Here is a 72,089-nt window from a genome sequence, read left to right as displayed (position 1 = left end):
CATAAGGATGAGGCGGTTAGTAAATACAGGGAGTAATGGTGAAACGCTTTCTTTTATGGAACATCAATTCCAAGCGTTACCGGTTACCACCTCCTCCCATTTACTCACCCGTTTTCCATTTCTTAATGAGACCAGAGTACGTTTCACTTCAACTTGTATAAATAGGCATTACCTATTTCCACCAATCAACGAGTTCAAGTCAGGAGCATACACCACTCAGAAAACATTTGCTAGATTTTCATTTGTTAGCTTCCCACTTTCTGATACAAGTCGTAGAAAACAACTACTCTTCCAGAATCAACTATTCTGGTCACAACACTTTCTTCGCTTCCCTCCCCAAAACCAACCCTTCTCCTTCACTTTGTGACCGAAGCAAGTCTGGAACGGCCATTTCTTGGTTTAGGCCGGATTTGTACAGATTTATCTTGGGGACGGAAGCGAAGAAAGTGTGGTGTGATTGGTGAAAATCATAAATTTTTAATGAAAATTCCAATTATCACCTTTTAGAAAATAAGATCAAGTGAGACAAAGGAGTTATTATTAAAAAAGAAAATAAAGGAAAGAAAAAGAAGGAACAACAAAGAAATTAATACTCAACAAGTTGAGTAAGGAAGAAGGTGTTGGAGACTTGGAGGAGTCCCCAGCGATCAAACTCTTAGAGTGGTGCATAGTTATTATTAATCATTGTTGATACATGAAAATAATTATCCTTAGAAAAGGAGTCCTCTTAACACTTTAGGAACCCCTCTCAAGATATGTAGATTTGGGGACTAGGCCCAACCTATAGGGTGATGGGTGATCCTAGCCCAAAAAGAGGAAGATGGAAGAATTGGGCTCACTACATGCCAAAAGCCCACAGTAAATTGGATAAAGGGGAAGTGGTAGTTTTGTAATATGTTGATCTTATGAGTGCTTATTCGTAAGAGGAAGAGAAAAGATCATTATAAAAGGGAAAAAATGATATTTAGAAAATCATTCTCAACTCATCCATTCTCTCTCTTCATCTTTAAGGGGAAGGCTTGTTGTGACTTGAACTAGCTTCACCTTCCCACTTTTACCCTATCAACATTGCGATCACAATGGGAGAGGCTTAGTTTCTCGTCCAGCAAGACCCATCCGCCCAATTTTCACGCCATTTTTCATCTCTCACACCGTGTCTTTCTTTGCTCTCCGCATATATCATCCCACCCGCCACCAACTTAATTACAACATGCCACGTCATCTCCCAGTTGACAATGGTACGCGTGTCCATCATCCGTAGTCATTACCAGTTCAGGTTGAGACCACGATATCTGGAGTCTCAATTCTTGTCTCATCCGCAGCCATTTGCAATAATCTTCACAACTCCGCCAACACGACCACATCTTAGCAACAAATCATCGTCACCCATCATCAACAGAAAGCTACTACCGCCTTGAATCTACACCAAAATCAACCCGGGTGATCTTCTAATCTTCCCAGCAGCTTCGTTCTTTCCGCTCACTTACGCCGAGTCACACTAGCAACCGCTTCATCCCCTCCGATTGCATCTGGCTACACCAACATCGCCTCCCTCTTAATCTCTTGCACACTACTGAAAAGATAAATCAAGCACAAATCAAATCATATCCGGATATGAATCAACTATCAGCGCACTCCAATTCAGAGATATGAGGAAATGATCAAAAGTATAATTACCAGCCGCATCAGAAGATTCAATTGTCAAAACGAATGAAAAGGATAAGTTCTCTCCCATCTTTTCATTGATTCTGTGATTGTTATCTCATCGATTTCAGAAAAATCTTTTACTGTTCTCAAATACCTAATTTCATCGATTGCATCTGGAAACGTTTATTCAAAGCTGGATGTGATTATAGATCTTTAATAACCACATCTCGATCTATCTTTTGAGATGAAAGTGTCCAAGAATTTTCCTTAGAATTTCTAGGGTTTTAGTGATAACAAAATCGAGAAATTTCTCAATCTCTAGCTCTGATTAAAAGTCGGTTATTCGATTCATTATGGGTTATCTTTTCTTTTTCATTGATTTCGTTTTCTTATGCTGATCTCTTAATAAGCTTATAGTTATTCTCGTTTAATTGTCTGATATAAAATAAAATCTGGTTATTCGTATATGAGTCGTACAATGGAAATGTGATATCTAATTGAAAATATTGTTATCATCCTCATGGTCAAAGCAGATCTTATATAAAACGTCTAGTGAAGATGAAGTAGTTGCTACTTAATAAGGATTATACACTGATGTTTCAATGAATTGAAATCTCAAAGAGAAGCAGCAGCTGTCATCAGCATTCATGAAAGAATTGATCTCAAAAGAGAAAGGCATTTCAAATGGTGAAATCTGATCCATCTGTTTTGTGAAGCACTAACAGCACCCGCGCCCTTCGTCCATAGCCGACTACCCAAAATGTCGCTGCCTTGTTATTTGATTCATCAAAAACTAAAAGTTGCCTGGAATTGTCACTCGAGGAATTGCACTTCTGCTCCAACTACCGGGTATCAATAGTCAATCACCATTCCCAACACAACTAGAAGAGAGTAGCAGCTGACGTAAAGCTCATGAGCGTCATTCAAGTGCATCAATGCTACGTCTTCCTCATCCCGCCCTCACCTACAAAACCATGGACAACACACTGAAAGGGAACTAGACTTATCTCTCTGAGCTTAATCGCTTTAATAATTTCATGACTTGTTCCATGACTTATTTTGATTTAATCCATGACTTGCATCACACTTTGACAGGTACATGCATATCGTAATCCTTTAGATTTAACAAGTAGTACTCATCATTTACTGATATGAACCCTTTAAGCTTACTAAGCTGTCAATCAGCAAATTCTTGTGTCTTTCAATATGTTATTTATGAACATGTTTAAACTTCATCTATGAATGATTGAATTATGATCTCTCTTTAACACTAAAAGCATGAGCTTAATCCCGAATATTTGCAATGAAGTCAATGCTTGAATGACAGGGGAAAGTTAAATTACCTTATAATAATGAACATGAGCGTAACTGTTTATGTTTAGTGAAAAGCGTGTTTGAATCATAAAGCATGAGCCTGCTTAACTAGATATAACTGTTATTTGTGAATAAAGCATCTGTGTAGTGAAACTGATAATTAAATTCGCTCGAACAATATCTTCCAAACCTATCTTCCTTGTATAAAACAGCCTCATTTATTTAGTGATTGATAAAGCATGACTCAGTATTATCAACATTGAATGCCAACTTTGCAAGACTGAATGCATAAGTCTGTTGAGCATCTTATAGTGCTTCTCATAAACATAATCACCATTTAGTGATCCTGTTTAGTAAACAAGAAAATTGGCATATTAGCATGATTGTTTTTCCTGAATATGAAAAATACATGAAAGTACCGATCATAGTTATTTGAATTCTCATCCTCTATTTTGGTTTATCCTCTTGGTAGAAACAGCGCCTCGCAATGGCTAAAAACTTCCTGGCACCCCTGTAAATTGATGACACCACCAGCGCTCCTGATTTCACCATGACTACCAGTGCTAATGTATAGAGAGAGCATAATAGCAACACCACTTGACTACACCTGCCATCACACAGTGTACATCATACTGCAGCCATCCTGACCACTGTTGCTGCCACTGCTATGAAGCCTGCTGCTCTTTACTTCTTCAGAACCTCTAGTTGCCTCCTTGGGATGTTGGGACATTGAGGATACTTAGCTCAGAATAGCCTCAAAAATTCCTTATAATCAGCCAAACACAAGCGTCAGAAGCAAATTTTCATTGAAAAGCTCGACTGTTGATCACCACCTCATCACCATCCGGAATGGATATTGAACACGAGCTGAAGCACCTAGACTATCTGAAGGATAAGTATTACATCATATTTATTTGTATCTCCAGCCCATCCTGTTAATTAAGTTATCTGTGACTGAGAACACATGAAATCTCTTCGATATGTATGTGTGAAAATCATAATCTTTGGGAGTATCATGGTGCAAAATCTTGAGGCAGATAATTCTACCTTCTCGGTCAAGGCGCTTCTCTAGACGGATCAGTTCCAACGCGTCTGTTGCGTGCTATCGCTTTGAAGCTACAATCCTCAAAGATGCAAGAAGTGGAATGAAAAGCCGTTGCATCGCTCGACTGCACCAAGTGCTATCCCTCCACTGTTGTCTGGCTCCAAGAGAAGAAAGCGCTGCACCATCTCTTCCAGAAGCGGCTACTACAACTCATCTCTTGTTCTCGTAATCTTCTCGTCAAATACCATAGAAACGGTACCCCCTTTATCTCTCTGTCAAAATATAGCTTCAATCTGGCATAACTTAGGTTGTATTAGCTTTGCTCAATAAATAGCAGCGGGAATCCTTGGAATTCAAATTCCAGGATTTTTGATTCTCTCCTAGTACAGAGCTTTTGAATCAGCTGATATCTTGATCTACCACTCGCCATTAGTGATTTAATTTATCGCATGATTACTGCCCTCTTTATCTTTAATGTATCTGAACATTATAACATGATTATCGCCCGCCTGACCTCTGATTACGTTCCTGCCATAAAGCATGACCATGAATGCTATGGAACATATGCAGAGCATCTCATATAGCTAATACATTAAAAGCGTGTTATCTTTCATTGCTTGGCTTTGGCATGATATCTCCAACATGAGTCACACTTCTGGACTAGATGTATAAGAATTTCGACCTTCCCTTTGTCTAAGTATACATTCACGCTTGCATGAATTTTATTTGGTGACAGTTGATATAGAAGTTTGTTCGCTTGATTGCATGAATTTACTCGCTTTCTCATTACAGGATGGTAGTTAGCTTGTATGTATGATGTTAGAATCATGATCACTACGACAGAGATTTTCTCACCTGCTCGGCTGTGCTTAGCTATGTTCACTTTAGAATATATCCTCCTGAACAGTATTAGAGTTTTATTTGTGACCTTGTTCGGCTACTAATATTTAGCGCGTGTAGCAAGCATGCTTTTCAAAGCAGCAATCACTTCTGGGAATATTTGTCTTTTTGTTTTAAGTAAGCAGCATATACTTAGAATTCAATCTTTTACTAAATATAAATAGAATATCTGCGTCATCTTACATTGAACCTTGGAAATTCAAAATGTGGTAACACCATGAATTAAGAATTGCCTTGAGCACGGCGAGTAATGAGAAAAGGTGGGCTTGAATGCACCATGAGAAATGAAAAAGGCTACGAGTACAGTCCATGAAATGAGTAATAGCTCCGAGTCTGGCTAGGTTCCGTGCATGGCTTGATGAAGTGCACCAAACAGCCGAGAGATTGGCTGGGCTCCGTGCATGGCTTAACGAAGTGCACCAATAGCCCCAAATTGGGCTAGGCTCCGTGCATGGCTTGATGAAGTGCACCAAACAGCCAAGATATAGGCTGGGCTCCGTGCATGGATTAACGAAGTGCACCAATGGCCTCGAATTGGGCTAGGCTCCGTGCATGGCTTGATGAAGTGCACCAAACAGCCGAGATATAGGCTGCATGGCTTAACGAAGTGCACCTATAGTCCCGAATTGGGTTAGGCTCCGTGCATGGCTTGATGAAGTGCACCTATAGTCCCGAAAAATGAAAAAGGATGGTCCCGAATGTACTATGAGAAGTGAAAAATAAAATAAAAATAAAATAGATACATAGCTCGAATGCGCCATGAATTAAATCAGAATTAAATCAGCGCTGAGCGTTATGAGTGTATATGAAATGATGATTAAAAAAAAAATGGTGCAGGGCTGCCACAATATTCGAAAATCATTTCACATGAGATATGATCAAGTATGAATGAGATTATTAGTAAACTATTGTGACGAAGCTCCCACAACGTAGTATGAATGAAAAGACGCAAGCGCTAACTCACGATCATGGTTATCCACCAGGACCACCACGTCTCGAGCGTATTTAATGTGGTATGAGGGGAGACTTACCTCCAGAAATATATCACCATCCATTGAAGCTAGCCTTGCATGGGAGGCGAGCAAGCCAAAGCCAAATGCCATACACTCGTCCGCCAACTTCACCTGTTTAAGCGCGTCTGATAATTCCGCATACCAAGTGATTATACCGACTCGTGCACACAAGTAGAACGCCAAGCACTAGTCCGCCTCATTTTTAAAAAAAATAATAAAAATTAAAAATTAAAAAATCAAAGTTGGAGAGTTCCTTTCCATAGATTAAGTGTTGTCACTTAAAAAGGGGTTGGAGCTTAGCTTGTTACAAGATTCCCATCCAATTCTTGTAAACTCCTTTCTGTTGATGTATGTAATGCTAATGGTTATAGTTTTGGTACCCTAACTTTTACTACTTTTGATGAACTTGGTATTGAATCTATTGATTTTTTGAAAAGGTTGAAGTCCTACTTAGCTAGGCATGATGTAAATATAAAAATTAGTAATTTTCTTTTCATTAGAATAGGTTTAGCTATTCAAAAAGGTGTTGGAGCCCAGCTTGTGGCTAGGCTTCCAACAAGCTCTTTGTAAAAATATTTTCTCTTCTTTCTTTCTTTTTAATAATAAAAATAAATAAATAAATAAAATAAAAAAGGGGCGTGGAGTCGCCTCCCCCATGTCAGAAATAATACGTTTTATTTAGATAAATTAACACACTTCAAGTACATTGAGTGCACAGCCTCTGACGCGCTTTCACCCATTAAGCCCATAATTGTGAATGTCATTTGATGCTTATGATCACCCATCTTTATCGGCATCGTCAAATGATCCCAATAATTGTGCACAAATAACAACCCCCTCAACTAACGGCGAGCATGCTGAGCGCACATCATTCAACGCCGGATTGAACAGCCGTGTCGGTCTACATATGCTCGAACGGTGAAAACTTGTAAGTCTCCGCTGTTCATAGTATCGTTAATAAGCAAAAAAGAAGGTAGTACACCGCTCCTATGAGCTTCCATCTCAAACCGATCGACATTTATCAGTCGAGAATATCAAAGTGTATTTTCACTATCAGAATGATCACATGCGGTGGAGTACATTCATGTTCCTACCGATTATTAGAAGATTATACTTGCACACTATGCATGAACTGTCAAATCATATAAGCGCCAAACACCGCCTACCATATAGGCACGCATAACTAACATATAGAGGGTTATACTTATGCAACATGAACACCCAATAGTCACACTTTCGCTTTAATTAAATAGTGTACAAAACCGATACGCATTAAAGAGGTGCAAGTTTATTTACACTTAAATAATAAATCTAGAAAGCATACGCAGCAGTGACGCATAAACAATGAGCCATTTATCGTAGCTCTAGCACTCTAATATAAGCCAGAATCATGTTGCTTAGAAGACGCGCAAGTTGCACTCATCCGCCCTCCACTTGAACATTTAAATAAAATTCTAGGAGGCGCGCAGGTTGCACTCATCCTTCCTCCACTTGAACATTTAAATAAAATTCTAGGAGGCGCGCAGTTGCATCCATTCGCCCTCCACTTCAACACTTAAATAAGATTTTACGAGGCGAGCAGGCTTTTTCTCCAGGTTAGCAATCTCTTTTGGAAGACGACTACGCGCACCGTTATTTATCTTAACAACATCTGAAAGATATTTCAACCATTGTCACACGTACATACATAATCTCTCTAAGAGTATCCAATTGGGCTAGATGATTATGACCATGTGAGTGCTACGACTAAAATGCCTCTCTGAAAGCCGGGTAGTCATACATCATAACTACCACATACTCGCGCCTCATGTGGCATAATCGCATATGCAAGCACATTAAACATAATTTACTCGTCATGGCCTAGTATTTGTTCGCTTTGGCACTCGGGGACTGCCTTATAAAAATGAAAATATTATCTTGATCGCCCGCGCCTTTATCACATATTATCTTAAGATTACCCTGCGCCTACTAGGATGCAAACGGGAAACCCATTACTGACATACAATAATCTTATTGGATTATTATTAGAACACAACAAACATCGATTTGAATGAGAATATTTGGGACTTGGAATCGCGGATATAAACTATTCATCGTGTGTTACCAACTCGCATAAATCTTACCAATTGTTTCAGCATGGAAGGACGCCTCCTCTTTTTTGTGCCGGACAAAGAAGGCAAAGAACCGCCCCTTCTAATAACCTTCCAAGGACATTCATCATCAGGAAGAAGCTCCCAACTCATCTTTATCCTACCCTACCTCCGGAGCCTCGACTTTAACTTCGTCCAAAATTTGGAAGTTTATCGAATTTGCCTTGGCTAGGATCAAATGATCTCGAAGATCCCTATCGCTCTTATTCATAGCTTTGAAGATACAAAACTCAGAATAGCAGGTATCACCATGAATAGGCAAACCATTAGGCGCGACCACATCTTCCATCACTGAAGTCGCCTCCCCAAAGAAAATATAACATGTAAATATCAATCATCCAACGAGAAAATAAGTGCACGAAACTATCATGACCTCACCGGACAACTCTATACCAAAAGGATGTTATGGAGCCATATATGCTTAAATAGTGGAGCATTCCCCTATGATCGGGGTCGGAGTATATGTAATCCACCCAAGGCTCCAAAGCGGGTGGAGATACAGCGGACGAGCAAAGTGCAATTGTCAAAAATATAATCCCTCTATAAGCTGTTAGGCGAGGTACCTCCTCTAAAGCGGCTATCGGGGACACATCCGCCTGGGACGGATAACCCGGCCATCGAATGAGGATGGAGGGAACACATGAGGGTTCGATATGCACGGAAGTGTCCGTCCAAAATCCATCAGTTGCATCCACTAACTGACGAATCAACATGTGACTGTTGACTTGGCCTATGACCAGTCAACAGTCAGGGGACTAATGTTGATACATGAAAATAATTATCCTTGGAAAAGGAGTCCTCTTAACCCTTTGGGAACCCCTCTCAAGATATGTAGATTTGGGGACTAGGCCCAACCCATAGGGTGATGGGTGATCCTAGCACAAAAAGAGGAAGATGGAAGAATCGGGCTCACTACATTCCAAAAGCTCATAATAAATTAAATGATGGGGAAGTGTAGTTTTGTAATATATTGATCTTATGAGTTCTTATTCATAAGAGGAGGAGGAAATATGGTGTTAAAGGGAAGAAATGATATTTATAAAATCATTCTCAACTCACCCATTCTCTCTCTTCACCTCTAATGGGGAGGGCTTGCTGTGACTTGGACTAGCTTTTCCTTCCCATTTTTACCCGATCAACAATCATTATGTTCATTCGTAACTCCATGCAAGTTACGGCAACTGAGTAAATATTTGTAAGACTCCACATTAACATACACTTTGGTTAAGTCAACTTAGTCAATCTTGATTTCTCCGAAAAAAATTTCATTTGTTTTGGTTTTACTGATTCGATCATTTGTTTTCAATCGTAGTCTGCATCTTACTATGAATTAATTATGTCTTAAATTTTCTTTGTCATCTAGTTTTCTCTTTTTTAAAAAAACTCTAATTTCTTAGTTTTAATTTTTCTTTACTGTTCTATTTTAGGGGAAAAAATCGCAAATGAAGTTTCGGCTCGGGAAGAAACAAAGACAAAAGTAAGTAATGTTGGAAGATGGGTTGAGGATGAAAATACAGAGATTTAGTGTGTCATTTACCTTGAGGATTTTTCTAGTTTTGCAGACAATAATTTGACATTTTCCAAATAATTGGCGAGTATAGTACATGTCAATGAATTATGTCTTCAGAATTCATTGAATCCCTAACACCATAATCGAACTCTAGAATTATAATTTTAGGAAAGTAGTAAGTAACAAGTTTTGATATGTTTTCAAAAGAAAAGATCGCATAAGGAGATTCACGTCCGCTGGAGATGTTTGCTCATCTCCAACATCTACCTTCAAGAGCCACCAATGGTGGCTATTGGCATACATAATGCATATGTTTTGAAAATATCTTACATACTCTCCTTATTTTCAAAACAAAAATATAATGCAGTAAATAAAGTAAAAAAACTTATAAAATTTGAGTGGTTGCATCACTCAATTGACTGTGTAGCACCAGAGTGGGAGCAATAGTTCAAGCAAAATTGAGAATAAGCATCATCGAAGAAACCAACACACACTACACCAAAATCAGGATTTAGTAACAGTGCAACCTGTCACAGTTTATTTTTCAGTCACAGATACACCTGTGATAAGTCCTGCAACATTTATAACTGTTATTAAATTTTGTATTCGTGATAATAATTAGGAATATTAAATTCTTTTATTAGTCACAATAATATTTGTTGACAATTTTACAGACAATCATAATTATAATTCAAAGTGATGATTCCACCCAAATATTTCACCACAAAATTATAACACTTTGAATTTTACTTGTCATTACTTTTCCCACATTTGTACAAACTAACAATTCTATTTCATTTCTATAAATCAAAATACATTTTTCTTTATCTTTTTAATTTTCTTAATATTAGAAAATAGGATCAAGACCAAGTCAACAAGTCATGACTTTATAGAAATTTGACTTTGACATATCTGCTTCTTCCGAAGACGGTGAAAATTACCAGACTACCCTTATCGGAATAAGTGCAATAAAAATTCCGAAGATTGTGAATATGACCAGACTACCCTTATCGGAAATAAGTCAAGTAAATATTACAGACTGTTAAAATGACCATATTACCCTTAATGGAGAAAAGTGCAACAAAATATTATGCAGACTGTGAAAATGACCAGACTACCCTTATCAGAAATAAGTGAAGTAAAAATTACAGATTGTGAAAATGACCATATTACCCTTACTGGAAATTAGTGCAATAAATATTATGGAAACTGTGAAAATTACCAGACTACCCTTATCAGAAATAAGTAAAGTAAATATTATAGACTGTGAAAATAACCATACAACCCTAATAAGAAATAAGTAAAGGAAATATTACAGATTGTGAAAATGACCATTTTACCCTTACTAGAAATAAGTGCAAACTGTGAAAATAACCAAACTACCCTTATCGGAAATAAGCAAAGAAAATATTACACATTTTAAAAAGACCATATTACCCTTACTGTGAAAATGACCATATTAACCTTACTAGAAATAAGTGCAATAAATATCATGGAGACTATGAAAATGACTATATTACCCTTACAACAAATAAGTGCAATAAATATCATGGAGACTATAAAATGACCAAACTACCCTTATCAGAAATAAGTAAAGTAAATATTACATACTATGAAAATGACTATTTTACCCTTACTGGAAATAAGTGTAAGAAATATTCTGGAGACTATGAAAATGACCAGTGTACGCTTATCAAAAATAAGTAAAGTAAATATTACATACTGTGAAAATGACCATATTACCCTTACTGGAAATAAATGCAACAAATATCATGGAGACTATGAAAATGACCAAACTACCCTTATCAAAAATAAGTAATGTAAATATTACAGACTGAAAATGACCATATTACCCTTATGGAAATAAGTGCAATAAATATCATGGAGACTGTGAAAATGACCAAACTACCCTTATTAAAAATAACTAAAGTAAATATTAAAGACTATGATGTGAAAATGACCAGACTACCCTTATTGAAAATAAGTAAAGTAAATATTACAGACTGTAAAGTTGACCATATTACCCTTACTGGAAATTAGTGCAATAAATATTATTGAGATTGTGAAAATGACCAGACTACCATTATTAAAAATAAGTAAAGTTAATATTTCAGACTGTGAAAATGACCATATACCCTTACTAGAAATTAATGCAATAAACATCATGGAGACTATAAAATGACCAAACTGCCCTTATAAAAATAAGTCACGTAAATATTATAGTCTGTGAAATGACCATTTTATCCTTACTGTAAATAAGGTTAATAAATGTAATGGAGGCTGTGATAAGGGTAAAATGGTCATTTTCACAGTCTATGATGTTTACTTAACTTATTTCCAATAAGGGTAGTCTGTTCATTTTTTTTGTCACCATGTATTTATTGCACTAATTTCTATTAAGGGTAATTTGGTCATTTTCACTGTCAGTGATATTTACTTTACTTATTTCCGATAAATGTAGTCTGGTCATTTTCACAGTCTCCATAACATTTATTGCACTTATTTCCCCTAAGCGTAAAATGGTCACTTTCACAGAATGTAATATTTACTTTACTCATATCCGAAAAGGGTGGTCTGGTCATTTTCACAGTCTCCATAATATTTATTGCACTTATTTCCAGTAAGGGTAGTATGGTCATTTTCACTGTCTATAATATTCACTTTACTTATTTCCGATCAGGATAGTCTGGTCATTTTGAAAGTCTCCATAATATTTATTGCGCTTATTTCCAGTAAGGGTAAAATAGTTATTTTAACAATCTGTAATATTTACTTTACTTATTTTTGATAAGGGTAGTCTGGTCATTTTTCACAGTCTCCATAATATTTATTTCACTAATTTTCAGTAAGGGTAGTATGGTCATTTTCACCGTCTGTGTGATATTTATTGCACTTATTTCCAATAAGGGTAGCTGGTCATTTCGATAGTCTCCATAACATTTATTGCACTTATTTCCTCTAAGGGTAAAATGGTCATTTTAGCATACTGTAATATTTACTTTACTCATATCCGATAAGGGTGGTCTGGTCGTTTTCACAGTCTCCATAATATTTATTGCACTTATTTCCAGTAAGGGCAGTATGGTCATTTTCACTGTCTATAATATTCACTTTACTTATTTCCGATAAGGATAGTCTGGTCATTTTGACAGTCTCCATAATATTTATTGCACTTATTTCCAGTAAGGGTAAAATAGTCATTTTCACAATCTGTAATATTTACTTTACTTATTTTTGATAAGGATAGTCTGGTCATTTTCACAGTCTCCATAATATTATTTCACAGGCCAGCAAGGGTATTATAGTCATTTTCACCGTATGTATGATATTTATTTCACGTATTTCCAATAAGGGTAGTTTGATCATTTTGACAGGCTCCATAATATTTGTTGCACTTACTTCCAATAAGGGTAAAATAGTCATTTTCACAGTGTATAATATTTACTTTACTTATTTTTGGTAAGGGTAGTTTGGTCATTTTCACTGTCTCTGTGATATTTATTGCACTTATTTCTAGTAAGGATAATATGGTAATTTTCACAATCTATAATATTTACTTTACTTATTTCCGATAAGGGTAGTATGCTCATTTTAAATGTCTCCATGATATTTATTGCACTAATTCCTAGTAAGGGTAATATGGTCATTTTGACTGTTTATGTGATATTTATTGCACTTATTTCTAATAAGGGTAATATGGTCATTTTCACAATCTGTAATATTTATTTCACTTATTTCCGATAAAGGTAGTATGATTATTTTCACTATCCCCATGATATGTATTGCATTAATTCCTAATAAGGGTAATATGGTCATTTTCACTGTCTGTGTGGTATTTATTGCACTTACTCTAGTAAGAGTAATATGGTCATTTTCACAATATGTAATATTTATTTCACTTATTTCCGATACGGATAGTATGGTAATTTTCACTATCTCCATGAGAAACTCAGGTCTAACTCTAGCAATCTTTGAACCTGTGATGTTCGAATCTGATATATTTCGTCTTCAGTTCATCCGAACGAGAAACTCAGGTCTAACTCTAGCAATCTTTGAATGTTCATTTTGTATCTTGTTTAGTTCTCTGTACTTGCTTCTTTGTATCCTGAGTTAGTATGATTGTTCTGTACACTGGGTTTGGTTTCGGTATGTCTATTTTGCTTCTTTGTATGAAGCATGTTGGGGTTGTTTTGGTATATTGAATGTCGATCTTGTGTCTAATATCATTCGCCTGTCATGTAGTTGCTACAACAAAGAAGCATGACCCAAAGGTACAGGCTTTGAAATCTGCCAAGGCAGTCAAAGTTGGAGCAACAACGATAAAGAAGAAGGTTAAGAAGATCCGCACATCAATCACCTTTCACAGGCCAAAGACATTGAAGACAGCGAGGAAACCCAAGAACCCTCGTATTAGTGCACCTCTAAGGAACAAGCTTGACCATTACCATATTTTGAAATACCCACTCACAACTGATCAGCAATGAAGAAGATTGAAGACAACAACACCCTAGTATTCATTGTTGATATCCGTGCTGACAAGAAGAAAATTAATGCTGCAGTCAAGAAGATGTATGATATCCAGACTAAGAAAGTGAACACCCTTATCAGGTAAGCTCCTAAATTTTTCTTGATTATCATCTGAATTTAATTGTACCTAAAAACTATAGCCCATGTACTAACTCAATCCTGTGACTTCAGGCCTGACGGAACGAAGAAGGCTTACGCGAGATTAACTCCATATTATGATGCTTTGAACGTTACAAATAAGATTGGTATTATATAGATTGTAGATGTGTTGTATGCAGTATTGGCCGTAAACTTTCGATAGATACTAGACTCAGTGATGTTAAATTTACGCACTAATTTACTATGATCAGCGTTAGAATTAACCCTCAAATGTGCTAAACTTATTTGTTTCTCTTTTTGTTTTTTTTATGTTTTATGTGAATGCAGAATCATGTGTAGATTCATTCTACTTATTAGTAATTAAGACGGATTGGATTTCTTATGTTTGCAAGTTACAAGAACTCTTAAATTGTGCAGACTTATATTCTGAAGATATTATTTATACTAGCTTCGTTTCTCTTGACATATGGTATGGGATCTCTCTATATTTGTTATTTAGGGACTGCAAGCATCTCCATAGTGCTGAGTTCTTGTTTCTTAATGGTTTCTTGCTTTGTAGACTGCGCCAAGTCGAAGCCAAATCCATCTTTACTATTTAAGCAACAACTTAAGGGTTCCTTGGGAAGATATATGGCATAATCAGAGACAATTTAAAGACAGAGGTCTCTCCGTTGCTTGGATTTTGCATTCAGGTAGATGCTTTCCCACAATAACCTGTACTGTATATCCTTTGAACTTTAAGACAAGCTCGTAGAATATCCTTCACAAGTCTGGTGAAAGGATCACACTCACATGCAAATGCAGCTGCTCACTGGCAAAGCATCATGGAAAAGCTGGATAACTACTTAAAGACATTAAGGGCCAATCTTGTGTGTTTTAACTTTAAATTATGGTCGTTCTATCAGAAAGGTTATCTTGGAAAAAGAAAATTAAAATGTGAAATTTCCTCTTTTTACAGGTTCCTCCGTTCTTAGTCCATATAGTGTTCTATTACATATTCTCGTTCTTAAATGGCCAGCTTTTAAACAGGTAAATGTTGTCAAAATCCTTCGTTCTTTCTCATTCAGTAAGGGGTAGCATGTAAAAGCTGGACTGGACGAGTTAGAATGAAGCTGTCTGCATATTGGTAAACATTGATTATAAATATTACATATGTTCCCTTGTTGTCCAGATCTCAAATTTACGACTTCAGAATGAAGCTCCGTATATTGATTGTTCGTGGTCATGTTGTTTTCTGCAAATGTAAATCCTCCTTTTGCCCTTCTTATTACTTGAACATTAGCTTCAGTGACTTTTGCTTATTCATAACTTCCTGCTGTTAGAGTCATATTGTTATTTTTTCTTTCAAGTTTGTTGATTCTTTTTATTCTGTTTTTGTGAAGATCCCTCGATGTAAAAAGCTGCAGTTCGGATAACCTACTGAGGCAAGACTACTTCGAATTGCTTATACGAGATTAGCTACACTCTTCTCTATAGAAAAGAGTGCCAATAACCTTTGTGAGTCGTGCAACTATTTCAAGTCTGGATGTTCTTACACTGAAAGTCTTCATTGGGTTACTCGCCGGAGCCTAAAAGGTGTGAAGAGATTATAGAACTCATTCCAACTCTTAAAAATTAGGGTGTGGGTGCCTGGTTCAATTTTTTTTTTTTTAACTTCTACTTGCTCTATTTTGGTGCAGCCAAAGAAAAAACTAGGTGCATCCATTCTTGATCCTGGTTGTGCTATTTAAGTATGTCTACTAACCTTTTCCTTTCACTTTCTTGCAGTGTTCCCTATTTTTCTAAATTCAATCATTCCTTGAATTTTTAGTCAAATATACAGTGTTCCGACTCCTCACTTTCTCTCTTTTGGTGCGGTCGAAGACAAAACTAGGTGGATCAGTTCTTGATCTTGATTATGCTCTTTAGGTATGTCTGTTGACCTTTTACCTTCTTTTTCTTGTAATGTTTTCCATTTTCTGAATTTTACTTCCTTGAATTTTTAATCAAATCTATGGTGTTTAGCTTTTGAACTGAGTATCCAACTTTCAGTTGTTATGAGATGAAGTTCTTGTATTCATTGCAAGTCATATAACAGAGGTAGTTCGTGTGAGTACAAAAATCTGGCAAGTTAATATTGCTATAACTACATTTGTAGAACTGAAGTTGAATTAGTTTTAGTCTTTATTGTTTACAAGACGTGAAGAACTGTAGGTGTTAATGTTGAGTCTGTTTACCTACACTTTAGGAAGTGGGACTCGTGTGAAGTGGAACGCCACTTATTCTATGTTTTGCTTTATATAGCTAAGTTTTAATTTGGACTTTGTGAATAGAGATCGATAATAATATAGTTCTTTACATTTTTTTATTCTGTTTTTCATTCCACTCCTCTCTTGATCCATGAAACTCCAAAACTTGTCATTAACATGTTCAATTTTTATTATTTGTAGGTCATGCGTGTTTGATGCCAATGCTGGAATTACTTGAAATGATAACTTTGTCGATGCTCGCGTTAAATGGTATGATAACAAATATTATTGATTTATTTGTATATTTTTATTCTCTTGCAACTTCTTATCTCATTGTGTATTAATTAAGTTAAGCTTGTTTTTACTTGGTTGCAGCTCACAAAATGTTGGCTTTGAAGTGTGCTTGGTTAAATTTCGTAATGAATAAAACATTGTTTGGTTGTAAGTATCATAATGAATAGATATTTGTGCCCCTGTTTCCGCAATGTATGTATGAGTGTTGAAATGTGTATCGCAGGCATGTGTTTCAGGATAAATTGTGTCGCACGCTTGTGTTTCAGGATAATAAATTGTGTCGCGGGTCCTTGTTTCAGGATAAATTGTGTTTCAGGCCTGTAAAATGGAAGCCTAGGTCCGTTAAATGGATCTGGATTATCCATTTTTTTAATTGTTTAAAGAATTGTTACGGAAATAATTGTTACAAAAAGTGTTAGTAAAAAAGAACACGTGTCATCATCGGAGTGCTGATATAGGAGGATGACACATGTTACTAAAAGATTTGTTATAAGCAATAGGTAACACTTATAGGTGTTACTGTAACCGTTACTACAAGAAGACAGTGTCCTCAAATGAATCGTTGCAATAATATACTCATACCTAAAACTGTTAAAATTTTCGTGACAAATGAGCCACGTGTCGCGATCCTAAAATTAGGTCAATTGTGACTATTAATTATTGTAACCTTTCTATATGTGACTGTATCTGGCTATTGTCACAGATAAAACCGTTATAAAACACCATCACAATTATTAATAACGGCCTATTTATAACAGGTTATAACCTTTACAAATTCAATAACAACAGGTACAGCCTGTGACAAAATCCTTGAAATGGTGAAACAAATTCAAAGCTTTATCGAGATTCTGTGGTGAAATTAGTCTTGAACCTAATTCTAGGACCACCAACGGGTACCCGATTATCCGGAACCGAACCGGACTTGGATATATCGGGTCCGGTTCCGGGTCCTAAGATTGAACCCATTAACAAAATCACTACCCGACGGGTAGACCCGTTAGGAACAGATAAGTTTTCGGGTCCTAACGGGTATCGGGTACCCGAATATTCATCTTTTGCTCGTTAATTTCACTTAAAATGGAAAGATTTTGTATGATTTCGCTTGAATTTTTTCATTTTTCGTTAGGATCTACACTGCAGATTATTTCGTCCGGCCCGCTCTCGGTATGTAATTATATACAACTGCAGTCATTCACCCTGATCTGAATATTTGCATCATCTTCTTGATTGATAGAAATTTGTAGTGTATGTTCCAACTTCATATAAGTTGATCATCGGATTATGAATCTTAAAGACATAATTCATGTGCATCAGTGGCCAACACCTGACCTAACTAATGGGCTTATCCACACAAAGAGTAATTTAGTCATCCAACAATAACATCCAATGGCAGTATGGTTATTTTATTAAACCTGGAGGGTAATTAACCAAGTCTCATCCTATAAAGGCAGAACTCGTCTCACATTTTTTCTCCGCTTTGTCAAAACTCTCTCTCCTCCCTCTTCTCTCTCAAATAAAATCTTTGCTCCGGCATTAAGATCTCCCTTTCCGGTTAAAATCTTTGTTCCGGCGTCATATTATCCGGTACGGTACACCGGGAAACGAATTTTCCGACAAAAAATCATCAGATTCCGGTCATCCAGTTTCTGGATCCCTATCTCATCATGTAAATCTAAACCCTAAATACTGCCCCCATCTCTCAGATTCTTATTACCAGTCGTCTTTTTATATTTATATTGTATGTTTAGATGCTATAGTAATATCTTTCGAATTTTGCTGCTGACGTGTCACATTAAGGGCAAAAATGTCAAATTACAGTAAGCCAGATCAGCATCATTTTGGAGTCGCGTCAAGAAAGCGGAAAGAGAGAGATACGTCTACATCAGCTGTGATGGCTAATAAGCCAACTGCGCCGACGCCGCCGCCAACGCCGCCGAGTTTGTCAATATCACCGGCTGCTTCGGCGCCTTGTAAAGATAATAACTGGCTGCTAGCTGGTTATTTGGCTCATGAGTTTTTAACTTCGGGGACTTTGCTAGGACAGAAGTGGGACCCGGCTAGAGCTGAAGCCAATCCCATAACTCCACGTAACAACAACCCAAACAATATCAGAGGAAGACCAACAGCAGTAGGAATAGGAGGAGCCGCAGGATCTGAAGCCAAATCGGTACGGCCGCAACAGAAGATCCATAGTAGCTACGCCAACGTGTCGAAGCTGTTGAAAAGTGAGGGGGCCCACATTGAGGGGGTCGTGAATCCAACCCAACTCGCAAAGTGGTTACACTTGTGAGCGAGAATCAGACGGTTTCAAGAGTACGTGAAAACTCATGATTATCTGATGATGGTCTGCTCAGATCAATGTGTTGTTGTATGGAGGAAGGAAGTTTTCTTGATTCTATGCTCCAAAAGGAACTCATCCTCTTCCTACCCAAACGATTAAATGAATGTTTGAATTTCTATTATATATCAATGTTTTCTTATGGATCAAGTTGTTTGTTTGCTGAGAGTGCCATTTAGCAAGAGTTATCATCAGCGCTTCATACTAGTCATGATGATGGAAGTTTTCCAATGGAATTTAAGCAAGTTTGCAATGGAATAGACGTTGTGTTGGAAAGTTTTTCTGATCTAAAATGGAGGGATTTGCAACCCCATTAGTGAGTACTGGCCAACGGCCATGTTGTTTTCTTTTGAATATACAATTTATTTCCATAGAAGCTTTAACACAACCTTACCATGAAGACTGTTGATTGCGCGCTTTAAAGGATATATACAGATAGATAATGACCACACGTTGCGAAACTTACCTGAATAAGAACAAACCAGTTATGCACTTGTCCCTCAAGGTAGAAACAACCAACGACAGCTTTTGCATACCTTCCATAGCTTTTTTTAGAATTGAATGATCATGTATGTTGAGGGACTGCAACAACACAGAAATTATAGAGACATATGACTGAGCATAAAAAAACCTTCATCACGTTCTTCTTGGACTTCCTTATCTTTTCAACATATATAGGTACCTGAGTTCAGTGAAAGTAAACTCTCCAAATACCCTTGCCCCTGCGTTGTTCTAATATCGCGAAAGGAAGATCTTATAACTGTTTCATTTGTTGGGTTAATGGATCGAAATTCATCATTACAATCCATCAACAACTAAAAATGAATTTGAATAGCGATGCCAATTCAATGGGTTTCTCATTGCTAATATCGAAAGAAACTATATTACACCGGATATAGTTTTGTGGGATGACACTATAGGAATATTGAACGGCAAATCAACGAAGAAAAGAACTGGTGAAATACACCGGATAGAGGTGTATTTCTGTGGAACAAATCCCGTATCGTAGTGTATAATTTTCGGCCTTTGGGTGTATATATCTATACTTGCGTAGTTTTTTAACTCAGTGGACTTTGCTGGGACAGAAATGGGACCCAGCAACAGCTGGAGCCAACCACATTACACCACGTAACAACAACCCAAATGTCAGAGAAGAAGACCAACAGTTGTGTAGGAGTATCAGCCGCAAGATCTTAAGCGATATCTGTACGTCCCCAACAGAAGATCCGTAATAGCTACGCCATCGTGTCCAAACTGTTGAAAAGTGATGGGGCCCACGTTGTTTGTAGAGTGTGTCATTCAGCAGTCATCAGCATCATACTAATGAGAACAGTGAAAATGTTCGGATCGAATTTAAAATGGAGGGATATGTAGCCGGTAGCCCCCATAGTGAGCACTGGTCAATGGCCATGTTGTGATCTTTTGAATACACAAATTCCCTCCAGGCTTTCATGTTAGTTATTTGAGGAATAATTATTATTTCCTAAAAGTTAGTGGTGATTATTTAGGGAAGGGGTTTCATAAACCGGTTAGAATTCTTGATGACCAAGTTTGTAACCTATATAAATAGGTAATTAGGTCTTGTAAAATTATACTCTGTAGAAAACGATTAAGAGATCGGTGAGAGATTTCTTGTATAGGTTTTAGAGCTAAAGCTAGGGTTTCGTTGTGATAGCATATTGGTGAGGAAAAAGAGACAAGGTTATCGTCTCGGGTAATTTTGCGGTGTAACCAAGGGTTTGCTGGGATTCACACGACGTTGTAATCGTTTTTCTTCATACTGGATTTGAGTTGATTTATCTTTCTCGTATTATTATAGTTGCTTGTGCTTGGTTTACTTATTATTCATCATAATATCTCAAGATCCGTTTTTCCGCGGTTGTCAGTGATTCCATAAGAAAATCCTGACAACTGGTATCAGAGCTCGGGTTAGAGCTTTAGGGTTTATCGTAGTACGATTGGAGTGGGAGTTATGGGTGATAATAACGAAAGTACGGTAGCTAGGGTTAAAGTTTTTTAATGGGAAGAACTTTGCGTTTTGGAAGTCTCAGATGGAAGACTACCTATATGAGAAAGACCTTGCTGATCCATTGGGTGGAGTTGTGAAAAAGGGAGCACGCAAAGACGATGAATGGACAACTCTTGATCGCAAGTATGTAGCCATGATCCGTAGATGTCTAACGGAGGAAGTCTACAATAACGTACAAGAGGAAACTAGTACGAAGGATCTTATGGATAAACTTGAAAAGTTGTATCAAAAGTCATCAGCCTCGGGGAAGATTATGTTGTGTGAACAATTATTTAATCTGAAGATGCAAGAAGGCGAAGCGATTTCAGCACATCTTGGGAAGTTTAAATCAATTATTTCTCATCTTTCAAAAGTTAGTATTACTTTTGATGATGAAGTTCAAGCTTTACGGTTGTTGTCGTCATTACCAAAGAGTTGGGAAACCGCAAGAACAACCATTAATAATTCTGCAGGGAGCGAGAAGTTGAAGCTTGATGATGTGCAACGAAGGTTGATCGCTGAAGAAGAGAGAAGAATAGAACAAGGTTATGTTTCTAATTCTTCAAGTTCGGCCTTAAGTATGCAAGAAGAAGATAGAGGCAGGAGTTCAAACAGGAACAACAACAACAAATCCAGATGGAAGTCTAGAGGAAAGTCTAGGGGGAGATCTCAATCCCGGACTAGAGGTGTTGTTGAGTGTTGGGCGTGTAAGAAAGTAGGACACTACAAGCGCGATTTTTCGGAAAACAAAGGTGCTAATAATGGTGGAAACAAAGGTAATCAAGAAGAGGTCCACGTAGTTGCAGCTGCGGAACCGGTGAAGGTCGTTGTTGATAACAAGAAGGTGATTACGGAAGGTTTTCTACTACTCTCTAAGGACAAGCAAGATGAGTTTTGGATTATAGACTCGGGAGCTTCTTTCCATGCAACGGGTGATAAGAGTATTATGATCTCTTATAAATAAGGATACTATGGCCAAGTATTCTTAGTTGATGGTGAAGCACGCAACATCATTGGTTTGGGTGATGTGATCTTGAAAGTCAACGGTTCAACGTGGAAATTGAAGGATGTACGACACGTTCCAAATTTGAAGAAGAACCTGGTGTCTGTGGGACAAGTTTGTGATGTTGACTGTGAAGTTGTGCTTACGAAACACAATTGGAAAGTGAAGAAAGGAGCTATGGTATTAGCTCGTGGAGTTAGAGTCGGTACTCTATACCGGACTTCAGATGGAACTAATTTAGCAGTGGCTAGTAGTGGTGAAGACACTAACTTATGGCATAGAAGATTAGGGAACATGAATGAGAAGGACATGAAGATTCTATGTTCGGGAGGATATATACCTAAGGTGAAGTCTGTTGATATGAGTTTTTGTGAAGACTGTGTTCTTGGAAAACAAAGACGGGTTAGTTTCAGCAGAGGAGGAAGAGACTTGAGAAGTGCAAAACTTGATTTGGTTCACACGGATGTATGGGGACCAATTGATGTTGCATCTCACAACGGGTTCCATTATTATGTCACCTTTATTGATGATCACTCAAGGAAAGTGTGTCTTTACTTAATGAAGAATAATTTCGAAGTGTATGAAGTGTTTAAGAAGTGGAAAGCTTTGGTTGAAACAGAAACTGGTCTGAAGTTGAAGTGTCTAAGGTCAGACAACGGTGGTGAGTATGACAAAACAGAATTCTTACAGTTATGTGCTACAAATGGAATTCGTTTGGAGAGGACAGTTCCAAGGACGCCATAGGAGAATGGAGTAGCATAACGTATCAATTGGACGTTGAATGCACGTGATAGGTGCATGAGGTTGCAGTCTGGTTTTCCCGAGACCTTCTGGGCACATGCAACAGAGACGACTGCTTATCTAATCAATAGGACACCTAGTAGTCCATTAGATATGAAGATACCAGAGGAGGTTTGGACCGGCAAAAAGGTAAATCTTTCATATTTTAAAGTTTTTGGTTGTGTTGGTTATATTTATCTTAGTCCCGGTGAGAGGTCTAAGATAGGTTCTCAAGCAAAGAAGTGTATATTTCTTGGTTACGGAAATGACGCTTTTGGGTATAAACTTTGGGACTACGAGGGTCACAAAGTTATTATAAGTAGAGACGTCACTTTTAATGAGAATGAGCTGTACAAGGACAAGAATAAAACACAAGTTGAAGATGTCGGATCAAGCAACGTCGATAAGGAGTTGTATATCGATATTGATGATGTTTCTAGAAAAAGTGTGGTACAAGAAGGGCACAGTGTTGCTGATGGCAGAGAAGTACAAGGTGAACAGACTTCTGCTGCAGTGGGAGTTACTCTTATAGTTCCACAAGAAGTACGCAGATCATCAAGAACTCCAAAACCAAACCCAAGGTATGCTCTGAATTATCTATTACTTACAGATGAAGGTGAACCTGAAGATATTAATGAATCACTAGTTGTTGATGATTCAGGAAAGTGGCAACTTTCTAGGGAAGATGAGATGAGTTCACTTGAGGAGAATGACACTTGGGTGTTAGTAAAATTACCAATAGGTAAGAAGGTGTTGCATAACAAGTGGGTTTATCGGATGAAGTCTAAAGCAAATGGATATATTCGCTACAAGGCGAGGTTGGTTGTGAAAGGTTTCCAGCAAAAACCTGGTGTTGATTACAACGATATATTTTCTCCAGTTGTGAAGATGACTACTATACGAGTAGTGTTAAGTCTAGTGGCTTCTGAAGATCTCTACCTTGAACAGTTGGATGTAAAGACAACTTTTCTTCACGGTGACCTAGATGAAGAAATTTACATGAATCAGCCAGAAGGATTCATAGTAAAAGGCAAGAAGAGATGGTGTGCAAGCTAAACAAGAGTTTGTATGGTTTAAAACAAGCCCCAAGACAGTGGTACAAGAAGTTTGATAACTTCATGCATAGAGGTGGTTACTCACGGTGTAATGCAGATCATTGTTGTTACTTCAAAAGGTGCAGTTCTGACTACAACATATTGTTACTGTATGTGGATGATATGTTGGTTACCGGAACATCTCTACAAGAAGTTGAGAATTTGAAGAAACAAAGCAGATTCTTGGTATGAGGATCATAAGAGACAGATCTAAGGGTGTACTTATGCTTAGTCAGGCTGAATATATTGAATGAGTATTGAAAAAGTTCAATATGGAGAATGCTAAACCAGTTAGTTCTCCACTTGGAAGTCAAATTCTTCTTTCAAGTATGTAGTGTACGAAGATAAAAGAAGAAAAGGAGTACATGTCTAACGTACCATATTCTTCGGCGATTGGGAGTCTAATGTATGCTATGTTGTGCACGAGACCGGATATTGCACACTGCAGTGGGAGTAGTGAGTAGATATGCAAGCAACCCAGGAAAACAACATTGGGAAGCTGTGAAGTGGATTCTCAAATATTTGAGAGGTAACACAAACGTACCATTGTGTTATGGAAGAGGTGGGTCTATCTTGAGGGGTTATGTGGATGCAGACTTCGCAGGTGATGTAGATAAAAGGCGAAGTACGACCGGTTATGTTTATACTATGGGGTCAGCTGCAGTGAGTTGGAACTCAAGTTTACAGAAGTTGGTGACATTGTCTACTACGTAAGCGGAATACGTAGCAGTAACAGAAGCGAGCAAGGAGATGATTTTGTTACGAGGTTTGTTAGATGAGTTGGGAAAGGAACAACGAGATAGTGTTATGTTTAGCGACAGTCAAAGCGCTATACATTTAGCCAAGAACTCAGCCTATCATGCTAGGAAGAAGCATATATATATTCGTTATCATTTCATTCGGGATCTCTTAGAAGAAGGAGAGTTGAAGCTCGAGAAGATTCTTGGTTCGAAGAATCCGGCGGATATGTTTACCAAGGGAGTTACATCAGACAAGCTAAAGCTATGCAAGGCTTTAGCTGGTCTCTCACTGACAAAGAAGATGTTTTTAGCACCGTCAATCTAAAGTTGAAGAAAAGAAGAATTGAAGACAATCAATGAGTCTTCAAAGTGGGAGATTGTTAGTTATTGAAGACTAATTATTATTTCCTAAAGTCAGTCGTGGTTATTTATGGAAGGGGTTTCCTAAACTGGCTAGGATTCTTGGTGGCCAAGTTTGTAACCTATATAAATAGATAATTAGGCCTTGTAGAATTGTATTGTGTAGAAAACGATTAAGAGATTGGTGAGAGATTTCTTGTATAACTTTTAGGAATAAAGCTAGGGTTTCGTTGTGATAGCATATTGGTGAGGAACAAGAGACAAAGTTATCGTCTCGGGTAATTTTTGCGGTGTAACCAAGAGTTTGCTGGGATTCACACGACGTTGTAGTCGTTTTTCTTCATAGTGGATTTGAGTTGGTGCGGCTCAAAGTGGACGTAGACAACATATACACATTGTATGTATTGGTCGAACCACTATAAATCTTGTGTCTTGTGAGTTGATTTATCATTCTCGTATTATTATAGTTGTTTATGCTTGGTTTACTTATTATTCATCATAATATCTCAAGATCCGTTTTTCCGCTGTTGTCAGTGATTCTATAAGAAAATCCTGACATTTCACTCAACCTTGTCACAAGAACAACCTATTGTGCAATCGGAAAGGAAACAAATAACCGTGAACAACTAAAGAGTTCAATTGCTTTAAAGGATATAAAGATAATGGATAAAAATTATGAAACTTTTTTAAACATGAACAAACCAGCTATGCACTTTGCACTATCGTACTTTCTCTTAATTAGAGAATCAAGATTCAAGAAGGAACCCCAGCTAACAACCAAACAAGAACTTTCACATAGCTTTCGTACCTTTTTAGAACTGAATGATTGTATCTGTTGTATTCGTGCTTACTTAACTTGAGACTGACTGCATCAACATAAGCAGTAACATAACAATTAAAGTGAGAAATTTAATTAAGAGATGAATCATATAACGGAGCATAAAATTAAGAATCTAATAAAATCTAGCCTTTTTTTAGTCCAAAAAAGAACAAAAGAATGAGCATTAGATAAAGATGTTTACTGTTTAGAATATTACCTTCATCCAGTTCTGCTTGAACCCCGTTACCTTTTCAACATAGGTACCTGAGTTCGGTGAAACTAAACTCTCGAAATAACCTTGTCCTATCGTTATTCTAATATCGCGCGAGAAAGATCTTGTAACTTTTCCGTTTCTTGGGTTAATAGACCAAATTTCATCATTACAGTGTTAGTTTAAGTCGGTGGTTAAAGTTTGACTTTTGGTTAAACTCTAACTTGTGTAAACTTATTCCTAAAGTTTAGGAAATCTTAAGGTCCAAGTTAGTTTCTCTATATAAGGTCTAGAATTGTAAAGTTGTAGAAATCCAACCTAGAAGAGTGGTAAAACCTTGTGTTTAGGTTTTTGGTCTCTTCGTTGGGGAGGGTTTTGTGCCACCGTGAAGGTCAATATCGGTGTAAGAGAAAAAACTTGTAGAGAGAGGATTTTGGTCTTTTAGTGTTTAGGGTTTGGGGCTTTTCCCTAAATCAAGTTTCTAGTGTTTCCATGTTTCTCCTCTGTTACTAGAAGCAATGAAGACGGTGTAGAAGAGAAGACAAGAGGATGGTTTGGAGAATGGTTTAGAGAGTTGGTTTCTATGGTTTCTTCGATGATGTTCTCAGGTATGTCTTGTTAACTCTTTGGTTTTGTCTTGGGTTGCGCAAAGAGCATGTAATGGTCTTTGATTAATGGAAGTTTTTCTGGTGGTGTTGGTCGTAGATGTAGCCTGTAAAGGTGAACCACGTATATCTTGTGTTATGTGGTTGTGTGCTTCTTTATCTTCTGTGTCTCTCTTATTATTTCTCCCATGTTTGGTTCAAATCACCAATTGCCCTTTGTGATCCTGATTTCCGCTGCGCTCGGGGTGCCAATTTTCCCAACAATTGGTATCAGAGCCAAGGACAGAAGTACATTTGATAAAAAAGTAGAAGAATTCCAACAGAGTTCTATCCATCACCATCTGTAAATGCATATCACTTGTTCGAGAGAAGGCCTCAGTGACCGGATACCCTAGATATATTCTAAAAGTGAAATAAAATTGACACACATATTTTGCAGAGCTAAGAGGGTATTTGGGGTAGATTTTAAATAATAATATTAAATTTTCCATGTATACATAGGTGCTGACTCATCTAACCGAGCAGCGGATGGAAAAACTAACGATGGGAGGAACACTAATTTTGATCTATTTGGAGAGGAAATGCTAATTAGCGATCTTAGGAATGGAGGAAACGCAAAATAGCCCATATAATAACCAAGTTAATCTTTACCTTGTTCTTTGGAAGTCAAAAACGTGTTATTGGTAACAAAATCGTGTTATTGGTAACAAACATGAATTAATGGAGTAAATCCTATATGTTGGAAACCTATAAAATAAAAAGCGTAACCAGAAAATAAAACATTAGAAAGAGATATCAATCAGAAAAACATGGTGACACTGGCTCAAAGATGTAGGAAATACCATATAGTCCTAGGAATAATATATTAGCGAGAGTCTAGTCCAATTGACCTAGTCAATTGTCTGTTTGGTCCTACTTGGTAATATAAATTATAGTTTGGTCCTAGGGTGATGTGATGGATGATGTAAATGTCATCTTGTAGTGGCAGAAATACCCTTTTGGATAAGGACCATATATATAGTCAAAAAGTAAGAGAGAAGAAATCATTCTCAGATTTACTTTCTCTCTCATATATTTTCAGATATAAAATTTCTCTCTCTTTTTTTCTTTTTTTATTTTCTTCCTGCTAGTGATGAAGATGATGATGAACGATTCCCTATTCTGTCTATTTTTTTCTCTGCTAGTGATGAAGATGAAGATGATGATGATGATGATAATGATGATGAATACGATGAAGGTTTTGCGTTTTTTTCTTTTTGCTTTTTTGCTCTGTTTTGATGACGAAGACGGCGAGGTTGAAGATTCTGCTGCTATTTATGATGATGATGAACCTTTATCATCTTCACATGCTTGGGTAGGTTTCGGATCTATAAAAGAAGATGAATGTGACGGAGTTCATTTCTGGAATGACCTCTGGTTTGTGATGAAGATTTTGATGTTTTTTTGTCTGTTGTTGCTGCTGATGATGAAGAGGATGAAGATGATGAAGATGAGTTGCTGCTGCTGATGAAGAAGATGAAGATGACGGAGTTCATTTTCAGGAATGAACTCTGGTTTGTGATGCTTCTACTGTTGAAGTTCATCTTCGTCGCTGCTGCTGCTGAAGATGTGAACTAGTTTTTTCTTGATTTTAATCTGCTGCTGCATCCGTTTTGATAAAGACGACGATGAAACAGATCTGTTTGATAAAGAAACAACACGAGTTGATGAAGACGACGATGAAACAAATCTGTTTTGATAAAGAAAGAACACGAGTTGATGAAGACGACGATGATGAAAACGAGTTTTTTTCTTGATTTTAATCTGCTGCTGCATCTGTTTGATAAAGACGACGATGAAAACGAGTTTTTTTCTTGATTTTCGTGCTACTAGTGTTTTTGAAGATGGTGGAGACGATGAAGATGATGAAGACGAAGAAGATTTGTGATGAAGATGTTGTTGGTGAAGATGAACTCGTGCTTTGTTGTTGAAGAACGACGAAGATGATGATGCTGCAGTTCATTCCATAAATGAACTCTGTTTTTTTTTAGGTTTTTATATGGAGTTCATTTCTGGAATGAACTCTGTTTTTTTAGGTTTTTATATGGAGTTCATTTCTAGGAATGAACTCTGTCTTTTTAGGTTTTTATATCGAGTTCATTTCTGGAATGAACACTGTTTTTTTAGGTTTTTATATGGAGTTCATTTCTGGAATGAACTCGGTTTTTTTAGGTGATTTTTGAAAAAATAAGTAGAAATTAACAGGAGTTCATTTTGAAGAATGAACTGCTACAAAAAAAAAATAACACGGAAGGGTATTTTTATCCATTTAAATATTTTTAAACAATTATGGACCAAACAGTAAAGGCGTTTGACCAAAGAACTAAACAGACATGGACCCACCTGAAAAAGGACCAAACGATATTTTTCTCCTCAGAAATAAAGAAACGTGCACCCTGGTTTATGAGGGGTGCACAAATTTGGACTACGAGAGATAAAGATGTTTTTACCCTAGTTAACTGAAACTAAACTGTAAACATAACACAAGCTCTTTAGCCATAAGTCATAATAAGTCCTCCATTTCTTGGGTCAATAAAAAAAAAACCTTAATATCACACCGGTAACAGTAATGTGTTTCGTGGGTTGTGGTGAAGAGCTTAGTCCAAGTGTCCATCGCTTAATAATCCTGCATATATTAAATCTGGATTTTTCTTAAAGGGAAAGCCAAAACATGTGGGGAAAGCTGACTTTCGGTCAAATGTGTTTTGACCTTGACTCAGTTAAGGTGCAAATATATATTACTACCAAAGCTCATCCCTAACCTTATTCTTCCAATCGTTCGGGGAAAAAAACAGAAACTTATTCTTCCTCTCGATCTTTTACCGCTATCATCACCGAACGATAGTTTCACTTTGTCTCCTCCTCGTAAAACACAGATTTGTTGATCAATCCAACTTGAACCTGATTGAGCCATGCTATTGGGAAGTAAGCTTGTAGTCTAGTATCAAACTCTGCAGCAAGTACGAGGGATATTTTTGTCGGCAACACTACCAATCAATTCTCGCACTGTCTCGAATAACTGTTGCTTTAAACACACACAAGCGCTGTAATTTGTTAGTGATGAAAGGAGTATGTTATGCAGTAGCTACTAGGCGTCAAATCTGATCAAAAAACAAAAAAAAAAAACTAGGCGTCAATCAATATACTAAGGACTAACATTTGTAAACTTAACACTAATCACTAGTTTTCGTCTTATTTTGTTGGAGTACTACATGGGTTGTTCTTACGTACTCATTATCATGTATATGAATTGATCTTATCATCAATGATCAACCTTAATGATGAACTGCACAAACAACAGTACTAATATTTAGATGACAAAGGTAATCATCATGATCTTATTCTAAGCGAACAAGTACATATAGTTAGCCCACCTTATATTTCGAGCAATGATGACCGGATTCTAGATAGTGCATAGCATTTTCCATCTCCGAATTGCAGAACTTAAACTGTATCATAAGGTTTAAGTTCCAGATACTGCAGACGAAGTAATAGCATTTGGTTGTTTGTTCATTAATAATGTGTTAACAAATAAATAAAAATACATTCACATTTTAGAGGTAATGATGAAGCAACGGTAGCGGTAAAAGACTAAGAGGATGAATTAAAGTTAGGGTTAGGGATGAGTTTTAACAGTAATTTATAATTTCACCCAAACTAAGTCAGGGTCAAACACATTTGACCGAAAGTCAGCTTTCCCCAACAAGTTTTGGCTTTTCCTTCAACAAAAATCTAAATCTGAGACGAGTTTTTCTAAAGCTAAACAATATATCCTGCAGAAACTAAACATAGGCCGTCTTCTAATGCTAGCATCTTTTGTGTTGCGACACAGATTCCGGAAACGCGAGTTTGGAAATTCTGTGCCACGACATGAGATGGATTATCCCCTAGTATTCCGAGGGTCAATCTGCTCTAACAAAATCATACATTCATTTCTCCAAATATTCGTTTGTAAATCTGGTAGTAAGAATTTCTATTGAAACATGAAGGAACTACCAAGCCCATTCAATAAACATTTACAACTTGACCAACACTTCATTGAAAAAGAGAAATTTACAATATAAAAAAAATTAGATATCAATCAGAAAGACACTGCGACATGCATTTAATATAACTGAGAATAAGATTAAGATGTTTTTACCTTAATCCTGTTCTGCTAATTAGGCTTCTTCATTATGTCCCAACTTAGTTGTTTTTTTCCACATAAGTACCCGAGTTAACTGAAACTAAACATTCGACATAAGACTGGCTCTTTAGCCTAGTAACATCAATACCGGGAATAGAGCAAGACATAACTACTCCTCCATCTCTTGGATTAATTAAAATAAATCTCCTATCAGAGTTCATTAATATCTCACCATTTTTAAAAGACCAAATAGGCTCCAAGTAACTAAAACTTCCAAGTGTTCCAATAGTTGTGGTGAAGAGTTTAGTCCAACTGCACGTCACTCCATAATCACGCATCACCCATGTATCAATGCAGACAAGTTTTCTACGACAAACTAAACAAAGGATGTCGTCTAACACTCCCAATCTCGCATACAAGTTGGAGAAGGGTCCCTTAATATTACGATATGGTTATGGAAATGGCAATTCAATGAGTATTTCATCATTAATATCAAAAGAAACTATTACCAGGTTGGACGTTTCTTTGTTAAGACATGCCCAGTGAAGAGCTCCCTTAAAAAGCAATCCAGGTGTTAGTCTTCCATCAGGAAACACATAAGAGTATCGTGTTTGTGTGCTTTTCCATCAATCCGATTGTAAGGTATTGACAAAAACTTGAGAAGTATATGGAAGACAAACTAACTTGTAATCCTCATGCTTAGAATCATAACCAAATCCATAACCAATGTTGTACCGGTACCGGGTGGACATGATGGACGGAATTGGCATTTTTTTATATTCTCTAGTACAAGGATTCCAAAGACATATACAACTAGTATTATCCACGCCATTAGCATCGTACTGACAATTGATAATTAAAAAAACCAAACCATTACAAGAACCAAAGAGTTCAATGGAACAAATATTCTCGTTATATTCGAAAGGAAAGTGTATTGAGTCTATTGACGGTGTTCTTGATGATAAGTTAAATACTGAAGCATAATCCATGGAATAAATCACACGTCTCAGAGAAGGGTGAGGATCGTAGGCAATAATCATCAGCCTTTGGTTGTCTTTGCTATTTAAGACAGTCTGATTAAGATGATATTGAATAAGTTTAGGCTTAAAAAGCAGAGAATACCAACCCTTACAAACGCACCTACATTTTAAGATGGAATTTACTGGTAACATGAGGAAGATGTCTACCTGAATCTCTTCTGGAAGGCTTGAGAAAACCATCGTTAAAATATTTAGGGCGTCAAAGAAGAGATGTCCTTGGCTTTCTACAATGTGAACTAGGTTTACTGATAAATTTGGATATTCCATGGGGGTTAGAATGGAACGATTTTTTTGGGATCATGGTGTTTTTGAGGAGACCATGATTTTATTAGGCCACCTTCCCTATAGTTATAAGGGGTGTCCTGAAGCGTTGAAATGACTAACCTACCCTTAACCTAATTTAATTTACAATCAGCCCAATAACCACACATATATATAACCACCACCTCCCACCGCCGCCGATTACCACCACCACCACCACCTCCGATTATCACCACCACCAACCACCGATTACCACCGCCCACCACCGCCGATTCCCACCACCACCACCTCCGATTATCACCACCACCAACCACCGATTACTACCACCACCTCCGCTTACCACCACCACCACTATATATAGCTTAATTTAAAACATTAACAAAGATATTCTCACAAACCCATTACTTGTCATTCGTTTTTGGTTGAATAAATGAGAAGTAATCGTCAAAATGCGTTGAAAATGGAAGTTGCACAAAGGTTTAATGGAGGTTTTTCCAGAGAAAAGTTCGGTTATCACGAATTAATTTTTTCTTAACCGAACTCAGAATTCGATTGATTCGCAAAAAAAATACTTTTAACCGAACTCCTTGTATTAGAACAACACAAGTCTGTAAGTTCGGTTCCTTCGCAAAATAAGGATATCACCGAACTTTAATTTACGAAAATAATGAGAAGTCCAAAAGTTCGGTTCGTTCGCAAAAATATTAAGTTTTCTTTGTAACCGAACTCTACTTTTGAAACTTCGTAACCGAACTCTACCTAATTCGCCAAGAAATAAATTTCGTAATAACCGAACGTTTTCCTAGTTGCATATATGCATATATAAGCCCAGTTCGGTTGATTCGCAAAATATGTTGAAGTTTGCGAACCAACCGAACTTCTAACACCAGGTTACTTTTAACCTGCAGTTCGGTTGGGAACTTGGTTGTGTTGAAGTTTACGAACTAACCGAACACACAAGATGTACCCAAATAAATTGTTAAGTTCAAAGTTCGGTTACCTACCATTTTATCCTAGGTAACCGAACGTTACACTGTACGACCAAAACTTCCGTTAACGAGCGAGTTCGGTGACCTGCGTGTTTGGAAAACTTAACCGAACTACACATTCAGGTGTGTTCGGTTACATGTTCTTGACATATGGTAACCGAACTGACCCAAATCTAGATAAAAAATTTCATTTTTTTTAAAGTTTGGAGCAATTCAACCAACATTATCTAAGTTTGAAGCATACCTGGGTACCCAAATACCCTTCCTCCGGTTGTGGTTGGTAAAATCCATCGTTTTTCATGTTTTCCTTCTTCACCTTCTTTAACTTTACTCTCTCAATAATTCTACTTCTTTAAAGAAAAAAAACCCATCTAATTTTTTAATCTCACTAATTATCTTTAACTTAATCATCTCACTAATCATTACACTAACTATTATTAACACTAACTAATCATCACCTAATTAATCAGGAGGATAATTTAGGTATTAATATAAATATCTAGATAAGGGGTGATCTAGATTTACTTCTAATGTCTTTACCCAAAATAAAACCATGGTCCCAAAAAAAAAACCGTTCTTAGAATGCCTCTCATGCTTGTATTTTTTAGGTTTTCTCTTTGGGCTTTTGCTCGAAACCCACGAGCAGATAGGGTTAAAGTTTAGTTTGAGTATCTGTATTAAAAGCCCATTCAGATTTTATCAAGCATCTCCCAAAAGGGCCAAAACCTGTATCCCAAATTGTCAGTCCTACATTGAATGATAGAATCTAGACGGTGCTACTACAATATGGTGATGAACATAAAGCAAAGTGAAAAATATTAAAGTCCATTGCAGCACATTTTTATAGACATGGAGCCAGTGCAAAGAAACCCGAACAGTCAATCTTCTTCAAACTCTTCTAAAGCTTTAACCTCAATGTGAATCACAGTTTCTGTTGGAAGACGAATATTAAACAAAAAACTTCATCCTTCTGGCTAATCACATATCCTGTGAAACTACTACATCATGGAATCTCAAAAATGCAAATTGAAGTTACAAAAACTACGCATATATTTATGACCGATTAGCTTTTCGAAAGAAATGCTCTATTTGCAAGCATCCTTGAGCCTGTTGTCCACTTTGTTTACCTCCAATTTTGGATCTCTTTGGAAAAGCTGGAGTCACCACAGTTTCCTGCAAAAATTAAATTTTTGACTTAATTTGAATACAAGAAATTCTTCAATTTGAGTGTTCTCTGTGTACTAAATGATAAATGCAGAAGGAAATCTAGCAAGGATGAAGACAGAATACTCACCGACTGGTTTTGAGATCTCAAAACTTTAATCCTACCACCTCTTCCATCGGCTCCAACTGAAATTAAACTACCGAGACTTGCGTTTGATGATGGTACAGAAGTACCCAACTGAGTACGCTTGCACCATTTCCCCAAGTATCTGTTGGTTCCATCAGGCCCAACAAGTCCACCAGAAAAACATTGATCTCCTGCAGATTTTGGTATACAATCAGAAGATATAAATACTGTAGTGTGTAAGTCATTCTAAAGCCTATCATAAACTACTGTTAGGATTTAATTGGATTGTGTTCCCACTTGCTTTCGGAAGTATCAGCATATTGATGAACTTAAACTTAAAAGTCTCACCTACAGAGGAGGTTGGGGCAGAACAAGAAGCTTCATTTCGAACACGACGTAAAAGTGGATCCTCTGTAACTTCATCGAGGATTACTACCTCTGGATCTGAACTTCTCTGTCCACACTGCACGACATCCTCGTCCATAACATCAACAGCTGAACTTAAGAACACACTACTTTGCCCCTGAACTGGATCTCTTTTTTTAGTGTCAATAGCTGACTTCAAACTTGAAAAGCGGGACTCTTCAAGAGTTTTACTGGCCTTCATTTGAGGCTTAAGAAAAGCAGATAAGGTTGCAGGAAAAGCTGGGGCAAGTTCAGCAGAGTTCTGGATAGTGCTAAAACCTAACTCTGGATCAATATCGACTATATCAGTATCCTTCTTGGAGTTAACACCCGACTCTTTGAAAAAATCAGCAGCACCAATTTCATCTGACTTCAGCAGAGGTTCAGCAGACTGCTCTATCTTCTCGTCAAATGAACATTTGTTAAAGGACGAGAAGGACGTCCTTTTGGCACTGTTTAAATCAACCTCTTCGCGGGAAATTCTCTTGGCACTGCTTAAATCAACCTCTTCACGAGAAGTTCTCTTGGCACTGCTTAAATCAACCTCTTCAGGGGGAGTTCTCTTGGAAGCTTTTAATGCACGTAATACTTCATTTTCCTTTTGTTCCAAGGCCAACTCCAGCTCAAGCACTCGAGACTGATGAATAACATGATACACAAAATATTTTAGCCTAATACAGATGCCAGGACGTATGCAGACGATATATTCAAATTTGAGACTGAATAGACAAACCTTCAGCTTGTTCATTTTTTCTTTCGTCTTCTCAAGCTTTTTATGAGACCGGGTTTCACCTCTTCCTAGAAGGTTACACTGGACCATCAACTCTTTGTAGCTCCTGCATTGAAGTTGGTCAAATGAAGAATTTACAATGACTGCACCAAATTCTTAATTACTTAAGACTTACATATTTGGAAGTGACTTTTCTTCCTCAATGGAACAGTCAGAACAAGTGCTAACATGACACTTCCACCTCATTAGTATAATTCATACTAAAATTCCGAAGACTTTGTAATCTAAACCATGTGAACGATTACTTATTCTAAGAGCTTGTGTTACATGTCTCACAAGATAGTTAAGGTATAAAATTTCTTGCAATACTGAGTCCTGAATGTCAGCCTAGTACATAGACATTAACTTACAGGTTCCAAAATGGCAATTATGTCAACTAAACCAATGTTTAACAGTTTAAGTGCACAAGCTGCTTTTAAAACTCATAGTCTCTATCAATGCTGTAAGACCACATTGTATTCATATCTGCGAGGATCAAATTCAACTTATTGACAATTTGAAAAACTTACTTGTTACGGAGGACAAGAGATTTCTTTAGAACATCTATTGTGTCCTTGTTGCTATTTCCGGTACTAAATGAAGCTAGCTTCAAAACCTCTTCTTCCTCCAGGTTTACATCCGATACCCTACATTACCCATCATTAAAGAGAATCACTAAATCACAAACTCAAAAGAACAAAACCCCAAATCCAACAATTCAATATTACTTACAATTTCAGAGCTGCAACTTCTTTAGCTAATCCCAAACTTCTCTGTTGGAGCCTCGCACACTCCGATTCCGCTTTGGAGAGTTCCTATAATCAAACAGCAAATCAAACCAAACCCGAACACCCCAATTTTTTTAATTTACACATATCAAATCAGCAAACCTCAGAAGTTGTTCTAAGCATAGTCCGATACACCTCCCTTTCTTTCAATGCTTCATTCTTCAAACCCATTTCTCTCTTCGTCTCCGCCTTACTTACACAAAGCTGCAAAACACAAACAAAACAACCCAATTTCATCATCCCAAATTACACACAAATGAATTCGATTTGATTAAAATTTCATGACCCAAAATCAAATTACCTGTTCATTAGTATCTTTCAATTCCTTCTCTTTCCGCTCCAAAGATTCCGTAATCCCTAAAATCTTATCTTCTAATTTCTTTACTTCCGCACGCAAAACCCTAGGATCTTCTTCTTCAAAACGAATTTTACTACCTTTTTTCTGAATCAAATCAGCTGGATCCCCAACCGATTGAAAATAAAGACGCCCAATATTCTGTTGACAACATTTTTGTTTACATACTGGACATGTTTGTTTCTTACCATCACAGTATTCTAACCATTGCTGTAAACTACACAAAATCAAAATCAAAGAAATTAAGAAAAACCCATTGAAGAGAAGGACTGAATCAGACAATAGAGATTCAGATTACTGACCAGAGCTCGTGGAAGACATGACCACAGATGGATATTGCTTGTAGATCTTCAATCAGTGGTTTTAGATCTTCGTAACAGATTGTACAGATTGTTTTCCCAAATTCATTCTCATTGTTACCCATTTCTGATAGGGATAGAGAGATTGATGGATAAATTGAGAGAGGGGGGCTAAAGATTCATTTTTTAGGGTATTTTTAAAGAAAACCCACAAATTTCAAGCGCCAAATTTCGTGAAAATGAAAAATGAAAATGAACCCAGATTGGTTTTAGCGCCAAAGACTGATTGCGGTTCCCAAAATTGGACCGGAACCAGCAGGAGTGCAAAAACTATCAAAAAAAACTAAGAAAGCCCAATTTCACACAACGATCTATTTTGGGGACTACTCAAAGAAAAAAAAAAAGGTGGGGACTACTTTGTGATACAAATGTCCACACTATATTATAAGGGTGTCCTAAAATATTAGGAAAGATTAATTTGTCCTTATTCTAATTAAGGTTATAACTAACCCTAATAACCCACCAATCCAACCCATTACCCACTAATTAAACCCTAATTAAAACCTAAATTAAAAAAAAAAAATCAGTTTCAAAATTTCTTCTATTCTTTTCTTCATCTTCTTCTTTTTCTCCTCTTTTCCTCTTCTTCGTCAACATCGCAACATCGACGTTAATCGTCGATTCGAAAAAAATTCATTGTCGATTAATCAATCTTCATAAGCAATGCGTGCGAAACAAACACCCATACTTCCAGGATTGAGTCCGGGACTCCCACATATAGTGAATCTCTCAAAACAATTGCTATTTCAAAAACAACTTGAAGAACCGTTCAGAGGCAAAATCAATCATCCAACAGCAACCAAGAAGTCTGATTCAAGTGAAATGCAAATCCGCGGGTAATTTCCTTCGTACCCATTCTTTTCAATTCGTTATTTGTTGAAGAAATCGATTAGAAATCATCAAAACCCATTGAAAATGGTAGTTACAGTAGATATTTCGGCTAGAAGAATTTTTTGTGTAATCCTAGAATTGCTAACCGAACTTTCAAAAATAAGAACAGTTCGGCGTGCTCACAAAAATTGAAAAATATCTGGTGACCGAACTACATAGTTCGGTCTGCTCGCAAAAAAATCTCTCGTAACTGAACTCAATTTTTCAAAAGTTGAGAATGAGTTCGGTTTTGTCGATATTTCTCTTGCTAACCGAACTTTTGAAATATTTAGTTCCATGTGCTCGCAAAAAAAAAAACCCTCGTAACCGAACTAAATTTTTTCAAAAGTTAAGAATGAGTTCGGTTTTGTCGATAATTTTTATGGCTAACCGAACTTTTGAAATATGTAGTTCGGTTACGATGATTTTTATGGCTAACCGAACTGTAGTCTGCAAACCTCAAGTGTTGTGTTCACTTTATTCTTTAGTTCTATTTGATTTGATGACACAATGTTCTCTTATGTTTAGCTATTACTTTGGTTTTTGTTCATTAGGAACAAAGGAAAAAGATTGAGACTACAACTAGATGAGGATTTGAAAACTCCCACCCCTCGTGGAGCAAAAAATTTAGATTTCCGAAAACGTGGTGCCACAAATGCTAAACATGGAGGGGGCTTCTTACCAGAAGTCAACCAAGATAATGTTCGTCATGTAACCCAAGATGTCAATGAAGAGGTGATGGAGAATACAATTGATAATGTTATTGAAGAAGAGAATGATGATGAAGAAGAGCAAGGAAATGAAGACCAAGAAAATGAAGACGTGATGGAGAATACAATAGAACCCGGCAAAGAAGGAGAAGGACAAGAGGAGGAAGAGGAGGGAGAGGAGGTAGACGATGAAGAGGAGGAAGATGATGGAAAAGAGGGAGAGGATGATGATGAAGAAGAAGAGGAATATGATGGAAAAAAAGGAGAGGATGATGATGAAGAAGAAGAGGAAGAGGATGATGATGAAGAAGAAATTGTTCCTGCTAAAGAGAAAAACAAGCTGAAGCCGCCTAGCAAAAGATACTCACACATTCCTCATGATGATTTGTGTTTTCCACCAGTGGACCCAACTTATGGTACTCCAAATGATGGAGGGGAAACATTGTTTGGGTACAAACATTCATGGGCTGTGAAGATCTATGCGACAAAGGTATTCTTTACGTTCTTTTCGTATTAATAATGTTTCGTCAAGTATTAATAGTGTTATGTTCTTTTCATAGGATCATAACGATGCAGTTCGTCTTATTAAACGTCAAAAGGCGTCCACATGGGATCTTTCTTTGGAGTGTGATGAATTTGTAGCCAAGGTTAAAGAATGTGTGCTACGGAAAGCTATTGAGTTAACATATGTGGAATTTGACACTGTTGACGTATCCGCATATCTCGAGAGGCATTATCTCGAGACATATAATATGCATGTTCCATTCGGCGAGATGGGAATTACTCCCGATGATTTCCATAATATCACCGGCTTACCAGTGGAAGGTAAATGTCTTCTAGAAGGATACAACCCCTCAATGAGTTATGAAGCTCTTGAATATTTGGCTCTAAAATGTCTAGGATGGGATGCAAGAAAGTCTCAATGTGAGTTTAGACGTGTTGTGAGGTCCCCTCAACGTGGAGATGAATATAATCCAAGATAGGAAAATGGAACATTGAAGAAGAAGGTCAAGAAGTTCAAGTTGGTAAAGTTGAAGGCATCATTTGGAGGGACAAAAAAGAAGGTGGAGAAAGGAAAGTTGGTGATGGACAAGGAGACCCTTAGGCATCATGTCTCCGCTTTTTGGTTATATATGCTAGGAACTGTCATTTTCCCCAACACTTCTGGAAATAGGGTGGATGCACATTATCTACAGCTGTTGGAGCATCTCGATGAGATGAAAAAATACTCTTGGGCCACTGGGGTGCTTGATTTTGTTCTAGGAGATATGAGCAAATGGTCGAGGATTAAGACAAATCAAATTGGAGGTTACTTAACTCTTGTTCAGGTGACCTTCTATATTGTTAATTAACAAATTATTCGCTAAATTTTTCTGCTTCTAATTCAATTTTCATATATGTGGTTAATATTTTCGTATTTTCGGGTTTGGATTTACGACCACTTCCCTAAATTGGGATTGGCTAGTGCAAAAGACCCTTATCCCTATAACCAACCTACAACAGGAAAATGGTTGTTTTTGGATGTACAAAAGAAGTCTAAAGAAGAGCAGTTGACTTCGTTGAGGGAGAAATTGGATAAACTTACGGTGAACGATGTGGTATTTCACCCATACGCCGTACCCGATGATGTCTATGTAGATGAAGACGACTTGAATGCTTTCTCTAGCGTCACGCCTTACTATGGACCAATTTGGTATCCTAACGGCTACGCAATATATAATCCAAGGAGAATACTAAGAAAACTTTGTTGCGTCCAAATGGATCCCGACGTGGAGAATGAAAATTTCACTTTGCTGGTTCAAGGAACAAAGAACACCGAGAAGTATTTTGAGCCAAATCATGAACCAACTCCTGCGGTAGCACATTGGAATGCACTTACTACCTACCACATACCAAGAGGTGATTTGGTACCTTGTGAGGGAGATGTAAATGCATCTGAGGAAGATTATATGGAGATTTATGAAGAAATTAGTCATCCTTTTGTGATAAATAAAGAACAACAAGCTAAGGCTGATGCGACAAAGGCAAAGGCAAATGAGAGGGAGGCTAAGAGAGTTCATAAGGAGATGCCTATTTGTGGAGAAGAAGCAAAAAGGTTATGGGATAATGTGGTAAGAAAATTTCTTTCTCTTATACTTTTCGGTGGTTTCAAACTATTGAAAAATATTTACTTATGCTTAAAATTGGAATTAGTTGTTGAAGGGTTCGAAATTGTTGAAGAAATGGATGAATAAAATCAAAAGTGGAGAGCCGATGGAGACTAAGGAACAAACCGCCTACTACAAGCAGTGGGAGGGTCTTATAACTAAAAGAATGGTGGATCCAAGTAGGTCTAAGAAACTGAAGAGGGGTCGACAACCAGAAGAAGGTTCAAATCGCGTTGTGGACGAAACCGGTGGGGGAGATGAAACCCCAAGTGATGAGGAAGTTCGTCCCAAAACTCGTGCTAAACAAGGAGGTGGCAAAAGGGGCCGACAACAAGGAGAAGGTTCAAGTCGCGCTGTGGAGGAAACTGGTCAAGGATATGATACCACAAGTGATGAGGAAGTTCGACCTAAAACTCGTGGTAAACAATGAGGTGGCAAGAGGGGTCGCAAAACTAGTCGTTAGTGATTTCGTATGATTTTTAGTTTTAAAAGACATCTTAGTTATGGATTTCGTATGGTTTAATTTGGTATGTTTGTGTGTTTTAAACAATTACTTGAGGATTCGTAGTTTGGCATGTATAACCCTTTTATATTTGTTTTAGAACCTTGTTTGTGTTTTCAATTTTTATTGGGTTTGTGTTTTCAATGTTATAAGACTGAAATGTTGAAATACAGTATGTTTTTGGTGACCTGCAATTTTTAAATTTGTAACCGAACTTGCAGTTCGGTTACCTGTATTAAATTACTGGTCACCGAACTCTTTTTTCGGTTACCTGGTAAAATTCTATCAGGTTGCCGAAGTCATAGTTCGGTTGCCTTGAAACATTTTCACGGGTCACCGAACTTTCCTTTAGGATGAAGCAGTTAGCCTTCATCCATATGATATTAGTTCGGTTAGCAAAACATAAACCATTATTTCTTAGGTCACCGAAATGTTCTCTAGAGACTCAAATTTTTGCCATTGCACGTGTTGGAAAACTCATTCTCTTGATGCAGAAATCATATAGACCAACTCTTAGGTTTGTTTTGGAGTGTTTTTGGAATCGTATATATGCTTAGTTTGGCTGTGAGCCTCCACAAAAAAGTTCGGTGACCACTTGTTTTTGTCTTGTAACCGAACTCTCAGTTCGATGAGCAGAACATTATTTTTGAGGTCACCGAAATGTTCTCTGGAGACTCAAATTTTTTCCATTGCACATGTTGGAAAATTCATTCTCTTGATGCAGAAATCACATAGACCAAATATTAGATTTGTTTTGGAGTGTTTTTGGAATCGTATATATGCTTAGTTTGGCTGTGAGCCTCCACAAAAAATTTCGGTGACCACTTGTATTTGTCATGTAACCGAACTCCAACTTCGGTTGGATCGTAAGTTTTTCTTTCCTAACCGAACTAGTAATTTTGAAATTTAAATGTCCTTTAGCTGACACAAATATAATACATAATTTTAAAATCATGTACTATATATCAAGTAACGGCTAATTTTATAGCCGTTATACACCCAAGTGGTGTATATATATATATGGTGTTTCATAGTTAACATTTTGTTACAAAATTTCCTACAAATGGAAGCTACTACTCCTAAATTTACTCTATATGAAGTCTTTCTCTTTGCAGAAACTACATATTATACTATCCAAAGAGGGGTGAAGAACGAAGAATGAATGGTATTATGAGTTAAAGTTATTGGGGGAAAATTCATGAGAAATTCATCTCCGACACAACAAACCCTTATAACCGCGATCATCAAGCTTTGTTCATTCGATTTAGAAAGATTAGAGATAGAGTTGTGGAATTTATGGATTTATTTCGTATTGTAAGGCGGCATCGACTAAGGGGTGAAGGATTCGACGAAATCATTTTAACATCAAAAAACGAATGGCGAAGATGGAAGAGAAAGGATTTCAAATATGAATATAATTTCCTCCTCATTAAAGACTTTTTCATAACGCGTTTCGGATATTAGATGGTACGTAATTTTATTTTGGAAAGTCCTGTAAAAGTTCAGCATTGTCCTGGAATTTCATATCCTAACCGAACTTATGTCTCGTACAGTTCGGTATTGTCCTGTAATTTCATTTTCTAACCCAACTTATGTCTCGTACAGTTCGGCATTGTCCTGTAATTTCAGTTCCTAACCGAACTTCAATGTCAAATTCAGCAGTTAAAATGTTAGGCTTCTGAACTACAGTTCGGTAACCTGGTAAACTTTGTTCGGTTGCCGAACATGTGTTCGGCTACCTGCAATATTTAGGCATCTAACCGAACAAGGAGTTCGGCAATCTCTGTATTAAAATATGCCAACCGTGTAGTTGCATATTTTTTGATGACTACACTCAAGTGAAACTAAAGACTAAAAACTACTAAAACATACAAGATTCAAGATGAAAAAGATGTAAAGAGTATGAAATGTAAAGATTGACACAAGTATATAACGTGGTTCAGCCATGAAGACCTACGTCTACAGGAAATAACATGTTTTCTTATTGATTATAAGGTCTTACCCTTGAAAGAGTTACAAATCTCTTCTAGATTTCTTACTTTCTCTCTATCTAGATCTCTTTCAGGAATTCTTTGTAGAAAGACCATCTAATCTTACATAAGTTGTCCATCTCCTTCTACATGGACTGGTATTTATAGGCAAAATAAACTCGTGTATGGATTCTTGGGTTTTCTCAACCACTAATGTTGATGACAACTATTTAGGACTAAAGACACTTCAAACCCCTTGCATAAATTTTTAGGATGCTAGGTAAGTTTCTTAAACTAGATAATCAAGTCCAATCTAAGACTGTATTTACGTCATAAACTAGATGTGGTAATCTTTAAGTCTACTAACTGGTCTTTAACCTGATGACATACAAATATTTTATACTTCTACACTGATGAAATCTTCTTCCTCAGTCATCCTTGAGTTCGGATACTGCAATATGGTGTTTATGTGTAGTAGTTTAAAATAACCTTGATGCTTATCCTAGTTTTGCAATTTAGTTTCTATAACAGTTGAAGATGGCTAGATGCATATACTTGCTACAAAGGTTGGACACTTGGTCCATTTGAATGAAGTGTAACGGGTCATGTTATATTATGCCATCTCAACACTCATTCTTGTACAATCCATGGTTCACTTTTCAGTAGACTTAATTTTGATTGTTTCAGGGTGCAAGATTTTTTGAGTATTAATCACACGTAGAAGAAACTGGAAGAAATTGCAACTTTTTGCAATGGATAATTTTTTTGTTTTTTGATCGGTCGCAAGGGATAATAAGCTACAGAGATTGGAGACCTTATTCATTCTTATGCTCTGTAGTTGCCTTTCAGCAACTTCATTACGTTTCCTACTCGGACAAATTAACTACAACCCTTGTAAGCTAAACTTGGTTGTTCTTGTTAGTCTTCTGATTTAGTACAGGCTGGTTTTCAAAGTAATTTGTAACAAAATCCGCCCGAGTATTAGAAGTTACCAATTGAGAAGTGGACTTCAAATCTCCAACCATAATTTTGGAAAATTCGAGACAACGAGGTGGAAGGGCATAGTGAAAAAATATATGGAATGTCCTACAAATTTTTTTTTCTTTTTATTTTAGTTAGTATAGATGATATGAATAAATTATGAACAAAAAATAATATAGTCAAAAATTTAATATAATAAATAATACAGTAAGTTTTTATTTATTTTTTTGAATTGTGAAATAGCTTTTCTAAATTCGAATTATTTCTAGGACTTTTTGCTTCAAAAGAAATTTTTATGAACTAATAATGTCTCATAACATCTTTGATAATTAAATAGAGTCTACACTAGAGGTATGAGTATACTAGTATGGACCAAAATATTTACATCTCCAATCAACGAGAATTCATACAGAAACTCTAAATATCACCAAATTTCATGACATATTCGATTATCAGAATCTGCACCTAAAATTTAAATCAACTAACGTGGACAAAATATGTTATACTTGAACTATGTAAATCATATTATACTTGATGACATCTTCGATTTATCAAAACATATGCCTAAGGTTTAAACATACTAATGTGGACCAAAATATATTTCATGGCATAAGTTTATGTTCCCCGGGTTCTTTTGATATCACTAGTATGTTTTAAGGTTGAACCAAAATTATACTTCTATGATTCTTTTGGTATTACTTGATATCCTTTGAGGTTGACACGAGTCTATATTCCTCGGATTCTTTCGATATCATCGGATATCCTCTGAGGTTGACCTAAGTCTATATATTCCTCATATTCTCTTGCTATCGATGGATATACTTTAAGGTTGACCTAATTAGTTTATATTCCTCGGATTCTTTTGATACCACTGGCTATGCTCTAACGTAGACCTAAATTCATATTCATCGGATTCTTTTTGATATTAATTACTAGATATGTTCTGAGGTCAACCCGAGTCTATATTCAACATATTCTGCATATCAGCAGATATCCTCGGAGGTTGACCTAAGTATATATATTCCTAATATCCTTTTTCTATCGACAAATATGCTCTAAGGTTGACCTAATTAGTATATATTCCTCGGATTCTTTTATATCACTCAATATTCTCTAAGGTTGACATACCTCTTTATTCCTCAAATTCTTTTGGTATCGTCTGATATCCTCTGAGGTTGATCTAAGTCTGTGTATTCCTCATATGCTTTAGCTATCGATAGATATGCTTTGAGGTTAACTTAATTAGTTTATATTCCTAGTTTTTTTTATATCTCTGGATATGCTATGAGGTTGACCTAATTCCACATTCCTATGATTATTTCGATATCATCAGATATCCTTTGAGATTGACCTAAATATGTATTCCTCATATTATTTTGATATCAATGTATATGCTTTGAGGTTAATTACCTAACTCTTTATTCCCTAAATTCTTTTATCTAAGGTTGACCCAAGTTTATGTTATTCCTATTCTTTTGATATAACTGAATATGCTCTGAGGTTGACATAAGCCTCATTACGCCAAAACACATAAAATTTGACTAGGGGCCTTCGAGATATTCGATAGGGAAGTCATGTCAATTCATTGTTGATAGGCCAATGAGTTCACATAAACTAATCGAGCCATTATAGGCTTCTATTATCTGAGGCTTCGTTTGAGTATGAATCGTCAATCTTAAATGTACACATGTTTGTCATATTCTGCTTAACGATCTTCGCTTGAGTGGTAAACTTCACTGAAACACGAGATGTACAAATCTTGGACATATTCTTCTTAATGACCTATTCGTTGATAACTGAACATCACATTCCTAAAAATTTGTCACGTCAACTGTGATTATCGGATTCAAATATCGTCAGAATTTTTCACATTTTGTAATATTCCATAATAACAATTTTTTATTCGAATCCTTGTCCATTGTGTATCTCTCCATATATGTTTCATATTTTTATCGATCCCTAGGTTATCACTCATTACCTAATGAATTTCCATCCATATCGATCCCTAGATTATCACTCATTACCTAATGAATTTCCATCCATATGTACTCCCTAGGATTTTATCTCACTGTCTTTATGGTTCGTTCTTTTATTTGGATATGCTTATATATCTATGTAAGTCGATTCCAAAACAACTTCTTATGGTTTCGAAATTCATTCTACATCCAATTATTTATTTCTTTCTCTTTTTATTTTGATTGATAAAGGATTTGGTGTTGACAAATATCGAATTCATATCATCACCTAAAAACTTTACCATCGTGATACAGTGACATGAACATCTTTTCTTTTTTGGCTATATATCTCCATTTTCTTAGTCTGTAAATTCTCATCCAGAGTTTAGTCATTTTTCTTAAAAAGACAATTACTTAGTGATCCATATCTTTCAGAGATAATATTAACCGTCCAATTATATTAAAATAAGAAACAAAAGTTAATATTGAGTGAATTTTAGAATGAATTGGTGGGTGGCCTAGATATATAATATTAGATACAATATCAACCATCCAATTATGTTTTTCTCCCTAATCTGCATGACATGTGAAAAATGATGAAAGTTGTACCGATGGATTTCGAGATGATCTCTATGGCTATAAATCTAGAAAAGATCCACCGTTTAAAAAAATATTAATTGGTATATGGATTGCGATCCGTATGACTAGATATAATGAGATCTCGTCTGTTGTTAAATTTTAATCACACGGCCCATTTCTCTGTTAAAACTTAAAATGAGACCACGGTAATTATCCGTATGACTAGCTTAATTATGAGTAAATGAGATCCCCCTTGACGCTCTTTGTGAATTTCCCCTATAAATCCGTTTACATCACCATTGGCTTTTTTTTTTCAATTTCATCTCTTTATTCTATTTTGTTCTCCTTTACAGGTTAATCTCTTAACCATGTCATTATGTTAGGGCTTGCTTTACTGTTTTTCATATGTTTGATGAAAGCTCAAAAGTTAGGGTTTCGTTTGCTATTTTTTGTTGGTTTCCTGCAATGAACTTATTTACTTCTTTTCGTTTAGTTTTTTGAAGGGATTGATTTCATTATATAAAATCATTCTCAGAGTAGCCATATGAGTTTTAGGAAGATCTTTTTCCTTCCAATTTTTTGTCTCATACCTGGTTGAGTGATATGACGCATGCATTGATTCATTCTTTTTTTCCAGTTATTAGAAAATGACTTTTATTCCAGACAAGGGCATATGAAAAAACAAAGAATGATTCTCCTTTCTTAAGAATTGACATGGATATGCAGCATATGCTGTGATAATAAAAGTGAAAAGCATATCTATGCTCATTTTTGTTGGTTAAACTTCAACATTAAGCCTAAGATAATCTCTAACAAGTTGGTTAGGATAAGAAAAGGCAATTGATGTAATCGTAAGGGAATTAGAAGTCATCTAGTTCTAAGAAAAGGAAAAACATGTAATAAGGTAATAGGACTAGGAAAAGGAATTCATAGTTCTATATATATGTGATCACCAAAGTTGTGGTTGATCATATGAGCAAGATTAGAGCTTGTGTTTAGTTTTGAGAGATTTTCTAAACATCAATAAAGAGAGTTGTCTTTATATAAGCTAAGTTTCATCTTGCAGTTGTCATTAATTGGTATCAGAGCGTGTTTCTGAGCCATGGAAAACGAAACCACCATTGTGGGTGCAAAACAGTTCACGCCACCATCAATACAAGTTCCAATCCTCAACACCACAAACTACATAGTATGGGCCATGAGAATGAAGGTACTGATGAAAATCTATAAAGTTTGGGAAACAATTGATCCTGGTACATTGGACCCAGACAAAAACAATGTTGCTATTGGATTACTCTTTCAAGCAATACCAGAATGTCTTGTTCTACAAGTTGGTGCACAAGAAACTTCAAAGAAAATTTGGGATGCAATAAAGGCACGTAATCTCGGAGCTGATCGAGTTAAAGAAGCCCGCCTGCAAACCTTAATGTTTGAATTTGAAAGAGTGAAGATGAAAGACACTGATACTATTGATAGCTTTGCAGGAAAGCTATCAGAGATAGCCTCAAAATATGCGTCACTTGGACAATCCATTGATGAAGATAAACTGGTAAAGAAGTTTCTCAATAGTTTACCAAGATCCAAGTATATTCATATCATAGCTTCTCTCGAACAAGTCTTAGATTTAAAGAAGACTAGCTATGAAGATATAATTGGAAGATTGAAAGCATATGAAGAGAGAATCCTTGATGAAGAAAACAATGGAGAAAATCAAGGAAAACTCTTGTACACAAACTCTTACCAACAAAACTCTGCGACAAGAGGAAGAGGTCGTGGAAGAGGTGGTAGAGTAAACAGAGGCCGAGGAAGGGGAGGAAGGTTTAACTCACAAGATAGAACAACGAGTCAGAATGATCAAAACCAAGGGAAAGAAAAGTTATTTGTTACAGATGTGATAAACCAGGACACTTCTCCTCTGTATGCCCTGAAAGAATACAAAAGATGGAAGAAGCAAACAAGAATGAAACAAGGGAAGCCGATACTGCTCTTTTCATGCACGAAGTGGTATTCTTATACGTAGAGAAATTAATACCAAAGAACTATGAAACAAAGGATAGTGAAGAAGGAGTATGGTATTTAGATAATGGAGCCAACAATCACATGACTGGTAAGAAACATTATTTCTCTGAACTCAACGAGAAAATCAAAGGAAAGGTGAAATTTGGAGATGGTTCTTATGTACAGATTAAAGGGAAAGGATCAATCCTATTTCAAGGCAAGACCGGCGAACAGAAGCTTGTCACAAACATCTACTTCATCCCAAACTTACAAAGCAACATTCTAAGTTTAGGACAAGCTACAGAAGTTGGATGTGATGTTAGAATGCGACAAGATTATCTAACAGTTCATGACCCAAGTGGAAGACTTTTAGTTAGAGTCTCACGTTCACAGAATAGACTCTACAAGATAAGTCTCATGATTGGAAGGCCATTATGTCTGAATATGAGACTGGAAGATCAGACATGGAAGTGGCATGCAAGATTAGGACACATAAGTTTCAGAACCTTAAAAACTATGTCTCAGAACAAGATGGTTCGAGGGCTACCACAACAAAACGGAGTGGTGGAGAGGAGAAACATGACTCTAATGGAGATGACAAAAAGTTCTTTAAAGTCTATGCAGGTACCTAACTATCTATGGGGAGAAGCTATACGACACTCCACATACCTAATAAACAGGATACCTACGAAATCTCTGAAAGACATGACTCCATATGAAAGTTTGTGAAAGAGAAAACCAAACATAGATCATTTAAGAGTGTTTGGTTGCAAAGCATACGCAAAAGTTGATTCTGCAACTCTTAAGAAACTGGATGATCGATCTCAGACTCTTGTGCATCTAGGAATTGAGCCTGGATCCAAAGCTTACAGATTATTCAATCCAACAACGAAAAGAGTAATAGTGAGTCGAGATGTGGTATTCGATGAAAAAGCAAACTGGAACTGGAAAGAAACTAATGATGGACCAAGTAGGGATCCAGAAATGTTTCACATGAGATGGGGTCAAGTAATTGATGAAGGCGAAGGACCCATAATCATCAATTCCAATGGAAACAATGGTATTTATCAAGAAGAAGAAGAGAATAATGAAAACATTGAGAATAACGAAGAAGTAGAAGAAGAAGAAAAAGAAGAAGAAGAAGAAGAGGAGATCGATGAAATAACTCAACCCATTCCACTGCGAAAATCAACAAGACAGATATAAAAGCCACAGTATCTGGAGGATTTTGTTCTTCAAGCTGCAGAAGAGTGTGAGATTATGCTACTTTCTGTTAATGATGAACCAAGGAATTTTCAGGAAGCAAAGGTCTCGACTAAATGGACACAAGCATGAAGAGAAGAAATTATTTCAATCAACAGAAACAAGACTTGGTTTCTAGTTGATAAGCCAGGTGGGGTAAAAGTGATTGGTCTTAAGTGGATCTTCAAGGTTAAAAGAAATGCTGATGGAACTATTAACAAATACAAGGAAAGACTTGTAGCTAAGGGATACGTTCAAGAATCAGGCATAGACTTTGATGAAGTTTTCGCACCAGTTGCTAGACTAGAGACAATTCGTCTCTTAATAGCAGAAGCTGCATCAAACTCATGGGAAATTCACTACTTAGACGTTAAGACAGCATTCTTACATGGTGAATTGCGAGAAGATGTGTATGTTGAACAACCAGAAGGTTTTGAAGTAAAAGGACAAGAGCATAAGGTTTATAAGTTATCAAAAGCTCTATATGGTCTAAGAAAAGATCCTCGAGCCTGGAATACAAAGTTAGATCAAATCTTAAGAGAAATCAAATTTGTTAAGTGCTCTAAAGAAACATCAGTATACAGAAGAGAAGAAAAGGGAACGCTTCTTGTGATTGCAGTCTATGTAGATGATCTATTTTTGACTGGAAACTCCCTTAAGGTGATCAATGAGTTCAAGAAAGATATGTCATCTAATTTTGAGATGTCAGACCTCAGAAAACTCACTTATTACCTTGGCATAGAAGTCCATCAAGGAGTAGATGGGATTCAGATTAAACAAGAAGCTTATGCAAGGAGAATTCTGAAAGAAGCAGGACTTGAAACTTGTAATCCAACTAAGATACCAATGGAGTTTGGACTTAAAGTTTCAAAGGCACAAGAAGAAGCAGAGATTGATTCAACGAGTTATAGAAGAAATGTTGGATGCCTTAGATACTTGTTACACACAATACCAGACTTGGCTTTCTCTGTGGGAGTAGCAAGCCGTTATATGCAGAGTCCACGCAAGTCTCATGGTGATGTAATAAAGCAGATATTGAGATATCTAAAAGGAACAATCAGCTGTGGATTGAAGTATGGTCGAGGAGGATCAAAAGGAATTGTTGGGTATAGTGACAGCAGTCATAATATTGACCAAGATGATGGAAAAGGTACAACTGGTCATATATTTTATCTAGGTGAAGCACCTATTACATGGTGTTCACAGAAGAAAACCACTGTAGCCCTCTCATCCTGTGAAGCTGAGTTTATGGCTGCAACAGAAGCAGCTAAACAATCGATATGGCTTCAAGAACTGTTGGGTGAAATCAAAGGAAGAGAACCTGAAAAAATTCTCATCAAGATTGATAATAAGTCTGCAATTGCGCTCACTAAAAATCCAGTGTTTCATGGGAAGACGAAACACATTCACAAAAGGTATCATTTCATACGAGAATGCATCGAGAAGGAGGTCATTAACGTAGAACACATACCGGGAACTGAGCAGAAAGCAGATATATTGACAAAGGCATTAGCTCGGATCAAGTTTGAAGAAATGAGACAACTGATTGGAGTACAAGATATGTCACGGGTAAGGTTGAAGCTTAACGGGGAGAATGTTGGTTAAACTTCAACATTAAGCCTAAGATAATCTCTAACAAGTTGGTTAGGATAAGAAAAGGCAATTGATGTAATCTTAAGGGAATTAGAAGTCATCTAGTTCTAAGAAAAGGAAAGACATGTAATAAGGTAATAGGACTAGGAAAAGGAATTCATAGTTCTATATATATGTGATCACCAAAGTTGTGGTTGATCATATGGGCAAGATTAGAGCTTGTGTTTAGTTTTGAGAGATTTTCTAAACATCAATAAATAGAGTTGTCTTTATATAAGCTAAGTTTCATCTTGCAGTTGTCATTAATTTTCTCTCTTCCACCGGCAAAAAAGAAACCCTATTTTCTCTGGTTCCATCCTCATCTTTCTCAAAAAAAAAGAAAAAGAAATCCTCACTCGTTTGCCTCTTGAGCAGGTTAATGTAGTTAGAATTAACTTTTTCCATTTTAGTTTAGTTCTTTGGGTTTCCTGTTTCTTTCTCGTTTATCTGCTCTCTTTGCCTTTCACCCCTTTTCCAGATCTTCTTCATTTCTTTAACAACTTGAAGGACGATTAATATCGTTGACAACGGTGGTGATGGCGGTCTAATCTCTTCCTTGATCCGAATCTTCAAAGCTTTCCTGTGATGTTTTTCCTTGGGGTTTCTGATTTTTCTTTGCAGTGACGGTTCATCATGTTTTTGATTGAGAAGGTGAAGGTGGTGATGATGGCTGTCAGATCTTTGCATCCTAGATAGTATTTTGTTGAAGGATTGTTGATTTTGTTCGTTCGCTTGATAATCCACATATTTTCTTTTCTTTCGTTTTGATCAACACTATTCGAAATCACTTATTTCATCACCAAGGTACCTGTTTATGTATGAAAAAGTGTCGATGGGTTTCGCCATGGTGGCTTGGTTAAGGAAGATGGTGAGTTTTTTAGGTTGTGGATTTTGAGAAGGTGGGGTTCCTGTCGGAAACGGCGCCGGAGTTAAGGTATTAGGAGACCGGAAAAATGTCTTCCTCTTTTGGGGGTTAAGGTTTCTATTATTTGGGCTAGCTCTTTGAGGGCTGGGGTTTCATTATTGGTCTCTCACAAATATATGCGAGTGCATTTTTTGGGCCTTGTATCAATTATTATGCTAATGGTGTGCAACGGACGGACGGTTGCGGATTAGGAGTTACCCGCGTCCACACCATCAAAGTTGCGGATTTGAAAAATCCAACCGTGTCCGGCCCAATCACCCGCGGATTTCATATCCACAAATCAGCGGGTGTTACGGACCGGATGCGGATTAACAACGGATTTAGTCTGAAAAAATATCCAAGTTGCATTTGTGCTGTTGTTGCTGTTGAAGTGTTAGCTGTCTACAATCAAAAAACACTAAAAAAAATGTCGAAATTCATTTGACGAAATCAAAAAACAAGATAAAGGGTTTCTTTTGTCAGTTGGTGATTATACCTTGGAGACATCGGAAATCCATTCAACACCAACACCAAGAAAAGCCTGAATACCTTCCACCAATTTTGGCAATTTCTCAACACCATCCATAAATTACCGTATAATTTTTAATAATTCAACAATCGGTCGAGTAGATGAATCTTAACTGATGTAAATTGAAGTAAGAAATTGATTACCTTGGAAACGAGATGAAAAATCCTGGTTTGAGCATAACGAACAAACACAGAGAACCAATTTCATTTGCTACGACCACCAATTGAGACTGGGTTTGAAATTGGGATTGGATTTCTTGAGAAGGTACTAGTAATATTAGAAGTGGGGTTGTGCAAATGATTCCATCTTCTTGTTGTTGCTGTAACTCCACCTCCTCCACCACCACCTCTCCCACCTCCGACTGCCCTCGAGGCTGAAACAACCACAGCTTCTCCTGCTGCCATTTTGACTCCTCTAAGTTTCACAAAGATAAGATGTAAGATCCTTACTTTCCGTATTATCCCTAATAATTTAATTAAATCCTCTAACTGTTCTACGATGTGGGTGATCCGCGGTTTTCGTTGTCTAACTGCAGCCCCAGCCGCAACCGCATGCGGATTTGAGATTTCTACCCGTGTCCGGCCCATGGATTTTACGGATTGGATTTCACCCGTAATTGTACGGACGAATACGGATGAAATCTGCGGTTTCGGTTTTTTTGCACACCCCTAGACTACGGTGTTTCCATTGTTAGGGTTTGGGATTCTTATTTCATTATGGGACGAATCTATTGGGAATTTGTACTTTGTATTCAATACTTCGTACTTACCGGTTATATTAATAAAATTACTATTTACCGATAAAAAAATAAACAAAAAGCATATCTAAGACATCCTCCATCTTTAATGTTAATTTTGTATTTCTGTTTCTTTAAATCCTAACGATCACATTATTTTTAGGTATGTTGTGGCAACCCAACAGCGTGAAGAACTACCTTGCTTGTTGTGCTGGTTGCATAAGTGGAATGCCTAGCACCACAGAATGGAGAAATAAGTTAAGGGGCAAATTCAACCCACAGGCAGCTGCAGAACCAAGGCGTGAAGCAGTAGGAAAGTATAGGACCATGGTAGTGAAAGTTAGAAGCCCAAGAATTGGGATGGCACTTCATCGAATTGCTGGTCTGTTTTAATGTTATAGAAAAAATTTGTATAAATCTACAACTTTTATTGGTAATGAAACGTAGAGATTGTTTAGTGACCTAATCTTTCTGTATTAGGATTGAATCAACATAAGCATATGACTTTTTGTTGAAAAAGATTGGAGCGAAATGGAATTTTAGGTCCTTGTATTCTCTATCTTTCGTTCCATGTATTCGAATTATGTACGAATGCCCTCCGTTGCATATCAAGAAGATTTGGGCTGCAGCTTCTATGGAAGTTAGAGCTACCGGCGTTCCATATGCTTTTTCTCTTATAGTTGTTTCAGTTTCTTTTACTTGGTCATCTGATATTTTATTTGCTATTTGGGTGTATATTAGGTTAGCAGGTGTTCATTCTTAGGCTATTGTGGTCACTATTCCTTTTTACTAGCTCGGTATACAGTATACTCATTCTGCATCTAGGGAAAATGGAGCAGATCACTATAAATTCCGTGATTCAATATTTGCGCATCATTAAATCAACAATTATAATGTGAGTTGTACATGAACCGACAGTTACAATTTACATAAAATGCTTGCAAGTTAAACCTCGAAAATATTTTAGGTGTTTTTTTTCTTTTTTTTTTTCTTTTTGCTCTTTACAACCTCCAAATAGTCCATATATAGGAAGAGTGACAAGTAAATGAAATTTTTAACGCATGAATTAATTAGAGAGCAACGAAGTTTCAACACAATCATTACACAGGAAAAGGTGGAAAACTGAAAAGCTCTCACCGAGGACTGTTGCATATATTATTCTAGCTCCCAAGTAACTATGGCAACTTATGTGTATGTCAAGCAACATTGGCAACAAAACAAAGCTACCGAAATGCCAAGAACGGCTCCAGAAAGTACCTGTGATGGTGTGTGACCAAGAAAGTTCATTCAGCTTCCGTTGACTTATATGATACCGTTGAAACAAGTCCTCAATGATAACGTTCAAAACATGTGCTTGCACAACAGCAGGACTTCTAGCTCCAATTGCATCATACATAACAATAAGACTAAAACCCAAACAAACAGGAAACAAAGAATCTGCTACCCCATGACAAAGTGCTACTGAAGTAGTAAGAGCTGTACAAAGTGCTGAATGCCACAAAGGCGCCCCACAAGAAGCAAGTGGACTTATTCGTACTTTAGCACTTGTGGTCACACTTAGTGGTGCCATTCACCTTCTGTAAATACTCCAAACCTTTCTCTTTCTCTAAACTTTCATCAGTTCTTCCACACATAAATTGAAATTTCCTACTGAACTTCTCAGCATAGAACTAGCCCATTATAAAATTGGAGCTAAAACCCATAAAACGCTAGTTCTCAGAGATTTGCTAGACTCGTGTTTTAGGAAATTAACTGATGAATTTGGTAATGATTATTACTAGACTTATAAAAGCGATTGAAATTTGATAATGGAAACGGGTTATGAGTAACAAATTTGGTTCTACGATTATGAAGAACCATAACTAAGGGTGTTGGAATTGTCATGGAGTTCATGAGAGAAGAAATCTTCTCTGGTTTGCTGGTGCCAGAAATTCAAAAAGAAAATGGATTAGCCGCTAATGGTGGCCTGGAAATGCTGTTGTCGTGGTCAGTATTATGCCTAGTTTAATGGGCAAAAACTAGAAGCATACTAAAAGACTAGATGACTAGCTAACAGAGTAATACCAAAAATCATTAATAAAATTCGAATTGGATAAAAAAAGATATAGGTTACTCACTTGTTTATAGAAACCTTAGCATCATTTTTGAAATTTGACGAAAATTAAATATGACTGGACGATTATTTTGTAGCTCTTTCGGCTAGCATTGGGGTATCTAATACAAAGTTCACTGGGACATTTTCTCAAACAGTTAATAGGCTAGTTGCGAAATGGTTGTACAAGACTGACATAAGTTGGAAAACTTAACTTATGCAACTGCAACACATTTTTAATCTTCGCAAGATCATGTACAACATTCATAATTATTGTCAGTTCAAAACGTAAGAGTTAGCACAGAGAAATTAATGGGGTTCAAACCAAGTTTAACTTTAAACACAGCTCAAAGGGAATCAAAAACATAGATACTTCAAAAAAAAAATTATGGGCAAAATCAAAGGCATAGTAGATAAAATATCACATATAGTCAATTATAAATTTGAATGAATGGAGTTAGATGGACTATGTTCATTAACAAAATAATTGAAATAAAGAAAAATATTGACAGCAATAGAAAAAGAGAAAAACCCTACCTCAAGTCAAATGCAAGCGAACCCTGATAAACCCAACCTAGATTTTACAAGAGGGAGACTGTATGGTAAGAGCAAGAACGGGTGATGGTGGTTGACTGTAAAACTAGAGGGAGAACGAGGTGATCAACTATATTATTGCGAAGGAGAGGAAGAGCGAGAAAAGAATGAAAAATGAAAAAGTGAATTTGTGGACCTTCAGGGTATACGAGATGGAGGTGTAAGAGAAGTGTAGGTATGAAAAGATAAATGGGTTGATGACCACATGATGAGGTCCGGAACATGGATTCAAAGGTGCGGACCTTCATGAACCTACATGGCGCTTATCTGTCATCTATGGTCCAGACTTTAATAGTCCGGACCTTTTTGAATCTACATGGGGTCTATGTGGCAACGCATAACTTGGGGATTACTATAGTCTTGACTTTGGTAAAAAATATCCGGACCATTCCGACCTAATTTTTGTAGAAATGAATTCTAATTATGATATTTTTGAATAATTTATGATGGTCCAGTTAGAATTCCGGACTTTTCTTATTAAAAAAACATATTTCCTTTGTTATTTTATTTTTACTTTTAAAGGAAAAGATACTTGATTCATTAATACCGAAGATCATATCAAAATGCGTCAAAGATGATTATAATTAGATAATACACATATTTATTAGATGTTTTATATTTGAAATGTTCTTCCTCACTAATATTAAAATGTCTCAGAAAGAAATAATGCGCCAATATTCAGAGTCACAATCTTTTCTTCTAGTACAGATCTCTTCTTCTAGTACGTATTAGTCTCCTAATTATAGAGCAACCATATATGACCATCAATCAATATATTTAAGAAGACATAAAAATAATAATAATGATAATAATAATAGTAATAATAGTAATGGTCCACAAATTTTAGGGACATAAAAGTAATAAAATAATTTGTTGGGGGTAATGGTATGCACACCCATATTAATGTATTAATTTATTTTACCGATAGTTTTGAAAGACACATCCAAAAACGTCTTATTTTTGGTAATTACGTCAGAGATAGAGTAGTACCCACAATCATGAATATTTGCTGTGATACTGCACAAACGTCTTATGAGGCTGAACTCGTCAACTTAGGAGCCAGCTGCTCTATAAAACAAGCATACATTTCCACAAACTGTTGAGACAGTTAATGTGTCCTGTAATACACAGTCATGTGTCTTATTTTGTATGGTCTATATTGTGCCATGTGTCATACTCTGTATGGTCCTTTGTCTTCTTAGTTGTCTGCTTAGCTGTATCCTATCTGTCTAGTCCTAGCTGTACTGGCAGTTACAGATACTGTCTGCTATATTAAATCTATGTCTGTAACCTTTTTTCCTTTGATCAATTTATTCCATTTCCTACATGGTATCAGATATCAATCGATCCTTATTAACCTAAAACAAATCCTAATATCTAACAACAATCTTAGAAAACTGCCATTAATGGTGAGAAAAACCATGAATTCTGTGAATTCCTTATCAAACAACAACAACAATCTGGATAACACCAATCTCAATATCAATACCACAAATCAGGCTTCTTCTTCAAATCCGCCAAATCCGCCATTACAACAATCAATTCCACATATTCCTCCGCAACCACAAACACAACCACCACCACAATATCAACATCAGTCGTTTTACAATGTTTCTCAATCCAATTTTCATGTTACTCCTTTACCTTTTCCAAACATTTCAAATTTTGTGTCTCAAAAGTTGATGGATCAAATTTTCTGGTTTGGAAAGATCAGTTATCTTCGATCTTGATTTGTACCAACTTATTTGGCTTTGTTGATGGATCTTTTCCAACTGAGTCTCCATTTTTGCTTCACTAACGTTCCTGTGGCAAATCCGAAGTTTTCAGATTGGAGATCTCTTGATCATTTCGTCGGTTCTTGCATCAGTGCAACTGTAGTTCCTTCTTTAGCTACAGAATTACTTGGTAAACCTACAACGAGAGATAAATGGAATCATCTTGCGAAGATTTTTAGTGAACAGTTCTTTTCCAGGAAGAACATGTTAAGATCTCAACTGTATTCAATTCGTCGAGGTAACTCTACTATATTTGATTTTCTGCAACAAATTAAATCCATCTCTGATTCTTTGGATGAAATTGATGAACCGGTACCAGATTCAGATCTTGTAATGTATGCTTTGTCTGGTTTAGGCCGAGAATATTCTTATTTTGTAGTAACAATGCAAAATAGAGAAACACTTCTTTCTTTTTCTGAGTTACGTTCTCGATTAGTTACTCATGAACGATGGATGCTAGATCAATAAAATGAATCATCTTCTTACTTAGCTAAAGATCCAACGAATTCTGCATTTTTTGTTAAGAAGTATAAATCATATGATGCTAGTTCCAAGAAACCTATGTCCAATGCTTATCCTCCAAAGTTTGGTACTACAAATTCTGGTTCTGGTTTTACTTTCAAGAAAGGGGAATTCAATCCAGCAGTTAAGCAACCATTGGACTACAAATTCATCCCTTGTCAGATTTGTAATCAATTTGGACATTTTGGAAAGAGATGTAGATACAGATATGCTCTTGAAGAAAGACCTCCAAGATCTCCACAAAGGAAGACTACATGATCTAGTCATAAGGATTTTGCAGGTGTTGAGACTTCTACTTCAACAAATCCATGGCATCTCACTGAACAAAACAATATGGCTACTCAGAATGCTTTCTCTGTCACTGGTGGTCAATGGAATGTTGGTCCTACTTGTTCAATTTGGATCCCAGATTCTGGAGCTACTGGTCATATGACAAATGATTCAATTATCCTGGATGAAACTGAAGAATATGAAGGTGCAGAACAAGTCATGTTGGGGGATGGTAAGCTTTTACCCATTACAATGATTGGTTCTACTACTTTAGCTACTTCTACATCTGGTGCTAAGGTTACTTCATTTGATTTACATAATGTGCTCTATGTTCCTTCTATAAAATACAATTTATTATCCATAGCAAAATTTACTGCTGACAATAATTGTTCTTTTGAATTTCTTCCTTTGGGATACAATATCAAATCTCTACGGACTAATCAGATTCTTGCTCAAGGACTTGTGGAGAATAATTTGTATCCTCTCAAGTCTTTTCCTATGTTACCAGTTCATCACACTGGTGCTGCTGTTTCAATCTTAGCTTCTCCAGTTAGTTGGCATCACAGGCTTGGACATCCTGCTTCAAAGATACATCGTCCAAACTACAATCAATGTAGTATGGTTACCGTAATGTAGGGTTAAGAACTTATACCCAAGGGATTCTGACGCCAACTGCACACTTGAAGAGACATAATTGCATCTTTTCCCCAAGGGTTGCGAACTGTCTGTCACCTACCGTAAACCAACGATGCACTTAATTAGACCTCAGCATGAATGAAAACCATCGAATATTATCAGAATGTAAGGATGCATGTACCTGTAGAAATTCCAAGTTGGGAGTTCTGTGATTCCTGTCTTTATGAATTTGATGAGCAGTTAAACTCAGACGAGCCATACGCAGAAGACGCAGATAAGGTTTGAATTGCCATTAATTCCTTGTCTTTATATGATATTGTATCCCAATTCTTAAAGAGACCTTTCATTTCATCCCTGAAGTTTAAACAAAGGTAATTCAATTGGCTGTTTTTAAGCAAAAACCACTGAACATCCAAACCCTAATTTATTGATACCATAAAAAAAAAAAAAAAAGAAGAAAAAAAAAGATTTAGTGTTTTCATGATATACCTATGTGTCAAAAATTTACTCCACAAACTAAGCCAACTTTGCTCGTGCGAATCCTCAGCATCGTTTCTACGTTATCTTGGCGTCAAGGAAAAAGAATAGGCAAGATGAAGAAAGCCATCGTAACTTAATTATATATAGGGATGGAACTTCCAAATCTTGTGCACCTGCTTCAAAAAAAAAAAAAGAAAACTACTTCTGCTAGACTAACGAACACTCAAGGAAAGCGACACGTGTCTTTTCCCCCCTAATTATATATGGAATGGAATGGGATCTCCAAATCTTGCACTCCTTACACTTCTTTGGTTCTTCTTTTTACTACTCCATAAGAAAAACGATGCCGCCGTTACCTCTTCTTTTTTATTGTACTGTAATAAGGAAAAAAAGAGGTCCCGACTTGTCGGAATCTCATCTGATCACGAGAGGACTGCAGGTTAGTCATACCAGCCGGACTTAAGACAGTGTGTCCATGTAGAAGACATAACAAAATGCAAGCTAATATAAAAGTTAATGTCATTCTCATGGAAAATACAAGCTAGTTTAAAAGAAACAGTATCATGTGTTGTTGGAAACTTTCATCCTAGACTTAAAAAATAATACAGCTTGGATTTCATCTCCGACTTCATAGGGAGAATCTTTCTTATACTGCGGTACCATATTTCTTTTTTTTGGGATCTTTCCTGAAAGTGTGACTGATTTCAGGGAATCTTCCGAAAATGTGACCCTTTTTTTGAAAATCTTCTAAAACTGTGACCATGACCTGTCAACGTACATATACACCCTAATCTTTTATGAAAATACCGTGTTTTATCCTGTCAGTACATTATATATGTACACATCGGATTTTTTTGTTATTTTTTATTCGTATAATAAGTTTATTTTTTAATGGTTTTATGACAAAAACCCCTCAACATCCAAACAATAATTTATACCACAAGAAAAATAAGATTTAGAGTTTTAATGAAATGTATACCCATGTGTCGAAAGTCTACTACACAAACTTTGCTCGTGGGAATCGTCCGCAGGTGAAGCAACATATTCCATCGTTTCCACGTTCTCTTAGGCAAGATGGGGAAGGCCACAAGTCCAACCTAACTTAACTATATATATTACGCCATTGGCCTTGTGTCCGTTGTCCCCGACCTACCCAAACTCCAACCGCTCACTGGACAGTTTATAACTAACCAAAGACAACAGAAACAAAAGCTAATGAGAAAATCTTCAGGCCATGAACTTGTTTTTATAGGGATGAAAGAAAGGTAATCCGTATTCCTATTTAGAAAGTAATTTTTTTTTTGGTACAGTTTCTATACTAAGGAAACAGCCAGCCATGCTTCCAAAACCTTGTGAAAATGGCCAGTGCCCAATTCCAGTTAGCTAGCACAAAAACTAAAACATGTTTCCATGCCTAAAAAGTGCTGCTAATTTGGTTGTGAAGAAAACTATATATGCGGAACGAGCAACAAAAGCACTTACGATGCGGCTGCCACCAATTCCTACTTTTAACTGCCGTGTGAAAGTATGTGAAAGAATATTATTGCAAAAGATAATAGACAGAGAAAAGGCTCTGCTATAAGTACAATTGAGTGTGTTGTACAGACAGCCAGACACACACATATGCAGGTGTAATAACAACAATTACAAAATAACAGAAAACAAATAACAGTGGTCAAGTCAACTAATGTTGACTTGACTAAACTACTTCCAATACTCCCCTGCAAACTGAAGCTGGGAGAATAAACAACAGCAAAGATTGAACAACAACACAGAGAGGAAATTAAGTCTTGATACTACAATTGTTGCAAAGTAAAGAATCATAAGAACTACTAAGCAAGAATTCCAGAAGTAGTAGCAATTGTTGAAGAAGTAGTTATTGCAGAAGTAATCGGGGTTGTTGAAGAAGAACCTAACAACTCCAGCAACAACCTTGAGAAATTTGGATAACAAAGCCCCTTTGTGAATAAGTTTGCTAGCTGATCCTCAGAAGCAACATGAAGCAACTGAATAAAACCATCTTCAACAAGTTCTCTTACAAAGTGATATTGTAGCTCTATATGTTTTGTCCATTTCCAATCTGCACATTATCCTTTCCTTTGTAACTAGAAGTATGCTGAAGCAAAGTATCATCACCAGTCATGTGAGATGTAGCACCTGAATCAGAGACCCACTGTGGAGTAGAAGTACTGGCAGAATAAGCAGAAAAACCAGCAAATTCCTGAGCTCCATGAGTTGTAGAAGCAACTTGTTGTTCTACAGGTTCCACAGTACCAATATGCCCATAGGAAGAAGAAGTAGAAGTTACAGTTGGAGGATGATACCTAAAATGGCATCTACTTGCATAGTGACCCTTTTTCCTACAAATCTGACACTCAAATTGAGAATAATCCCTTCTTACAAAACTATTAGCACTTCCAGAAGACCCTTCTTGACTAGTACAACCCTTCATATTTGTAGAATTCTTGAAATTTCTTGAACCCCTTGTTATTCCCAGAAAAATTGTTACCACCATTATTATTCTTGTTGTAAAAAGCAGATGAAGTTTGGCTATCAAAAAAAATCTCAGTCTCTTGATGTTGAGCAATAAACCACTGCTCATGGTTCAGCATTCTTGGTTTTAATTCAGCAAAAGAAAACATGTTCCCTATTTTGAGCAACAATCACAAAACTATCAAATTCCCTGCCTAAACCATTCAAAACATGCATCACCAAATCAGACTCAGGAACCCTTTCACCTATAACAGCTAAATTGTCAGCTATAGTCTTGATGTTTTGCAGATAAACTTGAATTGTGAGATTCCCTTTCTTGAAATTATATATTTGATTCATCAACATAGCTTTCCTAGCCATGAACTGATTCCTAAAGCTAGTTTCAAGAAAAACCCAAATTTCTCTAGCAATTGAAAGACCCAAAACATCACCAGAAACTGAAGGAGTAAATGTAGCCTTTCAACAACTAACCACAAAACAGTCTAGCTTTCTCCACAAGACCCACTCAGGATTAATAACACCATTAACAACAATTTCCTTAAGCGGTTCTTGATCATCATCGGTAACATGACTATACAAATCAGTTGTAATTAGAATTGACTCAAACTGATCCTTCCAGACAAGATAATTCGAAGAATCTAATTTGGAGGATACAAAATTTGCTATATTTGAAAAAGGTAATGAAAAAGGTAAAGAATCACCAGCTTGAGCAGCGGAAGACATCTTGTTTCTTCTTGTGTAAACAATTACGGACATGAACAACTGTTGTTAACCAAAGGAATCCAGATAAATCTTGAACATATCTGAATCGAATTTGTTGAAGATGAACAAAAATAGGTATTAAAAAAATTTGTTGATTCACAGACAAGTTCTTCCTGAAAAGACATGATGAAAAGTATTTGCAGGAAGAGTGTTATTGATTGATTGATTGAAAAGGTTATTAAAAAAATTTCTACAGATCGAACCCTAATGATACCATGTGAAAGTATGTGAAAGAATATTATTGCAAAAGATAATAGACAGAGAAAAGGTTCTGCTATAAGTATAATTGAGTGTGCTGTACAGACAGCCAGACACACAGATGCAGCTGTAATAACAGCAGTTACAAAATAACAGAAAACAAATAACAATGGTCAAGTCACTACACCAATTTACATTGATGGTTCAAAATTAAGATCATTAATTTCATACCCGTCTCTTCTAAAACATCTCCAAACAACTCTTCCGGTAGTTTCAACAAAAATTGAATCGCCAATTCGACACAACCATTGAGTGAATCAATCATCATCGTTATTGTTGATGCCATCATGGTCACAATCAGATTCATTTAAATATCTTGGTGTCAAAATCGTCACAACATTTCCTGAGAATTCATCGAGGAATTTGCCTGGTGTTCATGCCAGTTATCTCCTGTTTGATTCAATAACAGGTACTACCTATAACTTCATCATTTTGAATTCTTTTTTGTTGTTTTAATGAAAATGCTAGCATCGAGGTTCGAACGACTGACCTCAAGTATGAAAGTCTTCCCCCGAGTCAACTAACTTAACTATTGAAATTTGCAGGTAAACCTCTGTCAATTATGGATGGTTCTGAATTGACTCATTGGAGGACTTCTTGTGTATCTGCATTAGCTTCAAAATATTTATCAAAGAAATGATGTTGAGGTATTAGCAATGATTGGTGCTGGTTCATTAGCTGAATATTTGATTAAGGCACATCTGTGTGTTAGGCCTAGTTTGAAGAGAGTGATTATCTGGAACCGAAATGGCCAAAAGGCGGTTAATTTGGTCAAGAAGTTGCAAGATGAAGGGATTCCTGGTGTGGGTTTTGAATATGGAGAGTGTGTGGAGGAGATTGTTAAGGTTGGTGATGTTATAAGTTGTGCGACCAGTTCTAGGAATCCAATTGTGAAAGGTGTGGAGTTGAAAGAAGGTGTTCATTTGGATTTGGTTGGTTCTTTTACCGCATTGATGAGGGAATGTGATGATGAAGCGATTAGAAGAGGGAAAGTTTTTGTTGATAATGAAGCGGCTTTGGTTGAAGCTGGAGAATTGGTTGGTGCTTTTAGCAAAGGAGTGATTGCGAAAGAAGAGATTTGTGGGAGTTTGGTTGATTTGATTACTGGAAAGAAGAATGGGAGGAATGGAGATAATGAGATTACTGTGCTCAAGTCTGTTGGTTCTGCTGTTGTTGATATTGTAAGTGCTCAATTGGTTTATGAGACTTATCTGGAGAAGAACAATTTCTGAAGAATTCATGATGTATGGTGATCTTCTTTTCAAGCTGTTCTTCGCCTTCATGGCAGAATCTCTACTGTCATATTGCTGCTGCCTTCTAAAGTAATAAAAATCTTTGTATTTTTCGGAAATGTAAAGACTGAATTTGCTTCACCCATTTGCACATTCTTGCTTGTTTGCTAGGTTTTATCTGATTTTGCTGCACAAACTGAAACTGAGCCAGTAGGCTGTTGCTAGTTTATGAATAAAATGCAGAACCCTATCAATAAAAATAGCAGACTCTTTGAAGTCTTCTTCCAAAGGAGTCTGTAACCGAAACGAGGATAGAGAAAATGCAATTATGAAATAACCAGATTTTTTATTTAATGTAATGAGAGAGTAAAACACATAAGTTGCAGGTCTGTCTAGAATTTGTAAGCCTGCAAAGTCGTGCCCAACACGAAAATATTCTAAAAAAATGATTAAATGAAGAATGTAGAACTTTTATGATTCTGTTGGGCTAGCTTCTTGCCGCTTTTGCGCAGTTTGCTGGCTCCTCGGGAACAGTAGCTCGTGAAATTGCCTCTCTGCACTGTACTCTGACGTGGCCTGCACTCAGAATTTATTTGGATCAGAAGACAGAAATTTAGCAAGGCAACATTCTGGAATAACAGATGAAATAAAATCCAAATACCGATTGAAAGAAATCAATTGGTAAAGTCTATCAGGGTGTAACGACTGTGACATACCCGTGTACTAAATGCAAACCTTAAGGTTTGCACTTGAGTTCCTGAGCAAACTCTTAGGTCGAAGCCAAGACTATCTACACTTATGATTGTTGCCTCCTAAAATAGCCAAGGAAAGAATGAATGTTAGTAAATAATGGTTTGCAAATGAGTGACATGACCATAAAGCTACACAATAAACAAAAAATCAACGTAACGTATGATATATTACCTCTATCGGGAAACCTTTCACTCTCAAACAGAGAGACTTGAGAGCTTGCGTCGTCTTCTCCCCTCCAGCTTTTAAGCGAGACATGATTTTTTCAGCAGAATGAGCAATAGCATCTGGTTGAGCTTTCTGAAAGTCGTGTACTTCCACAACAGACTGTAGAGAAGTGGAACAAAATTAAATGAGATAAGAAATATATATTCTTGCATTTCCCCAGGTTCTGTTGTTGAAATCAAAGAACTTGGTAAGCAACCAGCAAAATGAGCAAAACAAATCATTAGAAATCTTATAACTTGCCTGATTTCCATCTGAAGAAACCAGTTGGATCTTCGCCATCTCTAGCATGTAGAATGAACTTCTCGGGATTTCGTCTTTCACTGATTGATCTTCCCTATCTGAACCATCTTCAGGCGAATCTTTTAAACTTGACTTATCCTGCTGACCGTTGATGATAGTATCTTTTGAGTCCCCTTTTGCAGTCCCAACCTTAGTGTCTACCTTATCAGAATCTTTTTCTGGTAATTGTTTCCGGAGTGCAGAGTTTTCTTCAAAGAATGAAGGTCGCAAAAGTCCTGAAATAGCAAGACCAGCTGGAGGCTGATCCATCCAATCCATTGGATCATCTGACGCAACCTGAACACAAACTTAAATATCTTAACCCCCAATTGTGAATCATGAAAAAGATAATATCCTCCCACAATTTGGACTAATTCCCATTCATTATGATAAGCAGGAAGCATGATGTTCTACACATGTTTCTTACACTATGTTCACATAACAAGTTTGTTTAAAGTACTGGAAAATCCAAGTTCTTTGGTCACATATCATCTAATTTCTCCCAATATAACGAGATAGAAGCATGCTAGGTGGTTGCACATAAAAGAAGATGTTGTGTAGTTCAAAGAATATTGCCGTCTAATGAGAGTCGGAATTTACCTCAGACATCTTTTTAGCAAAATACATTGGATGAGAAGAACGCATTGTCTCTAACTTCGCCCAATCCCCAAGTGTCTCATCAGAATCAGTCTCATCTTCATCACCTTCTAGAATGGAAACCCAATCCTCCTACAAAGAAGTACTCACAATAAGAATCCAGTTATTAGCTATCCAAAGTTGCCCCACATTAACAACCATAGGAAGACACAAATTTTGCTACCCTGATAGAGTTTATACATCATCATGGTCATCACTGTCGGTTCCTTCATCACCTTCTCCACCGTTATCATCATCGTCATCACTATCTTCATCTCCAATTTCTTCAATGCCATAATCAATTTCTGCTTGATCAAGTTCCATCTCGCTCAGCATTTCTTTAGTATCTAAGCCTATAATAACTTGCTGCATTTTATACACACAAAGCAGAATAAGCCTTTTTTAAGACAAACAAAAATAAATGGCAATAATCCACCATGGACACAATTTAAAAAACAACTAACAAATTCCGATACCACGTAGTTTTCTTGAGAAGTTATAGTTTTCAGAATGTCCTCGTCCTCGTTTACCTCAAAGTAAATATCTGAAATGGGCAACAGTCTTTAACATAAGATAACTAAACAAAATGATCTCAAAACATTATTCAACCAAACTTACTTCCATGTTCATCTGTTAAATAAGGCAAATCTGGCCAGAAAATGTTCTCGTGGACTTGATCATCGACCAACCCTGAGAACATCAGTGTCGCTTTGCTGTTTACCTAATTACCATTAACCAATGAAACCTCAAATTACAAGACTAAACATGTCTGCTACCACTACTAACAATACTGAGTTTGGGTTCTAATCTCACTAAGAATTGGATTTCGCAATTGTGTATAGTAGTAATACCTCAATTAGAGTTCTACATGTTTCGGCAGGTGTAAGTACAGAATCATCAGTAGATGCTCCAAACTCTTCAAAGGGATGGTAATTTGGTTCTCCATTCCACCCAGCTGAATTATCTGATTCAGCTGATGATGCCGCTGCTGCTCTAATCCTCTTCTCTAAATTTCTCGTTCTCGTAGGTGTCCTGTGATGAGCCCATTTTCATAAAACTTCAGAGGTCTTGAGAATTTTGAATGAAGGAGAATCTTATTAGCAAGTCTTGAAAATGTACCAATGGTGGTGCTGCTGGTGATAATGACTTCCAGCAGCCTGTGACAATCTGCGAGTACTGTAATGATCTTCCGTACTCCACCATGGACGAATATTACCTGCAAAAACATAAACTTACACTCAGCTAAGCAATTTATCAAACAATTAAGCTACATGTTGAGAAATGAAGAGAGTTTACCTGATAAGAAGAGGGGGGAGGAGGAGGAGCAAGCAGTGGTTGTGGCACCACGGAATGCGACGGCAAAGGATGACTCAATCATCATCATTATTATTAATGGTATTTTGTTTTTTGAAGAAATTTTTTCTTCTCTTCTCTTTTTGAGAAGAAGTGATAAAATGAGAGGTGGAAAAATTGTTTGAGGGAGATGATGAGAAGTGAGAAGAATTCACACTCTAGCTTATATTCTATTAAGGCAACCTTGCGCTGGTGAAGGGCACATTTCTTTTCTACCAAAATCTGCTTCAAAACCCACGCCACCCCGAAATGCCAGACGATCCAAAATACCATCATTACTAATACGAGGATACCAGTTTTTTGGGGAGGATATCAAATTCCACGTGAGACAAACAAGAAAATGATTTGTCTAATATTTGATTTGATGTCCTCCCAGAAAATTAATACGTCATTAGCAGTCATACAAAATATAACATAAAGAAACAAAATTTGACACGATGACCCAAAATCTGTTTCATCGCCTAATTTGCACATTGAATCTTGAAATTTAGGCTCGAAATCTAAATATACTAGTATAACCTAATATTTGACACTAAAATCTTTGAAATTGAAAAGGGGAAGGTAAAGACTACACCACCAACTTTTTTATTTGGCGACTTGTATGGACAAAACCTAATAAAATAGTAAGTATATCTAAATTAAAGATCCTTGAACAATAATATATATGTTGTAGTAGAATAATAGGGGAAAAAGGAAGAGGCAAGGAAGAGAAGAATTTCTATTGATTAGCTTATACATAGGTAAAGTGTCCTTTATATACATGTAAAGAGAAACTCTTAGGCTTCTAGTTGGGCCGCACACCCATGGGCCGTAAGACCTATAACACCCCCCCTTGTGTGGTCCAATAGAACTCCGTTTGTATTGCTTCACGTATAGTGCTTCGAATGTAGGTCTTCAAATGTAGCCCTCTTCTTGATGACTTGTGCCGAAATCAATCGCCTCATTAAAACTTTGACAAGGAAAAACTCAGTGGGATAAAACCTTGGTAAAACTCTTCACATGTAGTACTTCACATGTTGTCACGTACTTTACATGTTGTTCATCACATGCAATACGATTTTCAAAGATCGACGAGTTTAAGTTAATTGCCTCGTTAAAACTTCGTCAGGAAAATCCAGAGGGACAAAACCTGAACTAAAGAAAAAGAGTACAATATTAAGCAAACTTAGAACATAGATGGACTCAAATATGTTGTCTCATTAAAACCTTGACAAGTAAACCCAGCGGGATAAAACCTTGACGAAGGGAAAAGAGTACAACGTGATAGATGCAAGTAAAGGTGATCTGTTGCAGATGATCACTTTGCTTCGTTGAAGTTGACTAGTTGCTTCACAACTCTTAAGGCAGAAAATCTTCGTGGGAAAGACAATAGCCTTAGCTGGGAAATTATATTCCCGGTGTTTGTTGTTGTCTCATTAAAAACCTTGCCGAGTAACAAAACCCTGTGGGAAAAAGCAACCTCGGTGAAGGAAAATAGTTCAACACACCATTAGATGCTCCCCTTGATGTCAGATAATTTTCATTAGTCTAATGCATTCAAAAAGAGTTTATCACACTTTACTTTGGTGACTTGAATGTTTATAAGACCATGTTGTTGATTCCGGAAGTTACGTTGCTTAAGAGAATATCGTGTTCATTTCTTTGATTCAGATATTTTCAGTAATATCAACGCGATCTCTATGTCTTCAATGTTCAACATACATGATGTTTTTAGTGTTGTCTCGCTAAAAACCTTGTCGAGTAACAAAACCCTTTGGGAAAAACTATTTCGATCGAAGGGAAAAAGAGTACAACACAACTTCAATTTTGAAGTAAAATATGTCGACATCATATCCTTGGATCCCACCCCCCCCTGATGTCAGCATCTCCCTCTGATTACTTTCAGAGTTGTTCCAGACAGTTTATTTAGTCATGTACTTTTCGAAACTGAATATCGGTAATGACATAGAAAATAGTCTATATCTCCCCCTGATTACTTTCGTTGGAGAAGAAATTAGGGTTATTTAACAATTGGTACCCAGCAAATGACCAACACCTAGGTTTGGTACCCAATATTTCGAATATTAAGGGATGGTACCTAGACCTAGCGTTGACCGTCAAAGTCACCGTTTGACTGATCTTTATATTATTTGTAAAAAATTAAATCACAAATTTATTCAAAATTACAAAATTATCCCTGAGAACTAAGAATCATTTTGAACGATTCAATCGATTCCTTCCAGTTCGGGACAGACACCTACTCACAATGAATATCACGGCAACTACCTCTAACATTATCACCACCGAGTCCATGTTCATCAATTATTTCTACGGTTACTACATTTATCCCCAGAAGAAACGGTGGCATATAGTCCGGTTAATGAATCCAACCACTTTGTGTATGTCCATCTATTTTTTTCGTTTTGTATACACCTTAACATCCACTTTCGGTAAACATCATAGGCAACAATGGTTAGATGCTTTCAACAACAATTAAATTTGAATGAACATTGGTAAGCGTCATCAAGAACCCATGTTTTCACATGCAAATCAACGGATTCATTTCTCTTTTTGTACCGACTTATTACTCTCCCACTAATCGGTAAAATGAGGGGATATAAACCAAATCAGTGTGTTTACTACTACTTCTAAAAGAAACTCAAGAAGAAGGGTTTGATTCTCTGCTACCACCATTTTGCTTAATTATTTCATTTCTAAGGTTTTTATTTAATTAATTTTATTTTTGGTTTTTAGAACTTATTACTGAAGGAGATGAATCAAACGATTTTCATTTGGTTTTCTTTTTTTCTCGCTGTGTAATTTTTTTTGTCTTAGAATTGAAGTTTCCTGAAAAGGAGATGTTGCTTCAATGGCGGCTATTGGGGATTTGAATGAGTACACAAGAAGAAGAAGAAGAAGAAGAGGAAGATGATACGGGGAAGAAAATGGGGTGCTTACGGGGAAGAAAATGGGGTGCTTAGTGATGTGTTTTCAAAGTTGTTGTCATAATAAGATTCGTTCAAGACTTGTGAAAGCAGATTTTAGACTTAATTGTAAATAAAAATATAGGAAACTTAAATAAAAGTGATATGAAAAATATGGAGAAGACTGGGGCTATGGATTCCACTCAATATCAAAGTGATTTTATATTCTCTAATTATAATTATGCAAATCCTTCATTCAAATTGATTCTAAATATTGCAAAAGTTGATTTTTTTTAGAAATAACAATTGTAAATCGAAAGTATGGGACATCAAAACTCTAGGCTAGCATGCTCCATCAATTGAAATAACAATTGTTTAACAAAAACCATTTTTTTTCTATTTATTTATCAAGGCAAATAATCATTTAATAATTCCATAAATTAAATAAAATAGAGATTACCATATTTTATTAGCGAAATAGCTTCCTCCGTCTCCCCAGAGGATGGGTTTAGCTCATCATTGTATAAACTTGCTAAAAGTATTGATTCATGCTCAAAATTTGTTTACAATGATGAAATGGAGAGAAAATAATGAAAAATCGGGTGTTTGCAACGTTTATAATTGTTGCAAAACACTGTTACAAAGAACGATAGAAAAGAACTGCTGTTGTTGTATCTCTGTGACCCTCGTGTGTCTGTCGTTGTCACTGTTGATAAACGACTGCCTCTGTCGTCTTTTGTTCTTCGTGTTCTTCCTAGAGCAAAAAAGTTTTCTCTGCAACACGATCAATCTCGTCTATTGTTACTCTAAACTCTCCCAAACTCTCCAGACCGCTTCTATGTGATCCTAGGAACCTATTTATACCCAGTAGCACCAAGAAATCTCGCTATAACTCAAGATAATTCTCTCTTAACTCGGCCTTGATGAAAAATATTCTGGGAATATTTTCTTCCCTGATTTAGC

At 36.6% G+C, this 72,089-nt stretch overlaps 3 protein-coding genes, 1 long non-coding RNA gene and 2 pseudogenes across 4 annotated transcripts; 4 read left to right on the top strand and 2 right to left on the bottom strand.

The window, feature by feature from the left end:
• Window positions 1–1,198: 1,198 nt before the first annotated feature.
• On the top strand, window positions 1,199–4,481 carry LOC113344233. Its single transcript, XR_003357712.1, has 2 exons — window positions 1,199–2,742; window positions 3,434–4,481. It is a non-coding gene; the product is annotated as an uncharacterized LOC113344233 (long non-coding RNA).
• Window positions 4,482–13,694: 9,213 nt separating this feature from the next.
• Window positions 13,695–14,362, top strand: LOC113344219 (annotated as a pseudogene).
• Window positions 14,363–18,531: 4,169 nt separating this feature from the next.
• On the top strand, window positions 18,532–19,017 carry LOC113344218. The gene has a single exon (XM_026588226.1). The coding sequence runs from the start codon at window positions 18,532–18,534 to the stop codon at window positions 19,015–19,017; it is 486 nt and encodes a 161-aa protein (XP_026444011.1).
• Window positions 19,018–33,950: 14,933 nt separating this feature from the next.
• On the bottom strand, window positions 33,951–37,386 carry LOC113344189 (E3 ubiquitin-protein ligase TRAIP-like). The gene is made up of 9 exons (XM_026588203.1): window positions 37,052–37,386; window positions 36,696–36,966; window positions 36,497–36,598; window positions 36,339–36,421; window positions 36,137–36,253; window positions 35,571–35,673; window positions 34,781–35,474; window positions 34,436–34,623; window positions 33,951–34,314 (listed from the first exon to the last, which is right to left on the bottom strand). The coding sequence occupies exons 1-9, from the start codon at window positions 37,171–37,173 to the stop codon at window positions 34,195–34,197; spliced, it is 1,800 nt and encodes a 599-aa protein (XP_026443988.1). The 5' UTR covers window positions 37,174–37,386; the 3' UTR covers window positions 33,951–34,194.
• Window positions 37,387–63,405: 26,019 nt separating this feature from the next.
• On the top strand, window positions 63,406–65,208 carry LOC113344216 (annotated as a pseudogene).
• Window positions 65,209–65,303: 95 nt separating this feature from the next.
• Window positions 65,304–68,344, bottom strand: LOC113344169 (uncharacterized protein At3g49140-like). Its single transcript, XM_026588187.1, has 11 exons — window positions 68,167–68,344; window positions 67,990–68,086; window positions 67,722–67,902; window positions 67,489–67,591; window positions 67,347–67,414; window positions 67,072–67,236; window positions 66,835–66,963; window positions 66,196–66,531; window positions 65,902–66,054; window positions 65,694–65,789; window positions 65,304–65,553 (listed from the first exon to the last, which is right to left on the bottom strand). The coding sequence occupies exons 1-11, from the start codon at window positions 68,252–68,254 to the stop codon at window positions 65,449–65,451; spliced, it is 1,521 nt and encodes a 506-aa protein (XP_026443972.1). The 5' UTR covers window positions 68,255–68,344; the 3' UTR covers window positions 65,304–65,448.
• Window positions 68,345–72,089: the final 3,745 nt, after the last annotated feature.

Source organism: Papaver somniferum, unplaced genomic scaffold, assembly GCF_003573695.1.
Source record: "Papaver somniferum cultivar HN1 unplaced genomic scaffold, ASM357369v1 unplaced-scaffold_75, whole genome shotgun sequence".
NCBI classification, from domain to species: Eukaryota; Viridiplantae; Streptophyta; class Magnoliopsida; order Ranunculales; family Papaveraceae; genus Papaver; species Papaver somniferum.
This window is presented reverse-complemented; position numbering and strand designations above follow the sequence as displayed.

Bases quoted from the DNA above. Each gene is read 5' to 3' on its own strand.
- LOC113344169 (XM_026588187.1), bottom strand. From the start codon at position 68,254: ATGATGATGATTGAGTCATCCTTTGCCGTCGCATTCCGTGGTGCCACA. The intron at 66,532-66,834 runs GTAAATTCCGAC...GTTTGTGTTCAG, and splicing joins TTGCTAAAAAGATGTCTGAG to GTTGCGTCAGATGATCCAAT. The intron at 65,790-65,901 runs GTAATATATCAT...TGGCTATTTTAG, and splicing joins TGAAAGGTTTCCCGATAGAG to GAGGCAACAATCATAAGTGT.
- LOC113344189 (XM_026588203.1), bottom strand. From the start codon at position 37,173: ATGGGTAACAATGAGAATGAATTTGGGAAAACAATCTGTACAATCTGT. The intron at 36,967-37,051 runs GTCAGTAATCTG...GATTTTGTGTAG, and splicing joins CATGTCTTCCACGAGCTCTG to TTTACAGCAATGGTTAGAAT. The intron at 35,674-36,136 runs GTAAGTTTTTCA...ACTTCAATGCAG, and splicing joins TCTCTTGTCCTCCGTAACAA to GAGCTACAAAGAGTTGATGG.
- LOC113344218 (XM_026588226.1), top strand. From the start codon at position 18,532: ATGTCAAATTACAGTAAGCCAGATCAGCATCATTTTGGAGTCGCGTCA.